The sequence below is a fragment of the Phalacrocorax aristotelis genome, chromosome 1, assembly GCF_949628215.1.
Source record: "Phalacrocorax aristotelis chromosome 1, bGulAri2.1, whole genome shotgun sequence".
In the NCBI taxonomy this organism is placed as follows: Eukaryota; Metazoa; Chordata; class Aves; order Suliformes; family Phalacrocoracidae; genus Phalacrocorax; species Phalacrocorax aristotelis.
In genome coordinates this window covers 162,040,130-162,109,433 of record NC_134276.1, presented here as the reverse complement: position 1 = coordinate 162,109,433, position 69,304 = coordinate 162,040,130, and the positions used below count along the sequence as shown (strand labels likewise).

The following is a 69,304-nucleotide window of genomic DNA, read 5'->3' as shown; positions in this document are numbered from 1 at the left end:
CGGGTCCTGTCCCTGTTTGGGCCTGTGGCTGTAAAAGACAGGATAACAAGAAAAGCGGTGGCCACCCTGGCTCATCAGGAGCAACCCCAGCCCAGGGCTCTGCCAGGCTTCTGATGCCTTAACTTTGTGTCAGTGTCCATGCAGAAAGTAGCAAATCCGTCTCATGTGTGGCCAAGGACAGGATTATACCACGGTCAGGTCCTGTCCCCGTCTGGGCCTGTGGCTGTAAAAGGCAGGATTACAAGAAAAGCGGCGGCCACCCTGGCTCATCAGGAGCAACCCCAGCCCAGGGCTCGGCCAGGCTCCTGATGCCTTAACTTTGTGTCAGTGTGCACACAGAAAATAGCAAATCTGCCTCATGTGTGGCCAATGACAGAACGGCACAATGGTCGGGTCCTGTCCCCGTCTGGGCCTGTGGCTGTAAAAGGCAGGATAACAAGAAAAGCGGTAGCCACCCTGGCTCACCAGGGGCAACCCCAGCCCAGGGCTCGGCCAGGCTCCAGATGCCTTAACTCAGCATCTGTGTCCTTGTAGACAGTAGCAAATATGTCTCTCTGTGTGGCTGAGGGCAGGATTCTGGCACAGTCAGGTCCTGTCCCCGTCTGGGCCTGTGGCTGTAAAAGGCAGGATAACAAGAAAAGCGGTGGCCACCCTGGCTCACCAGGGGCAACCCCAGCCCAGGGCTCGGCCAGGCTCCCGATGCCTTAACTTTGTGTCAGTGTCCATGCAGAAAGTAGCAAATCCGTCTCATGTGTGGCCAAGGACAGGATTATGCCACGGTCAGGTCCTGTCCGCGTCTGGGCCTGCAGCTGTAAAAGGCAGGATAACAAGAAAAGTGGCGGCCACCCTGGCTCACCAGGGGCAACCCCACCCCAGGGCTCGGCCAGGCTCCTGATGCCTTAACTTTGTGTCAGTGTCCACGCAGAAAATAGCAAATCTGCCTTATGTGTGGCCAAGGATAGAACGGCACAATGGTTGGGTCCTGTCGCCGTCTGGGCCTGCAGCTGTAAAAGGCAGGATTACAAGAAAAGCGGTGGCCATCCTGGCTCATCAGGAGCAACCCCAGCCCAGGGCTCGGCCAGGCTCCTGATGCCTTAACTCAGCATCTGTGTCCTTGTAGACAGTAGCAAATATGTCTCTCTGTGTGGCCAAGGATAGGATTATACCACGGTCAGGTCCTGTCGCCGTCTGGGCCTGCAGCTGTAAAAGGCAGGATAACAAGAAAAGTGGCGGCCACCCTGGCTCTGGCTCACCAGGGGCAACCCCACCCCAGGGCTCGGCCAGGCTCCCGATGCCTTAACTTTGTGTCAGTGTCCACGCAGAAAATAGCAAATCTGCCTCATGTGTGGCCAAGGACAGAACGGCACCATGGTCAGGTCCTGTCCCCGTCTGGGCCTGCAGCTGTAAAAGGCAGGATAACAAGAAAAGCGGTGGCCATCCTGGCTCATCAGGAGCAAACCCAGCCCAGGGCTCGGCCAGGCTCCAGATGCCTTAACTCAGCATCTGTGTCCTTGTAGACAGTAGCAAATATGTCTCTCTGTGTGGCCGAGGGCAGGATTCTGGCACAGTCTGGTCCTGTCCCCGTCTGGGCCTGTGGCTGTAAAAGGTAGGATAACAAGAAAAGCGGTGGCCTTCCTGGCTCATCAGGAGCAACCCCACCCCAGGGCTCGGCCAGGCTTCTGATACATTAACTCAGCATCTGTGTCCTTGTAGACAGTAGCAAATACGTCTCTCTGTGTGGCCAAGGACAGGATTAAACCACGGTCAGGTCCTGTCCCCATCTGGGCCTGTGGCTGTAAAAGGCAGGATAACAAGAAAAGCGGCGGCCACCCTGGCTCATCAGGAGCAACCCCAGCCCAGAGCTCAGCCAGGCTCCCGATGCCTTAACTTTGTGTCAGTGTCCACGCAGAAAATAGCAAATCCGTCTCATGTGTGGCCAAGGACAGAACGGCACAATGGTCGGGTCCTGTCCCCGTCTGGGCCTGTGGCTGTAAAAGGCAGGATAACAAGAAAAGCGGTGGCCATCCCGGCTCACCAGGAGCAACCCCAGCCCAGGGCTCGGCCAGGCTCCAGATGCCTTAACTCAGCATCTGTGTCCTTGTAGACAGTAGCAAATACGTCTCTCTGTGTGGCCAAGGACAGGATTAAACCACGGTCAGGTCCTGTCCCCGTCTGGGCCTGTGGCTGTAAAAGGCAGGATAACAAGAAAAGCGGTGGCCACCCTGGCTCATCAGGAGCAACCCCAGCCCAGGGCTCTGCCAGGCTCCAGATGCCTTAACTCAGCATCTGTGTCCTTGTAGACAGTAGCAAATACGTCTCTCTGTGTGGCCAAGGACAGGATTAAACCACGGACAGGTCCTGTCCCCATCTGGGCCTGTGGCTGTAAAAGACAGGATAACAAGAAAAGCGGCAGCCACCCTGGCTCATCAGGAGCAACCCCAGCCCAGGGCTCGGCCAGGCTCCTGATGCCTTAACTTTGTGTCAGTGTGCACACAGAAAATAGCAAATCTGCCTCATGTGTGGCCAATGACAGAACGGCACAATGGTCGGGTCCTGTCCCCGTCTGGGCCTGTGGCTGTAAAAGGCAGGATAACAATAAAAGCGGTAGCCACCCTGGCTCACCAGGGGCAACCCCAGCCCAGGGCTCGGCCAGGCTCCTGATGCCTTAACTCAGCATCTGTGTCCTTGTAGACAGTAGCAAATATGTCTCTCTGTGTGGCCAAGGATAGGATTATACCACGGTCAGGTCCTGTCCCCGTCTGGGCCTGTGGCTGTAAAAGGCAGGATAACAAGAAAAGTGGCGGCCACCCTGGCTCACCAGGGGCAACCCCAGCCCAGGGCTCGGCCAGGCTCCCGATGCCTTAACTTTGTGTCAGTGTCCACGCAGAAAATAGCAAATCCGTCTCATGTGTGGCCAAGGACAGGATTAAACCACGGTCAGGTCCTGTCCCTGTTTGCGCCTGCAGCTGTAAAAGACAGGATACCAAGAAAAGCGGTGGCCACCCTGGCTCATCAGGAGCAACCCCAGCCCAGGGCTCGGCCAGGCTTCCGATGCCTTAACTTTGTGTCAGTGTCCACGCAGAAAATAGCAAATCTGCCTCATGTGTGGCCAAGGACAGAACGGCACCATGGTCAGGTCCTGTCCCCGTCTGGGCCTGTGGCTGTAAAAGGCAGGATAACAAGAAAAGCGGTGGCCACCCTGGCTCATCAGGAGCAACCCCAGCCCAGGGCTCGGCCAGGCTTCTGATACATTAACTCAGCATCTGTGTCCTTGTAGACAGTAGCAAATATGTCTCTCTGTGTGGCCAAGGATAGGATTATACCACGGTCAGGTCCTGTCGCCATCTGGGCCTGTGGCTGTAAAAGGCAGGATAACAAGAAAAGCGGCGGCCACCCTGGCTCACCAGGGGCAACCCCAGCCCAGGGCTCGGCCAGGCTCCTGATGCCTTAACTCAGCATCTGTGTTCTTGTAGACAGTAGCAAATATGTCTCTCTGTGTGGCCAAGGGCAGGATTATGCCACGGTCAGGTCCTGTCCCTGTTTGGGCCTGCAGCTGTAAAAGGCAGGATAACAAGAAAAGCGGTGGCCACCCTGGCTCATCAGGAGCAACCCCAGCCCAGGGCTCTGCCAGGCTCCAGATGCCTTAACTTTGTGTCAGTGTCCACGCAGAAAATAGCAAATCTGCCTCATGTGTGGCCAAGGACAGAACGGCACAATGGTCGGGTCCTGTCCCTGTTTGGGCCTGTGGCTGTAAAAGACAGGATAACAAGAAAAGCGGTAGCCACCCTGGCTCATCAGGAGCAACCCCAGCCCAGGGCTCTGCCAGGCTTCTGATGCCTTAACTTTGTGTCAGTGTCCATGCAGAAAGTAGCAAATCCGTCTCATGTGTGGCCAAGGACAGGATTATACCACGGTCAGGTCCTGTCCCCGTCTGGGCCTGTGGCTGTAAAAGGCAGGATAACAAGAAAAGCGGTAGCCACCCTGGCTCACCAGGGGCAACCCCAGCCCAGGGCTCGGCCAGGCTCCAGATGCCTTAACTCAGCATCTGTGTCCTTGTAGACAGTAGCAAATACATCTCTCTGTGTGGCTGAGGGCAGGATTCTGGCACAGTCAGGTCCTGTCCCCGTCTGGGCCTGCGGCTGTAAAAGGCAGGATAACAAGAAAAGCGGTGGCCACCCTGGCTCACCAGGGGCAACCCCAGCCCAGGGCTCGGCCAGGCTCCCGATGCCTTAACTTTGTGTCAGTGTCCATGCAGAAAGTAGCAAATCCGTCTCATGTGTGGCCAAGGACAGGATTATGCCACGGTCAGGTCCTGTCCGCGTCTGGGCCTGCAGCTGTAAAAGGCAGGATAACAAGAAAAGTGGCGGCCACCCTGGCTCACCAGGGGCAACCCCACCCCAGGGCTCGGCCAGGCTCCCGATGCCTTAACTTTGTGTCAGTGTCCACGCAGAAAATAGCAAATCTGCCTTATGTGTGGCGAAGGATAGAACGGCACAATGGTCGGGTCCTGTCGCCGTCTGGGCCTGCAGCTGTAAAAGGCAGGATTACAAGAAAAGCGGTGGCCATCCTGGCTCATCAGGAACAACCCCACCCCAGGGCTCGGCCAGGCTCCTGATGCCTTAACTCAGCATCTGTGTCCTTGTAGACAGTAGCAAATATGTCTCTCTGTGTGGCCAAGGATAGGATTATACCACGGTCAGGTCCTGTCGCCGTCTGGGCCTGCAGCTGTAAAAGGCAGGATAACAAGAAAAGTGGCGGCCACCCTGGCTCTGGCTCACCAGGGGCAACCCCACCCCAGGGCTCGGCCAGGCTCCCGATGCCTTAACTTTGTGTCAGTGTCCACGCAGAAAATAGCAAATCTGCCTCATGTGTGGCCAAGGACAGAACGGCACCATGGTCAGGTCCTGTCCCCGTCTGGGCCTGTGGCTGTAAAAGGCAGGATAACAAGAAAAGCGGTAGCCACCCTGGCTCACGAGGGGCAACCCCAGCCCAGGGCTCGGCCAGGCTCCTGATGCCTTAACTCAGCATCTGTGTCCTTGTAGACAGTAGCAAATATGTCTCTCTGTGTGGCCAAGGGCAGGATTATACCATAGTCAGGTCCTGTCCCCGTCTGGGCCTGCAGCTGTAAAAGGCAGGATAACAAGAAAAGCGGTGGCCATCCTGGCTCATCAGGAGCAAACCCAGCCCAGGGCTCGGCCAGGCTCCAGATGCCTTAACTCAGCATCTGTGTCCTTGTAGACAGTAGCAAATATGTCTCTCTGTGTGGCCGAGGGCAGGATTCTGGCACAGTCAGGTCCTGTCCCCGTCTGGGCCTGTGGCTGTAAAAGGCAGGATAACAAGAAAAGCGGTGGCCACCCTGGCTCATCAGGAGCAACCCCACCCCAGGGCTCGGCCAGGCTTCTGATACATTAACTCAGCATCTGTGTCCTTGTAGACAGTAGCAAATACGTCTCTCTGTGTGGCCAAGGACAGGATTAAACCACGGTCAGGTCCTGTCCCCATCTGGGCCTGTGGCTGTAAAAGGCAGGATAACAAGAAAAGCGGCGGCCACCCTGGCTCATCAGGAGCAACCCCAGCCCAGAGCTCAGCCAGGCTCCCGATGCCTTAACTCAGCATCTGTGTCCTTGTAGACAGTAGCAAATATGTCTCTCTGTGAGGCCAAGGATAGGATTATACCACGGTCAGGTCCTGTCGCCGTCTGGGCCTGCAGCTGTAAAAGGCAGGATAACAAGAAAAGCGGTAGCCACCCTGGCTCACCAGGGGCAACCCCACCCCAGGGCTCGGCCAGGCTCCCGATGCCTTAACTTTGTGTCAGTGTGCACACAGAAAATAGCAAATCTGCCTCATGTGTGACCAAGGACAGAACGGCACCATGGTCGGGTCCTGTCCCCGTCTGGGCCTGTGGCTGTAAAAGGCAGGATAACAAGAAAAGCAGCGGCCACCCTGGCTCACCAGGGGCAACCCCAGCCCAGGGCTCGGCCAGGCTCCTGATGCCTTAACTCAGCATCTGTGTCCTTGTAGACAGTAGCAAATATGTCTCTCTGTGTGGCCAAGGGCAGGATTCTGGCACAGTCATGTCCTGTCCCCGTCTGGGCCTGTGGCTGTAAAAGGCAGGATAACAAGAAAAGCAGCGGCCACCCTGGCTCATCAGGAGCAACCCCAGCCCAGGGCTCGGCCAGGCTCCTGATGCCTTAACTTTGTGTCAGTGTCCACGCAGAAAGTAGCAAATCCGTCTCATGTGTGGCCAAGGGCAGGATTAAACCACGGTCAGGTCCTGTCCCTGTTTGGGCCTGCAGCTGTAAAAGGCAGGATAACAAGAAAAGCGGTAGCCACCCTGGCTCATCTGGAGCAACCCCACCCCAGGGCTCGGCCAGGCTTCTGATGCCTTAACTTTGTGTCAGTGTCCATGCAGAAAGTAGCAAATCCGTCTCATGTGTGGCCAAGGACAGGATTATACCACGGTCAGGTCCTGTCCCCGTCTGGGCCTGTGGCTGTAAAAGGCAGGATAACAAGAAAAGCGGTAGCCACCCTGGCTCACCAGGGGCAACCCCAGCCCAGGGCTCGGCCAGGCTCCTGATGCCTTAACTCAGCATCTGTGTCCTTGTAGACAGTAGCAAATATGTCTCTCTGTGTGGCCAAGGATAGGATTATACCACGGTCAGGTCCTGTCCCCGTCTGGGCCTGTGGCTGTAAAAGGCAGGATAACAAGAAAAGTGGCGGCCACCCTGGCTCACCAGGGGCAACCCCAGCCCAGGGCTCGGCCAGGCTCCCGATGCCTTAACTTTGTGTCAGTGTCCACGCAGAAAATAGCAAATCTGCCTCATGTGTGGCCAAGGACAGAACGGCACCATGGTCAGGTCCTGTCCCCGTCTGGGCCTGTGGCTGTAAAAGGCAGGATAACAAGAAAAGCAGCGGCCACCCTGGCTCACCAGGGGCAACCCCAGCCCAGGGCTCGGCCAGGCTCCTGATGCCTTAACTCAGCATCTGTGTCCTTGTAGACAGTAGCAAATATGTCTCTCTGTGTGGCCAAGGGCAGGATTCTGGCACGGTCAGGTCCTGTCCCCGTCTGGGCCTGCAGCTGTAAAAGGCAGGATAACAAGAAAAGCGGCGGCCACCCTGGCTCATCAGGAGCAACCCCAGCCCAGGGCTCTGCCAGGCTTCTGATGCCTTAACTTTGTGTCAGTGTCCATGCAGAAAGTAGCAAATCCGTCTCATGTGTGGCCAAGGACAGGATTATACCACGGTCAGGTCCTGTCCCCGTCTGGGCCTGTGGCTGTAAAAGGCAGGATAACAAGAAAAGCGGTGGCCACCCTGGCTCATCAGGAGCAACCCCACCCCAGGGCTCGGCCAGGCTTCTGATACATTAACTCAGCATCTGTGTCCTTGTAGACAGTAGCAAATATGTCTCTCTGTGTGGCCAAGGACAGGATTAAACCACGGTCAGGTCCTGTCCCCATCTGGGCCTGTGGCTGTAAAAGGCAGGATAACAAGAAAAGCGGCGGCCACCCTGGCTCATCAGGAGCAACCCCAGCCCAGGGCTCTGCCAGGCTCCTGATGCCTTAACTTTGTGTCAGTGTCCACGCAGAAAATAGCAAATCTGCCTCATGTGTGGCCAAGGACAGGATTAAACCACGGTCAGGTCCTGTCCCAGTTTGCGCCTGCAGCTGTAAAAGACAGGATAACAAGAAAAGCGGTGGCCACCCTGGCTCATCAGGAGCAACCCCAGCCCAGGGCTCGGCCAGGCTCCTGATGCCTTAACTTTGTGTCAGTGTCCACGCAGAAAGTAGCAAATCCGTCTCATGTGTGGCCAAGGACAGAACGGCACCATGGTCGGGTCCTGTCCCCGTCTGGGCCTGTGGCTGTAAAAGGCAGGATAACAAGAAAAGTGGCGGCCACCCTGGCTCATCAGGAGCAACCCCAGCCCAGGGCTCTGCCAGGCTCCAGATGCCTTAACTTTGTGTCAGTGTCCACGCAGAAAATAGCAAATCCGTCTCATGTGTGGCCAAGGACAGAACGGCACAATGGTCGGGTCCTGTCCCTGTTTGGACCTGCAGCTGTAAAAGGCAGGATAACAAGAAAAGAGGCGGCCACCCTGGCTCATCAGGAGCAACCCCAGCCCAGGGCTCGGCCAGGCTCCCGATGCCTTAACTTTGTGTCTGTGTCCACGCAGAAAATAGCAAATCTGCCTCATGTGTGGCCAATGACAGAACGGCACAATGGTCGGGTCCTGTCCCCGTCTGGGCCTGTGGCTGTAAAAGGCAGGATAACAAGAAAAGCAGTAGCCACCCTGGCTCACCAGGGGCAACCCCAGCCCAGGGCTCGGCCAGGCTCCTGATGCCTTAACTCAGCATCTGTGTCCTTGTAGACAGTAGCAAATATGTCTCTCTGTGTGGCCAAGGATAGGATTATACCACGGTCAGGTCCTGTCGCTGTCTGGGCCTGCAGCTGTAAAAGGCAGGATAACAGGAAAAGTGGCGGCCACCCTGGCTCACCAGGGGCAACCCCAGCCCAGGGCTCGGCCAGGCTCCCGATGCCTTAACTTTGTGTCAGTGTCCACGCAGAAAATAGCAAATCCGTCTCATGTGTGGCCAAGGACAGAACGGCACAATGGTCAGGTCCTGTCCCCGTCTGGGCCTGTGGCTGTAAAAGGCAGGATAACAAGAAAAGCGGTGGCCACCCTGGCTCACCAGGGGCAACCCCAGCCCAGGGCTCGGCCAGGCTCCTGATGCCTTAACTTTGTGTCAGTGTCCTACTAGAATGTAGTGAATCTGTCTTTCTGTTTTTCTGAGGGCAGCAGTTCACCGTGATGTGACCTTCTTGCTCTGGAATACAGAGGAGGAGCAGCCACCATCTGTTGTGCCATGGGCAACCTCTGCCTCCCTGCCCAGCAGCCGTGCCCTCCACTCCCTGCCCTCCTCCCTGCCCTGTCGCCTCAGCCCTCACTCACCCAGCTGCTCACCTCCAGCCTCTGCCAGCTCACCGCGCAGCCCTTTTCATACCCATCCTGGGTTGCCATGTCACCGCCCTGTGACACGGCACCACCAACATTCTACCTGCTGTGACACGGCCACCACACCACTGGGGGAGCTAGGGGCTCATGGAAGGCCCAGCCCTCGGTTGTGCAGGGAAAAAGGGCCATCACTGGTCAGCCTTGTTAAACACAGTGGGATGGACAAATGATGAGCAAATGGCCAACACAGAGAGCTCACTGTCACTCCTGTGTGGGGACAGCATCTCGCCTGGAGCTGTGAGCACCTCACAGCCCCTCACCATTCTGTCCATACCATATTGTGGTAACAGCAGACACAAGCTCATGAGAAGAGGCCATATCTTGTCAGAGCAGTTTTGCAGGCAGTGTACCATTGAGGGTTGTTTGGCTCTGTGTGTGTAATCACAGAATCACAGAATGGTAGGGGTTGGAATGGACATCTAGAGATCACCTCGTCCAAACCCCCTGCTTCAGCAGGTCCACTTACAGAAGAGTGCACAGGACCATGTCCAGGCGGGTTTAGAATATCTCCATGGAAAGAGACTCCACAACCTCTCTGGGCAGCCTGTTCCAGTGCCCTGTCACCCCCACAGTAAAGAAGTTTTTTCTCATATTTAAGTGGAACTTCCTGTGTTCCAACTTGTGCCCATTGCCCCTTGTCCTGTCATTGGGCACTACTGAAATGGGTCCAGTCCCATCATCCTGACACTCACCCTTTAGATATTTTTAAGTATTGATGAGATCCCCCCTCAGTCTTCTCTTTTCCAGGCTGAACAAACCCATCTTTCAGCCTTTCCTCATAAGGGAGATGCTCCAGACCCCTGATCATCTTCGTAGCTCTCCACTGGACTTGCTCAAGCAGTTCCCTGTCCTTCTTAAACTGGGGGACCCAAAACTGGACTCAGTACTCCAAATGTGGTCTCACTAGGGCAGAATAGAGGGGGAGGATAACCTCCCTCGACCTGCTGGCCACAATCCTTTTAATGCAGCCCAGAATACCGAGAATACTGGACTCTGGTTTACCATGTAGTACAAAATCAGTTAAGGGACCAGCAGCCTGAAGGTCATGCGTGCTATGCATGTGAAGTCCACTTCACTGCCCTTAATTCAGAGAAAAAAATAACCAAGACAGAAATCCCATCAGCTGTGCCAGCTTCAGATTCAAATAGCTTTTATATAATGTTGACTGGGGGAATTCTGCTGTTTCCAAGTATGTAGAAGAACTGGGCTCCTCTGGGGGTAGGTAAAGCCTGCATTTCATGCACTCCAATCTATTTCCGGACATGGTATCACACTGTATGCAAGCCACAAGGATATGATTGAAGCACATTTGTTCTGAGAGGCTGTGAGAAAAAGAAGACAGCTCCTGCAGTTTGCAAAATGTAGAATCAGTCACCAGGCAGGAAGCTATCAGATGCTCTCCCATGGGCTGGGGTTTGTAATGTGACAGTGTCCTCTGTGTCCCTGCGGCAGGCTGGGCAAGCTGCTAGTCTGCACAGCCAAGTGGCGTGATGCTGGCTGTACCTAACACAAGCGTGGAGGAAAAGGCTAAATGAAAAACACGGAGAAAGAGTCAGCCCTAATCTCTAGCCAGTATAAAATCTTAACTAAGTTACTAAGTAGGGAAACATGGCATCATTTCAAGCAGGCATTGCATAAGGTTGCCATACTGGCTGCCTTTGCAAAGCTGGAAGCTCAGAGCCTCGGCAAACAGTAACGATGCCAACCACTCTTTAAGGGCAGGTTTCTGATTGTCCTGCAAGGAGTTCTATAAAATGCACACATGGTACAGGGCAGGGAGCAAAGCAGCACAGATGTGTCATGCATTCCTTGTCTTCTGTTCCAGCTCTGATCTTCCTTCCCTGGAGTGAGAGTGATTTGGTAAATTGGAGCTACATACTCTCTGGAGGGCTGTAGAAACCAGAATCATGTATTTACTGGCCAGCACAGACACTGCCTCATCTGCCTGCAAAGCATGGACTCAAGAGAAAAATCAGTTTTAGTCAAGGGTGGCTCACAGATGGCCCTGCCATGGAGTAGGATGGAGGATAAATGTGCTGACAATCTTTCCAGGCTTTGGGTGAGCTGAGTAAGGGCTGCAAAATACACCCACGGCCCACACAGCCGGGGCTGCCGCCAGGTTTAAGCATAAATTGCAATGGCTCTAAGGGGCGCAGCTGTGGTTGCCTCATGTTTGGAAAGGGGTATCAGTGTGGGGAGGAGAGGGAGGGGTTTGCCCTGCTCAGGGAAGCCACTTGCTCATACACTTATACCGGTTACCATGTTTTCTGTGGCTCAGCTGAGACTAAGCACGAATACATGCAGATTTGACCCATCAAGGGCAAGACTGTCCCGCTCATTGGGCTTTCCTGCCTCTAACTATCCCTGTTCCCAGCCTTGCAGGTCCAGCTGATCTGAAAGAAACCTATTAGGTTGCTTTACCTCCCAAAACAGAACAGTCCCTCGTCCCTGCATGCAGTCACCAGTAAGCTCTGGAGAGCAAAGCAGCACTTAAAGCAGGACCTCGATGTGCTTGCCAATTTGCAGCACTTCACATTTGTATAGCACATAGTGGTCAGAGCACTTGCCCCAGAGGTGAGAAATGGGCAGATGCTCCCCTGAAGATGAAGAGTCCAGGCTGAGACTACTCATACAACAGGGAACTCACTGGCTCATGAAACCCAAGGTGAGGGTCTTAGTCACCCACACCACTTTCTATGTGGCATGAGCCCTAACTCCTGACAGGGATTCTTTTTGCTGTAATTTAAATGGCATCCATGAAACCCATGCACCAGCTGTAAGCACAGACAGGTCAAGTCCCCACCGACAGCCTGGCCCACTCAGCCCTTGCCACCAGCAAGCAGCTGCCCGCTGCCAGCAGTTACCTACTTCATCTGCCTGCTGGAGGAGCCTTCACACAGCAGGTCGAAGAGCACACAGCTGTTCTCCCATGTGACACATCAGCATTAATGGCTTGGGCAGTGAATAGGGCTGGAGGACTGCAGCCCTAACTTGACGACATAAGGAGCTTAAGTGGCAGAAACCTGGACTCCCACAAGGCTCCAATTGGACAATCTTCTATTTTAAACGTTAGGGACCTTTTCCCTCCATGCTCCAGCGCTGGCTGGAGCCCAGTGGTGGTTAAGGGCAGTCCTGAAGCCACCATGCTGCGTGTGTGCACCAGCCAGGCTGGGATGGTGCAGGTGCCTGAGCTGGGCAGCTTACTGGGTCGTGCCAGTGCAAGTGAGAAGGAATCTTAACTCCTCGGGGTACACACGTACACATGCCAAAGCTGGCTCCAGCAGGCCAAGCAGGGATTAGGTGCTGCTAAATCTGGGTATTAGTGCCCCCCTACCCCTCCCCCGAAAAAAAAAATCACACACGACATGATTAAAAATGGCACATCCCAAATCCTGAAGCTTCTATTAGCAGAGTACGGCCACACTGGATGTGGAACTTCACTCATGTTCAGAACCTCACAAAACTAGAACTAACCACAAAAAACCAAAAAATTCCTTGTATTGAGTGGCCACTAGTAGAAAGGCACTAATTAATATCTACAGGCAGAAACCACCCTGCTGCACAGGCTCCTGTCTGTCACCTTTGTGTTCGAGTTCTCTGCAGTGTGTAATAGACAGACACCACCACAGCAGGGTTGAGTTTTTCTTTCCCCGTTGCATCTTTTCTGTTGCCACGCTCCAGCAGCAGCTCATTAACTTGCCTACTGCAGCCCCACTGAGAAACGCTAGCCCCAGGAGCCCGGCTGCAGCTCCCTGTCAACAAGCTCCCTCTCCCCAGCACACCAGCACTCACCTTGCCAGCCATGCGGCTGCCTCAGGACTGGCGCCGAACTAGCTTTATGGACCAACACATCTGTTCCCTCAGTGTAAGTTTATGGTTACACCTTAAAATTTGACCCTTCAGTGGCTCTCTGAAGAAGCCTTAAAGCTTTTCACACTTCAGTGCACAAATGCCGTATCCTTGAGAGCACCAGGAGTAACCCCACCCATTTGGCCCAGCTAACACACCAGTGAGCAGCCCCTGCCCCAGCCCCGCCAGCTTGGGCCAGGAATCACACCTCCTGCTGTGCTTTGGGCATTTGGGGACATGAGAAAGCAAGAGCACCAGTTGAACACTCCCCCATTGCTTGCTCTGGACTCATCTCCAAGCAAGCTGCTCATTTCTTAAACTTACGTTCACAACCAGGGTTTTTCTTTATACCCTGGACCATTCACCTCTCAATGTCCAGAATGTCCAGGCCTGCCAAGTCAAAACCCTCCAATACACTTGTACTAACCTTCAGTATTTTGTATCACCTCATCTTAGTCTATAGACCTCATTAAGTTTCTCAAATTGGATTGTCTTTGCTACTAAAAAAAGAAACTTAAGGCACCTCAGTATGACCACCCTACACTTTAGTACATATGTATTTATTACCAGACGGATGTAAATCATAGTGGGTGATGAGCAACTCAGGTCACTGGACTGACCAGATTGAAAGCGCTTTCTGTGAACTCCGTGTACCCACTGCCCCATGGCATACTGCATCACTTTTCCTCAAAACCCTGTACTTCATGGAGTTTATATTTACACGTGAGTGTGGTGCAAGTTACCCTTGTTTTACACGTACCCAGTTATCACAGACCAGAATTTCAAGTTTACTATAAAATAATTTATTAAGACAGCAATACACAGCTTTAGCAGCAAGCTTATATACACGCACACAAAAAACACTGACTACCCTACTCAGTGACTCTAGCTCTTTTGCCCTTGGCCTTGCGGACCTCTTCAATCAGATCTTTTAAGTACTGAATTTCCTTACTAAGGGAATCTGCTTTCTCCTTCAGGGCCTGATTCTTCTGCTCCAACTCTCTGCACTCCCCTGACAGTGCCTCCTGTTCTGCCCTCTTCTTCTGCCGGTAACGTGTGGCAGCTGTCTTATTCTGCTCCATCTTTTTCAGTTTCTTATCTATTTTCTTTTCTCCTTTCATCTTTGCTGACACTACCTTCTCTGCAGGATGATCATATGGTTTGGTCCGCACAGAGCCACAGGTGGCATCTGCAGGGAACTGGCTGTCATTGGGGGATCCAACTGAATTGGTAGGACTATGTTGGGGTGTTCCCAGGTAGGAGTCTGGGCTCATGCATATTCCACTATCATCAGAATGGTTCTCCTCCTCTTTCTCGGACTTGGTGATCACTACCACAAAGGTGGGGCCCTCCTGTTTTCTTTCTCCTTCCAAAACATCCACTTCACTACCTAGCTCTAAACTAAATGAATGGTCTGGAGTGGAAGTCAGAGACCCTGGGGAGAGGGGAAAAGACCAAAGGGAAGCCAATGGGGCCATTGGATCTGTTCCAATTGGAGATTCGGGCAGGTGGGTGATTAGGTCAGTTATCAGTGGAGGTTCCTTGTGAAATTCTTGGATGGGAGGGTTAAATAGGAGATCACACGTGTCTTCCAACGTGGCCATCAGCTCGTCTGGTGAGACGGTGGCTTCCAGATGTTCCATACCTAACAGGGCATCAAAATCAAATTCCTTCAGATCCATCTTCTCCACCATCCACTCCATGCCAGAGAAGGCATCCTCTGCACAGTAAAAGAATTACCATTTCAATAAACCAGCAACCAAGACAAAAGATGAGGTTTTAGACTGTTTTTCAGAAGCTTGAGTTAACATCTTCCCTATCTCTTATACTGGTATGAAAAAATTCAACCATCAGAAAAAATCCCCTGCCATTTTGCTGCTGAATACTGCAGGGTACAACGTAAGCCATCAGCTGTTCTGACATTCCATCCCTCTTACTCCAACACCAAAAGAATCTGGGGCCATTCAAAACATACAGGCATGCTTGTTTCTTGTGACCTCCGCCAGGGAGTGGTACCGTAACAGCTGGTATGTTATTAAAAAGACAACAGAAGTGTCACTTTACCATATGCTACTCCAGTAACCAGCAATTCTGTATTGTGTCAGCAGTGTAGTACACACACTTCCTAAGCAGAAGCATGCTTGTAAGGCTGCCGTCACATTTATGAAAAACTTAGTTTTTAATCAGAACATTACTAAATATACTTTGTGCCATTCTAAGTTATGTACTTTATGTGAATAAATAATACCTTACCCTGGCTGCTATCTATGGTGTTGCCTAAACTGTCCACAGCAAGCCAATTGGAGGAGACTGCCTTAGCCTTGTCGCTGGAGAACCCATGCGAACTGAGGGGCTCGGCCACCTCCAGGTAGTCATCTAGGAGTCCCAGACTTTCCTCAGCCACCGAACACGGCTGGCTGAAGGGGAATAAATCCCCCAACAGCATCTCGTTGTTCAAGAGGCTCATCTTCGTCAGTTTTTAATGCTTTGATGTCGAAGGATGTAGACAAGTAGAGGGTCTTTTTGTCGACTACAGCAATGCTGCTGTGCGGTGCCTTGAAAAACCTGCGAAGAGAACTTTAATTCGTCAGTACTTGTTTGACCGGCATAGCTCTTTTAAAAGCAATGCCACTTTAGGAAGTATGGTGCTACCTGTATGACTTCTCCATTTTCAGGACTGCTGTTTGCCTGCAATGTAACATCTTCACACTTTTCATTTCTTGCTGAAGGCTGGCCAGAGCCTGCCGCAGGATCCACCGAGGGCCGCCCGGCTTCCTCGTGCCCAAATTTGGGCACGGCTCCCGCCGGGCCCCACCCACCCGCTGCCGTGACTCACGCCCACGTCAGCAGCCGCAGCCATTTCGCGATCCTGCCGCGTCCCTCTCCCCACCCCGGCAGCAGCGGCCGCCATTTTGTGTCTTGCCACGTTTCCACCGGATCCGCGGCAGCGGGCGCCCCCGGGCTCTGCAGGGCTGAGCCCAGCTCGACAGCCAGGATGCGGGGCGGGAGAGGACGACAACGGACCCGCCTGAGATAACCCTTCTTACAGAACAGGGTGTTTGTGTGAGAAACCCAATGGAGCGGCACCTTCTACAGAGAATTAGGAAACCCCTCCAGGCAATCAGGGCAGGCTTAACGCTACGGTATTAAAGGATTACAGTGCTGCTGGCAGATGAACAGCCCCTGTTTATCTACTTGGGACGACAGACCAAGAGGTACTTACACTCTCAGCACCCCGATGCCTCCAACGCCCTATTTCCCCCCCTCGCTTAATTCCGCCACGCGGGGTGAAGAAACTCTCCCTAGAGATGTACTGATCTTACTCCCTTGAAATTATACACCCACGAAACCCCCATAAAAGGGAAAAATCCCACGCTTTTGGGAATGGACTTTTCTTGAAAGATGCAAGACGCGGAAAATTTGTTCTTCTTCCAAAATGGCATTTCCTGCCATTTCTGACACCCCATCCCCCCCGCGGAGGCTAAACCGACACAAGGATGGCCGCCCCTCGCCATCTTATTACCCAGGTACTTTTCCTGCGATATACCTTCCATTACCATTCGGGTGACAAACCCGGCCCCGAAGCCCACTGAAAGGGCAGGAGGAGGCGACTAACAACGCAGAGGAGAAGGCACACCCGTCCCTCACACACAATACTCACGCCATGGTTGCAGATGCCGGGGATGTGCCGAGGCCGCCGCCGCTGCTGCTGCGCCTGCTGCACTGGCCGATGCCGCCGCTGGCCCTGCCGCCCTTAAATAGCCATGGCGGCCAGGGGACGGGAGGCTGCTCCGGTCCGCTACCCACACAGACACCAGCTCTGAGGCTCCTTCTAGCAACAGGGACACAATGAGGTGGCAGCGCCCGCGCGCCCCCTTTATATAGCATTCGCCTTAAGCAAAACAAGATCCGGCTGTGAGGTGTCCTTCCGCCAAGAGCCACCTGCCTCCCGCTAGCGCCCGCCGGCCTGTAGCATATCTTTCTGAGATTTTCTCCTTTCATTTTGCTACGGATTAATCGCAGGAACCACCGACAAAAGCCACTGCTCCACGATGGTGCGGAGGGGGAGGGACTATATGGTGTACGTCCGCCGCCGACCGTCTCGTCGGCAGGCGAGGCCACATCACGTGATCGGAGCAGCTGAGGACGCTCCCCCGCGCGCGGGAAAGGGAGGGGGAGGGGAGTTTAACCGCCAACAAAGCCAGGGTGCTCGCAGAGGAGGCACCGCACCAACCGCCACGTGGGAAGGGGGTCGCTCATTGGCTGGAGGGGAGCTGTTCTCGTCTATCGTGAGCTGTCATTGGCCAGGGCCCGAAGGCGGCCAGATGCTGAGGGGAAGCTGGGCGGGGGGGAAGGGGCGACAAGGAGCACCTGAGCAGGGAAATGGCGCCCGCGGGGGGAGGGGGGAGCGGTGGCTGTGCCTATCACCGCAGCCTGCGCTGACTTGTCCCTTTCGAAGCGCTCTCCTCCTTTAATTTCCAACGGCCCCGTTTGTTTTCTACACAGAGTTTTGCCAAGGTCAGGCCTGGACCTGCTGCTCAGGCTGAGATGCTGGTCTGACTCCCCTGAAGTGCTGAGGTGGCGGGCAGCCATGGCCTCCTGCTCCCTCAGATAACGTATCAGCCCAAGAGAGCATCTCCTTCCCTCCCTGCCTGCCCCACACATGCAGCACTTAGATTGTGGCTGCTTTGGGGTGTGAGCTGTGTATTTGAGTGCATCAGGGTGCCTGCATCTCTGACCTGAACCTGCAGGCCTCAAAGCAGCCGTGGCACAGTATTGACCAAGAGTGGTTCGTGCAGAGCTGTGCTGGAGAGCTGTGCTGCTGAGCAGCTGAGAGCTTGAGTCTAACCAGTGCCCTGAACATAAGCAAGAGCTGAAAATGAAGTTGGAAATTTCCCCAGCTGAGAAGTGAGAACTTCCTCTCCTACCATGCAGTTTCACGCTGACACAGTTGCTTCTCTCTTCTCTGTGCAGATATTACTCAGACTGATGTGAGCATTAATGGATCACCTACATAGCCTTGCAGCTGTAAAGGGCAGGGTCACCTTGGAAAGTTTTTAAAGTGCAGTTTCACATTATGTTTTATCTGATCTAAATCAATTTGCTGCTAGGAAAGAAGGCAGCCGCCTTCCCCCACCCTATTCCTGGCTACACAGTCCCACCAGTGGGTCTGGCCCTCAGTGAGCCAGCTCAGCCAGCAGACCCAGCAGGAAACTCACAGGGGTCAACAGTTTTCTGCTGGTTTCAATCCCTTCATCATTTCACTCAGGTCAGACAAGCATTGGCCAGCTGCGATGAGCTGGATGGATGGGTACCTGAGTGCTTCCTCACTGTGCCAGAGCTATCCAGCCTCAAGCAGTTGCTTTTCCACGTTGCCAACCTTGCAGTATGCATCAGCTCTGAGAGCTGCAGTGGGTCCTTGCTTGTTCAAACATCATCATCCTGCAGGTCAAATTGCTCTCGGCTACTTCTGCAAAAGGCTCCACTATTTTCCAGTTAGGGCCTGGTAATATTTGTGTAAAGCCATGGCCTTCACTGAATTTGCTCAGGTGTAACTGCCTGGAACTTATTAAACGACTGATAAATTGTGAGGACAGGCATGACCCAGTTTCTACTTTTAGCAGTCTGATGTTACCATCGCCACTACAAAGCAAAGTATGTCACTCTATATCTGTAAACTGGACACTAGCTGCTGAATGAAAAAGGCAATCTTTCCTCCGTGTTAGTTTGTTGGGGTTTTTTTGTTTTGGTTTAGTTCAGGGTTTTTTTTTGTGTAGAAGCAAGCACAGATTTTGGAATGATTCATTAAAAAGGAGGAGGCAGAGAAAAAATGTCCTCCAATGCCAGAAAACACCACAGTAGCAACTGAGCGATCTAAGATGACTGTTCTGATAAATACACAATGGAGCAGGCAGATCTTGCTTCTAAGCAAAATCTAGAAGATGCGGCAGCTTTTAAAGAAGCCAAGTGGGTGATTGGCTGGGTGGATGGGTGGACAGCATCTCCATGTCCTCACTGGCTAAGGGAGAGCTCTCACATCTGCTGTGCCTGCTTGCCCCTCCTTTAAGTGAAAAGGGTGATTGTACAACCATAATCGTAGCTAAATAAACAGAAATGCTATACACACCCAATCCTTCATCTTGAAAAGATAATTATAGATCTCTCTGAAAGGACTCTGGGTATGTGTGAGCAAGAATCACACAACCAAAAATGAAATACGCAATGAGGAACTTAACCCAGATCTGCCTGTCTCCTCGCTGCCTGATTTCCATTTTGTGTCTGAACGTATGTGGAAATTTGCCTATGTTTCAAGTTCCGGACAGAAATTTTTTAACAAACCCCCAATCCAAAAAGTGAAATCAAGTAACCAGAAGTCAGCCATTTAGTGAACAGCATATTTTTCCCTGTTTCCTGAAGGACTGCAGAATTACTGTTGTTAAACAATTCCATGAGCTACATCCCCAATTTTTTTACAAATCACCTCTCTGCATTTGCACATATTTCACCAGAGGTTTCTCCTTTGTGGCTAGAGTTTTTGACTGAGGTAGAAGACAGTTCTTTAAGCCCAAGTAATACTTCCTTGGGATTTTTTGTACAAAAAAAAATTACAAGTATTTTCTAAGCAGGGAACTACTAGCTACCCACTATTAACTCAGAAGTGGCTAAAAAGCATTCCTTTCCAGTATTACAGGATATATTTGTGTCTTAGGGACTGAGAAGTCTGGCAGCTCTGAAGAAAATCGAATTTACAGCACAATAAGGTGGGTTCTGAATGAAGATTAATTTGAATGAAGATTAATTTGTGTGCATGGTCAATGAACTTCTGCTGACACGTTAACAGCTTTAGCACCATGGATGTTATTTTCCTGCCCTGGGTACCATACCTCGGCAAAGAGAGCTCCTGTGATAAGATACATCATGACCCAGAAGCAAGGGGCCAGCCCCAGAGAAACGGAGCTGCTCATGCAGAGCTCACTGCAGGATAGAGGCCAAAGTGACCTTGCTGGGAAGTGATGAACTGCCCTGATAAATGCAGCACTGCAGAAAGCCACCTCCAGCCAAACAGCAGCACCAGGAGGTGGAAAACTAATACTCCTCCATTCACCTGCCTCTTTTGTTAAGATGGAAGGTCAATATATGGGCTTTATTTCCTTTTTTTTCTTTTTTAAGTTAATGTTGCAAAGAGGTTTTCTTCTTCCATCAGCAAGTATACAGGAGATAAACATGCTGAATGCTATGTTATTAAGTACAGAAAAGCTAGAGAGGACGTCAATGTTTCCATAGCAACATCTCCTTGCACAGCCTAGACCGTCTGTATAGCATGCCCCAGGGACCGTTGGTGGGAAGGGAAGTACTCATGGGCCTCTGTAGCAGGGGAGCAAGGCAGGGGTGGTGGGGTACGTATTGCCGGGGCCCGGAGGGTAACCAGCAAAAGTAACTGAGGAGGAGATGTTTGCGCTTTCCTGAAGTGCTGGGAAAGCCGCAGCCAGGGAGAAGGGCTGGCAGATGCTGCATCAGGAGGGTGCAGGACCCCCGTGGTGGCACTGGGCAGGTGGCTTTGGGCCCCCACTGAGCCTCAGTGCCTCGGAGAAGGGGCAGATGGGCTTTTGGCTGGCCCTGAGCCCTTCTGGGGTGGCTGGAGGAGAGGGGGCATTGCCTGTTTTGCAGAAGGATGAGTGTGAGGGCAAGTCCCCGAGGCAATTCTTATGATAATTTCTGTCCTTTGAACCTTCCATCAGAAGGAACAGGAAACCTTACCCCGCACTTCAACGAGCAATGCATTTTCAGAGAGCAGCAGGAATTTTTCCTGGAGACAGTGCTGAGGGAAACACAACGGAGGAATGAGGCAAAGCAGCTAGATATTTTGAGCAATTTAGAGGGAGAATTACCTACAACCTCTACAGCACAGGCTAATTCGCAGTGCTCGGTTGCTTCTCTCCTCATGCAGCACAGATATCTGAAGGATCTTTTCTGCCAGATTGTAAGCTCTTTAGGGATTGCTTTATAGACGTTCCATTTTAAAACTAGATTGAAAAGCAAATATATGTGATTAAAGATCAGGCTGGGAGGTATTAGCATCCATCGTTTATTACATATAAACAGAAAATAAGTTAGCCATATGCTCTGCCTCGTTTGTTTTGGACCAGTACACCAAATGGATTCTCTAATAAATCATTCATTGCATACCCACTCCTTCACTGTCTTCTGTTTCCATCCTGTTGTGTAAATATCACTGACATTTGAAATGAGACTAATAATAAAAAAAAAGATTAAATCTGCAATTTACATTTGCAACTTACAGTTCGATTATTTTAGACAGATATGGAAACAATCCTGGTTGTCCACCTACATTTTTCTTACTGAACAAACATGGGCATGCCAAGCACATGCTGATAGCTCGCAAAATACGGCTCTCCAGAGGCTTAGTTACTTGAGGAATCAGCCAGGCTGAGGCCAGCTGCCACAAGTAAAAACATTGTGCAAGTCTGGTAAGAGGGAGGTGAGTTTTAACTTGTAACTTGCCAAAGCATGAATTTCCTGAGCAAAGCTACAACTGGTTGAAAATCACGTTTAGCAAAAAATATGTGTGAAGAGGGGTGTGTGTGTGGTAGTGACTTTTTTTCAGACCATGGGGGATTTTTTTGCTTTTCTCATTGTCCAGCCTTCTTGTACGACGACAAAAGGACTTGGGGGGGTGGTGTCAAGAGTAATCCCTCACATGTATTAGCACAAGTGGGAGCAGTTTAGCACACAAACAAAAGCCTTCCAGTTGTCCAAGCAATAAAAGAACAGAAACATATCTCATGGCAACTGTTTTTCTTTATAGAGCTGTAGTTAATGTGACCCCCGCTGCAGACTGTTCAGTGCATATCAAAACCTATGTATCTGTACGTTAGCAGCAACTGCTGGAGTCACACATGCTGCATGCCTCGTGCCTTTCTGTGCAAAAAGATGGAGAGTGGCAATGCGCATTCCTTCTTTTCTAGCAGTGTGAAGTTAGCAAGAGCTGAGGCCTGACAGTGAGGGCTATGAGACTGGAGCATCTCAGACAGCAACAGGCAGCAGTGGGTGAGCTGACAGCCCGTCGCCACTTGAGTGGATTTGCCTTTCACTGTCTCAGTGCCCCTTAGACTTGTCAGAATGAGGACTCCTTGCTCTATCAGTCCAACGGCAATTACACTGTGCTCCTGAACTGGGCATCTGAACTAGCAGCTTCGTCTGAAGCAGGTGGAAAAGTTATTTGAGCTTGAGTTATTTCAGCCTCTCTGTTCAGTAAAGGGGGAGATGCACGATGAAGGGCTGATAATACCAGACTGTGCCCTATGTGCTTCATCTGGGGATCTGTTTTCAACTTCACGTAACTTCAGAGTGTCTTGATAAGGCCAGGAAGAGAGAGATTGTCAATGGGTATGCCCTATTAATGAAATAAAACAGAATCCTGGGGATATCTTGTGTGCGTGTGAGATCTCTTTGGCTCTCATGCTGGCAGGCAGCTTCAGCAGGAACACTGACAAACCAGGTAGTTCAGATAAAGCTCTGAAATTCATCTGGGGATAAATCACTGTTGAGGCTGCAGCTCCCCAGGTCTTTGTATGCAGCAGCTGCTCGGTGGCTGAAATTTACCAGCAGGCTTCGTTCTGTTTTAATATATACTTGTTTACAGGGGAGGAGAGAGAAATTCCTGGCGGATGTTGATGCAGTTGTGATATCGAGTTTATAACTTTTTCCTGAATGACTGTAATTTTCCCTCCAAAGGTCTCTGTGTTAGGAGATTTGGCAAACAACATTGGAAAGAAGATTCTTTCAGAAGACTTTGAGACTGCTCTGCTCTACCTACACTTGCGCATGGGCTTGTGAGTGGCCTCAGCAGAGCCTCCTCAGATGCATTACAGGGGGACTGGCCATGGGCAAGCTGGATAATAGTCCCAACAGGAGACTTTGTCACCAAAGTATCCTATTGAGTAGGTGCTGTGACTTCAAAATCCACTGCCCCTCTTACTAGTATCACTGTGGCGCTTGGTGAGGGAGGTTTGCAGTTCTCTTAACAGGAGGAGGTTTCTGTGCATGACTGCTGCGAGAGCTGGTTTGAGGCTAAAGCTAGGTCTGTCTGAGGAGCCAGCCATGGCCTCCTACCTCTGTTGGGGAGGTGCTGCTGGCCTGCTCTTTTGGCACTCAGAGGGTGAGACTTTGTTGAAGCCTTGTCCTGAGATTGTGATGACAGCAGACATGTCCTCTGGGTCTGGGGCAACATAGACACTGTTCAGAAAGGTAACATTTGAGCCATTCACCTTAGCCATGCAGTCTGAGTGAGACTGATCTGGATGCTGAGCACTTATCAGAAATACAGGTCTCTCTTAGGCAGAGCAGGTTCTGTCTGACCACAAAAGGGTGAAGCCTGCCCCAGGCCATGAAGCTTGGTAGTCCAGTCTGCCAGTGACACTGGTCATCTTCCTTTGCTTTGCAGTGCAAACTGATGGACTGAAGACGGATCACTCTTCTTTTTATTAACTTCATCTTCTTACATAAGAAAGAAATTACAAAATAAAAAAAAAAAATAAAAAAAGGGGAGAAAGGCTCCTAATCCAAATCACCAGCTCATTGTTCAAGAAAAGGCACTGGATTTGATGCTTTCTACTGTCTCTCTCACAGCCACAGGCGGTGATTTGGAAAAGAGGAGGTTTGTGCCTTGGTCACGCGGTTGCCTCAGCAAAAACCAACCTCCACTTGAATGCCAGCAAGCTGGGACCCCTGCCAACATGCTCTCTAACAAGCAACGTGGGAGCTGCGGCTTGATGGCCTGTGGGATTACTGTGTCTCATACTACCTTTGCTTCAGCATATCTCAGGCCCTCTGACAGCGTATCGCCACTGCTATGAACAAGTGGGAGTTGAGCATAATTCAGATTATATTATTTATATAAGTGGCGGTAGTTATTATGTTCAAGGCTGTAACTATCCTCTGTGCTAAATAAATTCAAGAATTTGAAGGCAAAAATGTCTCTCTGCCATCCTGCTTCCAGGAATGGTTGCTTCTTGCCTTTCAAAAGGGGTAAGGAGCCTGCAAGGGCATTACAAGTTTTGAAGTAATGTCTGTCATGGGACAGGTAAAGAGCCAACACAGTCCATCATTTGCTATCTGTGCCCTTGTGTCTGTTGCCTGTTAGGTCTCTGTCCTTCGCAACGTTGAGCAGAATGAGACAAGAGAGTCTTAAAGGACTGGGATCATTGCAGTGGGATGTCTGATGGGACAGTATATCACTCCTGTGCATCTATGGAACAGTGACAATTCTACCACAGCAAGAGGCAGGGGAAGGGATGGGCTTGCGCTGAACAAGGAAACAGTTGCCTGGAAAAAAAAAGAAAATCCAAAACAAAACCGAAAACTCAAGCAAGCAACTTTTGCCCGTTATTTGTACGGAGAAGACTTTTCATTAAGAATGTGGTTAGAATTGAAATATATATATTTCCCCTGAGAAGCTTAGCACTGAGTGTTAATAGACAGATCAAAGAGCTACTTAGCCACTGGAGCCAGGGAAATTGAACCAGGGCAGCAAAATAAAAATCAATCTGACTTTTAGTGTGTTTAAAGTGATTTTGTTCAGAGCTGACTTCTGCACAAGTACTTAGGAAAGCTTAAGATCATGAAAAGCTTGAGTTCTGTAAGCCAAACTCTGTCTCCCGCTCTCCTGCTATTCATAACATGACAAAAACACTTTCTGTGTACAGAATTATTTCAGATCTTCCCTGCCTTACCTGTCGGTCTGGCCACCCTCTTTTGCCTTACCGTTTGCATGATTATTCCACAGGATCACATACTATGAAGACATTATTAGCCTACTCAGCACCACGTTTCTGGCTCTGTGACTTGTGAATCATGCTGTCCTTCTCAGAGTATGCCAGTAAAACTTTTACACTCTGCTATCCCTGATTGTGTAGGGGACACGTGTGTTACATGAGAGATGTTTTAAGAAAGTGCTGAATCTTTAAAAAGAAAAAAAGGGGGGAAAAACAGAAAAAAAGGAGAGAGGATATTTCTTGAATCCCTCAGATCATAAACTCCGAACATAACTCAGCCTGGCAAGGATAAAGAAGGTAAGATCCAGATACCTCAAACAGTTCCCCAAGTGTCTAGACTGCAGCAGTCCTCCGAGGGCTGGAAGCCAATACTGGGTTTCACTGGTAGGACAATCTCCCATTTCTTGCTTGCTGCATCTGTGAGTAAAGCCCAATATTTCAAGACCCAGTCCCAGACTCGGTAAGCCATGCTGGAGCCATTGAATCATACCTAGCGCAGGTAGTGGGCCAATATATTTTATCTTATCTAGAAGAAAAACTCCTCGTTTGGAAGAGGCTCCCCTTTTTTCCATGAGACAACTTAAAAAGCAGCAGCTGTTTGCAGCTCTTTGCAGCTCTTCTGGAGTTTAGAATATTTAAATAAACCTTAAAAAACCACAGAGGTGATTAAATATTTGGGGAAAAAAAAAGAAATATTCATCATACAGTTCAACACTTTAGCATGATAATCTCAAATTTGGGGTACAGTCACCCTCTCTCCCTCAGCCTAAGATTAGCTACACAATGGTCAGGCTGGAATTTATTTATTCTTAAAATTAAGGGATGCAAAAAAAATTTATGTAATGCGTAGGCTCAGCTACATTAATTTCCAGGACTGGACTGTGGTTATACAACAAAGCGCACAAAATATTTTGCTTTTTCAAAAATTCACCTTTCTCCTAAGCTGTTTGTTCGTTAGGCTAAGAACAAAAGAGATGCTGAGTCTTTGCAGCCTGGAGAACCATTTATGCTCTCCTTCTCTGCAGCAACCTTCTCCATACTTGAACTAATTATCATTACTCCCCTCAATTATTTCTTCTCTACATTAAACAAACCCTATCTTTTGATCTTTCCTCCCTATTCATGCCGGGACAGCTTTTATGCAAAGGTGCAAACCACGGCATGCATTAAAGATGTATTGCAAGATCAAGGCTTTCCAGGGGCATTAACTTGAGAGGGTCATACCTGGCACAGATTCCACAGAGCAGCTCATTTTAGCTGTTCCCATAAGACTCTGTATGACGCGAAATGTGCTTTATCTCATCTGATCTGTTTCTACCACAGAACAGATTAAAGGAAAAAAAAACAAAACAACACAGGCAAGGGGTATAAGAAAAAAAATGCTAACAATGTGGACTCCCTTTGTATGATAACATCGCCTCCAAAATAGTTAAATGTTAACTGCTGAGTCCTCATTAAAACCAGTCTCACAGGACAGCGTTGTCACCATAGCATGTCTTCCCAGAATTAAGAAGCCTGGGATCCATCAAAAGCATCATCACTTCATGCTTTATTTGACATCCAACACACCCACCCCACCTTCCCAAGCAGACACATAAAACCAGGCCTTACTGCAAAGAGCTTCAACACACCAGACACAGGCCCCTGGCACAGCAGCTTTCTCCCTGCCTCGAGGCTGATGCTTGGATAAGAAGAGTGCATTTGGCAGGGGAGAGGATTGGCACATAGAAACCACCATGTGACAGAGCAAAGGCGGGGGAGTCTGCACAGGGAAGTTTAATATTAAAGAGGCACGAAAGCCTGTGAAGTCTGGGGAGCCACATGAAAGGCAGGTGCCTGTCCAGGCACGCGCTCTATCAGAGAAAGGATGCACCATAATTACGCATCATCTTGTGACTGGTACAAATGCTGCCAGGAGCCAGCACGCCGCAGTACCGAGCCGATTACTTTCTCAAGGCAAATTGCAGAGCACCGAGCACCCAGAGCTACAAAGGGAAAGCTGTGAATCAGCAAGGGGCATGTCAGTCCCCAAGCACCGGTGTGGTGCAGAATTATGTCAGCATAAAAGTGATGCACCGAGGCAAAAGCAGAGATGCTCCTTTGTTTATGAACACACAAGAGACAACTAGGTTACTGTGGAAAGTCATTTTATTTCAGAATTTCACGCACTCTGTCACAGACCATGCACTTAGACTTTCCCCTTTGCAAATCCACAGCCTCCAGGCCTGGGAGAGATGGGGCATCATCTCTTCACTTCTCACTTCGAGTACCCACATGCTAGGAGTGAGGGCCCTGATGGCAGCTTGCCAGGAGGCAGAAAGCAGCCTCTTGTTTCCATAATTGCTTTTACACACTGGAAAGAAATCCATGTGACTTGAAGGATTAGCGGTGGAGCTCAGCAGCAGTGAAACCCCACTGCAGAGCAAGTTGGTCCTCGCCCTGTGGTTACAGGGAACAAGACGACAATCTCATGGGAAGCTCGCGTCAGCTAAGCTGTAGCAAAATGCACCCAGACATTCTTGGATCCCAGGCAGCAACCAGCTGAAAGCACGCTCTGGGCCTCTTACAATCAATTTGTCTCTGAGCTGCTCTGCCAGCAAGGTGGCCGGGAGCTGCCCTTTTCACATTCAGGTTTAGGTCCTCCTGCTCTGTGCTACAGCTTTTACTAGGAAGGAGCCAGCCCCTAGGTAAGAGAGCCCTCTGGGCTGTTCATCCACACACGTACTGCATTTAATACTGAAAGGTGCCGGTTCGAAAGACTCCACAACAGTCTGTCTGGCCCACAGGCCGGGTACAGCATTAGTGTAAGCTTCCTGCATACTTACACTGGTCCTTCTTCCCTGCCTCTGTTGCCCCTTATGCCTGACCCTGCTTTTGAAATACTCCTCTTTACAGTGTCCCTGTGACCCGTTATATCTTTGGCCTTTGCTGAGACTGCCAATGCCAGGGCAGCTATTGCCCACTGTGGTGGCTGCCTGTAGGAAGTGAGCATCTGCCTCCCGACAACAGGCTTGTGGCTAGCTCAGAGGAGGGGAAACAACTGAAGGGAAGAAATGATGGAAGGGAATCAAGTGAAGTGGAGCAAAGTCTACAGAAAAGGCAAAAAGGCATCTTCAGTCTCCATTTGATACACAAATTGAGCTCAATAGCAGCAAGAAATGGCCATAAAATATTAATTCATTAGGTTGCCAGGAAGAAGTAAAAGCATTTATGTAAAAAATTCTATATACGGATATGTATGTGGCAATGGTCCTCAAGCCAGCTCAGACAGTGGGTTTCTCCTGCTTATATGTCACCTTTTTTATATCTATAGTTTTGATCACTCCAAACTGTGTGGCTACTCAGTTCTGCATGAAGACCATGGTACTGGAGTCAGCACTGAGTGAGGGTGAGATCACACTGAAGAAATGAACATATGGGGAACTCCTGACAACCTGGATATTTTAATATTTTTGTTGACCTTCAAGTAATTAGAAGAAAGGGGAATTTCCCCCAATAGCCTACAGGCTCCAAAGCCTCTTCTGTCTGCTTTTACGATAGGAAGGCTGACATAAGAAAGGCAGTGGAGGGCAGGGAAAGGAAGAGGGGAAAAAGTCTTGGGAACCAGAGTGAAGAGCAATCAACAGCTGACCAACACTGACTGCTGCAAAACTTACAAAACACAAAATCATATAAACAGAATTTGTTAACCTTTTATAGACTACAGACTTTATATACACACACAAACTTCAAAGTACGCATCTGGCAGTCTAGAAAATACCAGTGCCCTACGGATTAAATAATTTAAAATGCAATGTTGCATTATCACTGTATACAGAATACCGTCTGACGCATTGGCTAAAATGGACGGATTGTCTGAGAAAGATGCTCCCTCCCTCATCTCCCCAGCACTGCCTCTAAAAAGAAAAAAAACAGCTGAAGACTTTCCTCCGTGGTTCCACTCCTGAAACTCACCTTGAAACTTCTCTGTCAAAGGGGAATAAGCCCTGAAAGGGGGAGAAAAGACTTCCTGCTCCCTCCAAACTGCTGCCGCAGTACCCCTCTCCATTGCTAGGGAGGCTGGACAGCAAGGGGAAAAATACAGGTCCTAAAGCTGGGAAAAGGCAAGTACATTTCTGCAACGATAGCTGCACTGGTCTTTGGAGAGAGAGACAGCCCCAGACTCAGGAGGAAACCCTCTCTCCCCTTTTTGAAGACAGAAGGCTAATGCAGAGTATACTGAGTCCATGTGGCTAGTGTAGAAGATACCAACAGTGCAGGAGCTGCCCCCCAAAACCCATACCACAGCCCAGCAGCAGATGGGATGGCAGCCGAGTGAGAACGACTTGAAAGCAGCCATAAACCGGAGTTGGCAGAACAGCATTACCAACAGGTCCAAACAGACTGAATAGGAAGGTGTGCCCTCACCAGCTTTCTAAGAGTAATTGTAAACTGGGAGTGCTGCGAAGTCAGCGTGTGGGAATGAGGAAGGGGACACCCAGCCTCAGTTCTGAGGTGGCCAGGGAGGGGACTAAAACGCATACTGGGAGTGGAAGACAAAGCCTACATATCTCTAAATGCCAGTTCTGCATATGTACCCTAATATCAGTGTATGAGACAGAACCTTGCTGATGACACCAGTTCAGTCCTATCACCTTCAGAGACTTAGAGCTAGTGAGAATCTGGCTTACGTGTGCTTATTACAAAGCCGTCTGAGGCATGCAGTCTTGCTTCCACCTCCTGTAAACCAGAACACCCACAAGTTCTTGGGGAACAGATAAAAAAAATAAACACAGTTCCCATGTGTGTCTCCCACCCTTCCCCCATAATCAGCCTCTCTTTCTCCAGGTCAGAGAGAGACATCCAAGGAGCTGCTCTGTCCTCCATTCCCAGGGCCATTCCCACCAGCAACACCCAGCAGATCTGGCTAGGCAGGAATGGCATGCCCTGCTTCTTCGGCCTCATCATATAGCCAGACCACAAAGGTTTCTTCCTCCCCTATGACAGCTTTAGTGAGAACAGCCCATACTGGGGGTTGTGCTGCAGCAGACTGGACAAGCCTCAGCCCTTGCTCCTGAACCCAGCTTGCAAAACATGAGAAGGCTCCACAGGAGCAGGAGCCACGGTCATGGGCATTCTCCTATTCTAAGCTCTACAGCCCTAAATACTGCCAGTGTAATCGTTATCCACTCAGAAATACAAAAAAAAAACTCTATCCAAAACATCTCACTCTGTCTGCCCTGCATGACTGGGTCAAATGGACACACAAAAAAAAAAAAAAAAGGAAAGTGAGACAGAAGTGAGGAGACAGTGTGGTATAGCAGAGAGAGAAATGGGGGGCAAGTCAGACTGGAGGAAAGGAAAGGACCTCAATGCAAGTCTGCTAAAATCGTTACTGGATTTACCAGCCCAGTTCCACCTTCTTCAGACCAAAATGGACTCACTGCAGTAAGTGAACCACAGAAGAAAGAAGTGCATAGTTTGAGGTTTTGTGTTTGGTTTTTTTTTTTTTGGTAGACACTTAAACATCAGCAGAATCTATGCAAAGATCTCAGAGCTGCAGTTTTAGCCTCTTTTCCCTAGCCAATGGGTACCTGTTGGGGCAGAGATGGTGGAAATGGACCAGTAGCACCAAGAAATTCAGTGGGAGCACCAACTCCACAGCAGGAAATAATAATCAACCAAAAGGAGACAGAGAGAGAGAGAGAGAGAAGTGGAGGAGACATATTTCGCAGTAATCAAAGTCAACCTTGGCTAAACCCTATCAAGATTTCCCTAAGTAAGGCCCCATTATGTCTGCAGCAAGACCTCTGGCTCTGAGAGCGAGCTGTAGAGGGTATAGCCCAACTCATCCACTTCTTCGGGGGTAAGCTCTGAAAATAAGTTCACCTTGGGGTTCAGAGCACTTGGGAGGACACCTGCCTCCAAGTAGCGGATCAACCCCTTCAGCGCCTGCAAGAAGCGATCAGCCAGCATGTCCTGGGACCAGTCGGACTCTTCTTGGGATAGGTGCAGGATGACATTGGTGAGCTGGCTGGCAGTGAGGTGGCCCAGGGCTGGGTTTGACTTGCATACCGCTTTGAAGATCTTCAGGCACAAGCAACGGCAGCCAGAATCGCACTGGTCCAGAGCTCGGAGGCGAGCCGTTTCTGCTGGCCGCAGGCTCAGTCGCCACAGATTGTCATTCTGGGCCAATCGATGGGGTTTGGCCACAAGGATGATGTCACCCAATGTCAGGGATGGTAGGAAGTCAATAAAAAGATGCCGTTCTGGATCATACTGGACTTCCAGTGTCAAATCTGCTGGGGGAGCTGCTGGACGGATCACATAATCCAAGAGAGTGCCAATTGCTGGCCAGTTGATGGAGCCAGCTACAACTTTCTCAAAGGTGTCTGCTACAGCTTTGGGGGAAAGGTAACCTCCCACCACACAGCGGTCCCAGTAGCTGCTCCCACGGGGAAAGTACTCTGGGTTTTCCCGACGCACCAAGTAGAAGCCAGGAATGTTCATGATAGTGTCCTCTCCGGGGATGCACGACCACAGGTTCTGCTCCAGCATCAGAGGCACAATGAGCTGGATGTGGTCAGCTGTCACTACCTTTCACAAGAGAGAAAAATCGATAAGAACAAGCTTTCTCTCTCCACACTCAGTTTTATTCACCACCTTTAGATAGCCTCTGTTCAAAGGAACTTGCATTAAGGAGGATCAGCTGTCTCACTCTCCTCTCTCCATGGGATTCACAGCCTCCCTTTGTCAAAAGACATTCATTCTGAAGGACTATTTCCCATCATCAGTGGGATAACTCCAAGGTAGAACCCAAGCTAGTGCTTAGACGGTATGTACTATTTAGAGATCTTTAAATACTTCAGGACCTGACATGGACTGCAAATAGATGAATCGTTTTGCCTCCTATTGCTCTGAGTCCACTCCTTGGATGTGAGATGCAGCTGGGCCAGGGCACAGCTGCAACACATGATAATTTAAAACAGGAGGCAGAGTATTAAGTTTCTAGACAAGCTTAAGCTGCCATGGTTTAATTATCCCACGCTACAACTACTTACTGCCCTCACCCGGCCTGCCACATTGTTCGTAAAAAGGTCATTAAAAGATCCCTTTTCACCAATGTGATTAAGACCCCAGATCTAAGTTTCACTGGACACCTGACACTCCATTCCAGAGCTCTGACTCAAACTAAAAAACGTGCCTCTGAATCACTCGCTATAGCCATGGGCATCTTTCCATCTCGGAGATATGCAGCAGGGACTGCTGTCCAATCCAGGTCTGACATGCATTAAAAAAAAAAAGAGTGCGGAATACCTACATGACTACAAAGGAGTTCTAAGGGAATATCATGTACTTCGAAAGTGATAGAAGGGACAGAGATTAAACAGAGCTCTGCCAGAGAAACACCAAAAACACAGCTACAGGGAGACACAGAGGGGAGGAAAAGAAGGGCTGAGATAAACCGGAGAAATAAAATAGCAAAAAGCAAATTATTTGCAGACAAAGCCCGAGGAGCCTGGTCATGCGTGTTCAAACCGTATTGCAGAAATCAACACCGGGCTCCATGGTGGGAAAGGTGGCACAAAGAGTCTTATTACAGAGGAATGTTGTGCTGAGCCAGCACTGCCAGCCAGGGAAGCCTGAAATTCCCCTGCCTAGTCAGCCTTCTGCATAATGACCCACCCTGTGGCCCCAGGAATTACCTGCAGATCGTCATACAGGCTGCCGCTGAGGTACATGTCACGCAGGGGCATGTCCGGCAGCTTGGCACGTAGGAAGCTGCGCAGCTCGGCACAGATATCCACGGCTGCCTGCTTGGCCCGGGCCTGCTCATCTGCTGGGATAGCTACCTTCCTCCGATAATAAGCAAAGAGCTTTTCTTGCAGAGATAGACGAAGGCGGGATTTTTTCAGCTCCACTTGACTCCTCTTGGCAGATGGCTTGGGCTTTGTGGGTCGGAAAAAGTCTGCAGGACAGAAGGAACACTGTTGGTCATCTGCAGTTTTTCACTGTGAATTGATCTACAGAGGAAAATCTGCGGTGCTGAAGTGCAGCCTCCTAGGTCTGAAAAAGCTTTCAGCAGACATTTTGCATGCTTCACACAGGTACCAGTCAAATGGGAGGTGCTGAAAAACTTCAAACGATACTACTACAAGAATCAAACCAGATTAAAACAAGTTACTATATTTGGAATTTAGCCAGAACAAGACTAACATCGTGTACAAGGAAGTAATTTTGATGGCTACATGGGCAGTACCTCAGTTCAATTTCATCACAAATTCAGCACCGTTACCAGTTCAGAAGCTTTTAACGTGATGCCAGACCAGTGGATAAAACACTCTTGAACCACCATGCCATCTCATTAAACTTTTAACATTATAATGGATTTTTACAAACTATCAGCAAAACCCAGTTCTGACTAGGGCATGAGATCTGAGAAGATCACGCCACTTGGAAAAGAAATAGTTGTCAAGACTCTGATCAACACTTATCAGGATGATGAGCTGACAGATCTTGGGGCCAGCAGAACTCAGGCAATCATAGCCCCAATAAAAACCTCCCTCAAACTTTCACTGGCCAAAAAGCTGAGCGCACAGCCGTAGGCACATACCAGCAATACAACGCTTTACACTGCTGTCTGCCTTATTAAGCAACATCTAACATGCACAGATCCTCTAAACCCCCTTTTTTCCTCTCTGTTTTTCTAAAGAAATAAGTCAATGCTTCCCAACTATCTTTCAGACCTCTCTTAACATGGACCAAGAGTTTCAGAAGTTATCAACGAGAATTAAGGAAGAATGACAGATCTAAGAGACCTTTGGAAGGGCTGTGGCATTTAATGGGTGCAGGAGAGACCCCCAAGTCAGTGGCCCCATTAAGGCAATTGGCTGTTGCACGTTTGTTTGGCAACAGGCATTTGGCCACGCAGCACAGGCAGAACGGCTGACCAAGCTGTCCACAGACCCGATTCGCCCAATGTCAGCAGCCGCTGTCTCTTGTCCCACTGGGGTCTTTTGGACAGATTTGAGGTTAGGTGTGAAAAGGAAATAGCCCATAAAACCATAGGGAACCAGACTTCATCATCGCCTGTTCATGAAAAAACTTATTTTTCCACCTTAAGTTTTTATTTATTTTTAAGTCAAGAAAGCAAGATGCCATCATGAATGGTTTTACTCTTCAATCCTCATCTTTGGGGACTCCAATCAAATGATCTAGACCCCATTTAACACAGTTGTCTAGTTATTTAACATTTCTCCAGCAGCAAATCCATTGCAAGAAAGTCAGCTTCAGGACGGCAGAGAATCTGGAAATCAAGTTAGAAGCTTGATCCTGATTTTTATTTTAAATCTCCAAGTGTAAATCTCCTGAAGTGACAGGGACAGAAAGTAAAACTGGTGGGAAAAACCAATGAAACACATATAATAAACACAAATGGACTCCAAATTACTTATTATCCCGCTTAGAAAGAAGACTGCAGGTCACTTTTTATAGCCTGATGAAGACTAAATTAGTGATAAACGGCACTAAATAGGCAAACAGCATTAGAGAAATTATTAGGAAAATGGCAGAAATAATATAGGAAATAATGTTATGAATTGCTAGTACATTCACAATTTTAATATTCCCCTCTTAATACCCAAACAAACTGGAATGGTCCAAAGAAAGGCAACAGAGACCTTCAAAGGAATGGAATTGCTTTTTCTGAGGAAAGATTACACAGGCAAGTATTCAGCTTAAAAGAGAAAAGACTGAGGGAGAATAAAGCTTAAGACCATGAAATCACGGAGGAATGAAGAATGCAAATAGATTACTATTATTCACTAGTTCCCAATCCGACTTCTGATTCTTGTTACCAGTAGACCTGCTTAAAAGAAAAACATCAAAATCCTGGACTAGACAGAGTATTCTCTTTCCTGCATTCCTTTAAATGAGTTTATGAGCCTGGACAATTCTGCAATGCAGGAGTACCACCCTGCTCCTTACCTGTGTCTGTGGCCGAAGAATCAGTGGGAAGGGTCTGCAGGGAGCGGCTGAGGTTAGTCTTCATGTCCTGGGTCAGTAAGCGTGAAGAAGAGCCCAGCCAGTTTGGCTCTTCCCAGCTTCTCTTTCCAGACTGGGTCAAGCGAGTGGGGCTGCTGGGAGCACTGATCGCCCGGTCATACATCTAAAGCAACATCACCAGGTACAGTTTGAGTTGTTAAGGGCCCAACGTTTGTATTTTACCCAGCCTAGTGCCACCATCCCACAGTCTTTTGTTTCCTGCTCCTTCTTTCCGGCGCCCCTGTGCTCAGGCCCCACCCCACTGTCCCGCACGCTCACCCGTTTGACGGCCAGCGTGGCAATGCCCAGCATAGCTGCTCCACCCACGCCCAGCACAAGCCGGGCATTGGACAGCACAAAGTCGATGGCTGTGCCGATGCCGTTGTCATCTTTCTTCCCTTTGCGCTGCCCAGCGCCTGCCATCTCACCTGGAAAGAGTGGGAGCATTAAACAAACAGGTCAAAACACACAGCCCTAACGGGTCACTCCCTTCTACTCCACCCCACGCTCACAGCTCTGGGGTCTTGGCACAGAGCCATACGAAGGGACCACCTAACCCTGCAGCCTCTTTAACTATCTTCCCTTGAGGAAGATTCCCAGACACACCAGAACAGTACTGACCAAGCTCTGCAATGACAGCATTTGTTTGCTTCCAGCTGTTTATGACCTGAACAAAAACACCCCAAATTTGATGTGGGGCTTCTAATCATTGAAGCAGGTTTAATTGTGCAATTGCCTAACACTTTTTAAAACAGAAAGATTTACTTCAGCAATACTTCACAATAAAATCCTGCATATTATATAAAACTCGATGACCATTCAGATATCTTCCTTTTAATTTGTGCTTCTCAAAGTATGGCTTTTTTAATGCCAATTTATTTTCTTATTCTCAATCTAATGCGTGTAATTTTGTTTACGAAAAAGGCAATGCAGGGATGGTCAACTGCTTGTCCATAACAAATCAGACTCTTCCCAAGGGCTGACAGGCAGTCTCAGAGCATCCACTCCCAGGCTCGCTTTTAGACAATGGCCCAGATACTTCAAAGACACACAAGAATCAACAGCAGAGACCACAACGCACTGCAAAGGGAACAGCTCCCTTGTTTTCACTGGGCATTTATTCTTGCCCTCAAGGCTGGTGGGTCTGACTCCCATACAAGTCATGTGTAACAGGAATGTTAGTATTTTCTTACATGTGTACTTTTGTTTCCTCCAATTCCCATTTAACCTGACCTTGATATTTGAATTCAAAGGGTCTCCCTGGCCAACTACATGTGTAAAATACACTTTGCCACCACTGTACCCGTAGGTGGATCCTCAGTGAACCTACGTGAAAACACCAGGAAACTCTTCCAACCTAACTCGAGATCTGTTTTCTAAGTCAGTTTCAAAGGTTCAGAGCCTGCCTGACTTGGGTAGTTTAAAACTGCCCTTAGGTTTTTCTATGGCCAAGCTACAACCTCAGGAGGAACATTCCTGCCTTGATGAACCAGGAATCCAGTCACTCTTCATCCCTAGGCAGAAAAAACCTGCACTTTCACAAAGCTGACTGTAATAGCAGCACGAAGAATGTAGTTACTTTGTTGTAAGAGACCTACCTGTAACCTAACACATTTGTAAAGAAAAGAGGAGAGCCTTCCTGGCGTGCCTGTGGGAACACCTTCCAGACTTTTTCAAGTCAGCTGTGGGCAGGGAGCATTAACCATCTCTTTGGGTTGGCAAGAGGTTTTTGGAAAGAAGAGGGAAGCAAGCAGGGCCAAAAGGATCTGCAGGGAATCTCTAAACCAGGCCCCCGAGTTTGCTCCGCAGGAAAGCCTGCCCCTTCTCCAGCTGCTTCTCCTTGTCCTCCAGCTGCCGCAGCCCCTGGTTCTTGCGGAACTCGCGGCGGATCGAAGCGAGGTAGAAATCCCGGTCGGTGTATCGCAGCCCGCGGCCCTGGCGCAGCAGAGCCCGGTAGAGGGTCAGGACGGCCCGTCGGGACCACGCTGCCATGGGGGCCGGGGGCGCGGGGCGGCGACCTGGATAGAGGTGACAAAGCGCGGGAGCCCGGTCAGCTCTGACCCCGCCCCCCGCCCGCCTGGCCCCTCACACCGCCGCCTCCGCGGCCCGGGGAGGGGCGCGACGGCCCCTCCGGGAACCGTCGGGGATAACGGGCTCCCGAAGGGCGACAGGCCGCGCGGCCCGCGGCGGGGGAACCGGCGGGTCCCGCCGCCTGGCCCTTCCCGTGGCGGGCGGGTGGCGGGCCGCCCCCGCTTCCCGCAGGGGTGCCGGGCTGGGGCCGAGCTCGCCGAGGCCCCGCAGGGACCGGCCACACCGCACTCACCGGGAAGGCGAGGAGAGGGGGAAGGGGAGGCGCTCCTGGTCCCTCCCGGCACCGCTCCCGGGGTCACCCGGCAACATGGCCGATCCGCTTCCGGGTCGTGACCTCGCCGCCGCCACCTTCCCTCCGGTCCACTCCCGCCAATCATAGAGCGAGCTCGCCGGGGCCCAAACCGTCCCTTCGGCGGAGGACTTCCGCTCGAGCGGGGGGGGGCGGGGGCGGGCGGCGGCGCAGCGCTGTCGCCCCCTGCCGGCAGGGCGGGGCGCCGCTCCCGCCACCCTACGGCGAATGGGCGGGAACCTTCCGCGCCGCCCACCCGCGCCTGGAGGCTGCCCTCTGCCGGCGGGGAGGGGGGACTGCTGCCCCCCGTTGCTCCCAGCTGGGGATGGGAAGGGGCGGGCTGGGACCGGTGCTGCTCTGTTTTGAGGCGGTCGTGCACCTCGGGGGGGTGACGAGCCGGTTTCCTCAGCGGGGATGGCCGTGGAGAAGAGGCTGGGGTGGGGTGGGGTGGGGTGGGGGCCGGGGAAACCCTGAAAGTCTGTGGGGAGCAGGGGGCCAATGGGACCCCCACGGCGGGACCCCCACTGCAGGACCCCACGGACCCACGGTGGAGCAGTTGCTTCCCACCTCGGCTTGAGCTGCAACCAGGGCGGAGGCAGGAGCCTCCCCTTCCCCCTCAGACCTGCGCTGCCCTCCGGGCCGGGGTGGGCACCCACGCTGAGCCCACCTTGGGCACCAGGCTTGTTCCGCCATGGAAAGTCTCATTATAGCAGCCCGGGCTTCGTATGCCGCAGTGAAACAGGCTGGGATGTCAGTCTTGGCAGCTCCGTCCACCTCCGAGCGTGCTCCCCACGGCCCTGAACAGCTGGAGCACTAATAGGTGTTGCCTTTTGTCATTCTGGCTTTGACAGGCCTAAATGCCATCAAATGGCTTCGTGTCAGAAAGGGGAGAGTTCAGCACGCCACAGCGAGTCAACATCCACAGTACAGGCTGTCACGGTCACCTCCGGCTGTGCGTGCTGGCTGCCTAGGGTAACGCGGGGTAAACAGAGGTTTCTTTGGTGCTTCAGGGTATGCAGAGAGCGGCAAATAATGCTGTGTGTCTTGAAGGTACCTCTGACCACCCTGATGCTTTTTACAGAATAACCTCTCCAATTCAAGCTCCTTCACCTCCAAGGAACCCCGGGGCCTGGTCTGGAAGTCTCAGGGGCCTTGGGAGAAGGGCAGTAGCTGGCAGCCTCTCAAAGGTCTGCCTGAGGAAATGGAAGGAGCCTCCTGAGGCCAGGACCTTCTGCCCCTCTGTCCAGATGCGAATTCCCCTTTTCTGTTCTCGCCTTCTCTACTACGTGCCTGTTCTGGGGAGTAACAATCCCTGCTTAGCTATCTCCTTCTCCCCAGGTCCTACCAAAATATAAACCATAAGTGCTTACGTGCTGTGCCTCCTGTGGGGGAGAGGGTGAGAGAAAGAGCAAACCGTGTGTGACAGAGGAGAGCACATCACTTCACGCACTTCTCAGTGACACCAGATATGACAGCGATAGAATTGAGCAGGAAGAAAACCAGAAGCTCCAGGCTGGCTCGCTTCGTGCCAATCTTCTCTTCTTCATTTCCTTTCTGAGATAAACAACCCCAATCATTTTGATCTCTCTTTGTGAGAGAGCTTGCCGTGCCCCTAATCAGCCCTTTCTGAGAAAGGCTTACTTGAACTGCAGACAGTATTCCCAGAGAGGCCACGCTACTGATTTACATAATAGCATTATCATATTTTCCATATTATTCTCCCTTTCTTCCTTCTGCATGCTAATATTTTGTGTGTGCATTCTTTTTAACCTGCAGCTACTCACAGAGCCAGGGTTTGTGTGACATCCAGCTCCGTTCCTGAGTTGCTAGAGACTGTCTGGAGCTTTGTAAGTCTTATCTCCAATTTGTTTTCTTTTCTGACTTTGCACATGCCCAGTTAATCCTTGGCAAATGCGTGTTGTTGCCCATTTGCCACATTTGCATTTTACTTACAGTCGTTTCTGATCTCAAGAGTCAATATCTTTGAGTCATCTCTTAAAAATGTTTGGTATATTGCTCATCTTTGTTTCCAGATCATCAGTTCGCATACTGAGCTATATGGGACCTTGGAGGCAACATTCATATTCCCTACCCTTAACTTTCTGCCAGAATGAAAATCGATCCTTGAACCTTCCTCCTGGCTTCCTGCCTCTTTCTCGGGTTGCTGATCCACAGAAATACTTCACTCCTCACAACAGGGTTCTGCCACTTCTGGGCAGGTGTGCTCATGAGCCCAGTCCTGAAACTCTCAAGTCTGAATCAAAACTTGCACAGCTATGTGCAGCAAACCCCTGACATGCTACGAAGAGGATCTGCTGGATGAGGCTGTGCAACAACAGGCTTTCCTTGCTGCCCTCCTGCCATGGCATCCAAGGACTGCGGGCTTCCATAAATGCCCCCTCCCCAGCCTGGCCCCCTCAGGTTGCGCCTGTTTTAGTGTTTCTTTCTTCTTTTTTCCCCCAGGCTTGATGCCAGCTCCTGGGCCCCTTGCCAGCAGCTGCGTGTGCATGTTGTGAACTCCTCCGGCCACGCCATTCAGCGTGCCTCCAAGCTGCCTCAGCCCCTCTGGGGAGGCCGCTTGCTGGCTCACCATGCCCGCTGCTTGCCCTGGGCTCCCCACTCCTGTTCCACCCAGGCATGGAAGTTCAACCCACTCCTTCTGTCCTGCAAAGAGAAGGGTGAGTGCAACGGCAGAGTGACTCGTGACCAACACTGTCCCAGCTGCTGTGTGAGTGCTGTACCTCTGGTGACATGCCAGGGGTTGTAAACTTGAACTCTGCCTTGAGACAGTGAAGCAACATCCCCCCACTCCCCAGTGTTTCCCAACCCAGCCAGCTCCTCTGCTGACCCGCCGCGTGCAGCCACCCTGGCAGGGAGCCACCCAGCAGCCCCAAAGACTTGTGCTGCCCTGATGGGATACTGGCCCCGGTGCCTCATCGCCTGCAAAGCCCAGTTGCCTGGTGGCTTCTTTCCCCATGGCCTCACTGGGAACGGGATGCCCCCCATGCCTCCAGGCTGTGTCCCCACAGGAAAGGGAATTTACTTGCCCTGATGGGGTGAGGTGCAGGTGGAAAGGAGGGAGGGCATCATAGCTGTGCACCTGGAGAACAATAATGACCTTTGTATCCGCAAATGACTAAGTGAGCTTGTGAAATATCAAGGGCAGCATGGGTGATGGGGCACAATAACATGCTGTTACCCAGGATAAGTCACAGACATTACCCCACCTCCCTGGGATTCTCTACAGCCACCGCTCCTCTGCCGGTCTTCTCATGCTTGCAGCTTGTCCTCCCACTCAAGGGGCCACTGCCATGGGCTGTGATGGCCACCAAAAGAAGCAAACTGCTGCTTCTGAGCCCAGCTTGTAGCCTCTGCTCTTAGGAGTCTAGTGCCACCCCAGGGCTTCCCATCACCCATTTTGCAAGAGCAGGACCATTTCCAGCCAGGGAGACATCCCTGTGCTGCCTGCCACCAGCCAGCAAACCCTCCCTTGGCAGCAGGGAGGTGAATGTGACCTGCAGAGCTGCAAATGGCATCTTGGAGGGTCAGGGTCAGGAAAAAACCTGTGCTTGGAAACAGAAGTCTGGCTTCTTACAGGAGCCAGAAAGCAATCCCAAAATGCCAGAGGGAAGATGGGTAGTGACCCACCAATGCCATCTGAGCTTGGGTTTAATAGCCTTAATACCTTCTTGTAAAAGGACCTTGCAGGAGACCTTCTGGCAGTCTAACTCAGTTCAACAGCTCTCTTTCATTGCAGCCCTACTTCTTTACTCTTCTCAAGCATTTGGGTTCCTGCTCTCCATCTGCAATGAGCCAGGAGGGGCAGAGGGCCAAGGGTGGCGCAGGTGGCTTCTTTCCCTGAACCCCCAGCAGCTTTGATGTTGAGCGCATGTGGGAGGGAAGACGGATGCCGAGGGAGGAGAGATCACTGGTACACAGCTCTCTTTCAAGGGGCATTCCTGATTTACAGCCGAGACCCAGATTTTAGTGACAGAGAGTAACTAGCCATTCCAGGAAGCCACACTCAGGGTATGTTTTTGCCGCGGGGGGAGAAGGGAGAAGTTCCCAGCGCAGCTGCTGCTGAAGCGGGGCTTTTCAGCTCCTCAACCTCCAGCCCTGCAGCCCAGGGGGCTGCAAACGCTGGCAGGAGCAAGCAGTCTCCTGTGTGATGCAGAGCTGCTGCCACTGCGAGGGTCTGCACCGACGGTTGCTGAGGAAGCTCAGTTTTATTACCTAACAAATTGAAAATGCTGCTCTAGTGTTTTTGCAGTTGGTCTGTGTGCACCTTCATTCTCAGCATGACTTGTGTTTCTTCAACCCTGTGGCTGGGTTTGTTGGGGACTTTTTTTTATTATTATTCCCTGGCTAGTAAGATTCCCCTCCCCCTTTTTCACTTTGCACCAGCTGCATGCTGCAGAAGGTTTCCAGAGCCATTCAGAGACCCTGCTTTTGTGAGTGCTGTTATCCTTGCAATTTTGCATCACTCCGACAGCCTCGTGGGCTTTCTGTGCTAGAAGTGTCTGCAGAGAGCTGAGAGCTTGCAGCTGATGGCGCCAGCCCCCGGAGCAGGGCTGCACAGGCTGACCCCAGGCTTTCTGCACTCCTCTGCCCACTGCAGTGAGGTCCTACCAGCATGAACATGGAATATTAGTTTGGGTAAGGGGTGTCTGGACTCCCAGCGTCACATAGGGTTTGGACCCATGTGCATATATACAACCTGAGAACGGCAGAGCTGCTATACACTGCTGTTTCTTTTCTTTTTATAGGTGAAGGCATCTATTGCACATCTTGTCCCATTAACTCACAGGTCCTCAGATAGATTTATTTCTGTCCTGCTCAGGGAAATTTGTCTGGTTTTGCAGTATTGACATTCATTCCTCAGTAACAGTTTGAGTCAAATGCTTTAAAAACATTGGGAACCAAACAGAAGTGGGAAGATGTTTTCTACATTCTTTTATTTTTGTGTGTGTGCCTGGTTCTTACTAAGTGTCTGAGGGGGGAGGGGGGGAAGAAAAAAAAAGAGAGATATGACTGATGATTTGTTGCTCTCTCTTTGGAAAAGCTCCAGACTGTAGAACAGGGCTAAAATGCCAAGAAAGAGTTTGCTGCATAGAAGCAGGCTTACAATATTTGATTTTATACAGTCTCTGGGCAACATATTTTCTTTAATTTGAGATCCTGGAGAAGTCATTTTAGATCTTTATTCAGCACAGCTTAGTTGATCTTCTTCTCAGTTTTCCTTATTTTTAGAAAGGTGAAGTGTGGTTCCTAAATTAAATCGTTACTGGGATGGACTTCAGCCAAGAGGATCCACGGTTAAAGCCGTAAGGCACGGGAAACATAAAACAATGGAGTTTTATTTTGTATTTTATTTGGCAGGGTGAGGAGAGATATGACCCTGAAAGATTTGAATTCTTACACAGCTATAATGTATTTCAAAAAACAGTAAGGCCTATTTCCTCTTCTCACTTTGCTTAAAAAAAAAAAAAAGCACACGCAGAAATGCTGGAAATGTCTGGATTGCCAAATTTTCCTTAGTTCCAAGTTAGGGTTTGTGTTTGGGGTTCTCAGAGATGCTTACAGTAACGTCCCAAACATTAGCTGACGTGGGCTGATCCTTTAACCTTTTGCTGTCGTGCTTGTCCCCGCTGCAGCCACAAAGGCAGAGCTTGTAGCACCCTGGCCCCAAACCAAGCTCCTGTCCCAAGCAACCATGGGTTATATCCTTCATGTCATCCTGTCACTTCAGTGACCCAGAGCCCTTTCTCCAGATGGGACAGTTTTGCATGGCTCCTCTGAGGCCATTTTGCAGTGACACAGCAAAGTCCTACAAAGCTTGCTCCCAGGTGAAGGTTTGACACAGCTGGGGTATGAGCATGCCTGTGAGCCACAGAAACACGTGCCGCTGCCAGGACCAAGAATATGCCTCCCTTCCACCATGGCTGCAGCCAAATCCTCGCTGTCACCGTGCTCTGGAAAGCAGGGCAGCTGGCGTCTGCAGCTGGGGGCACATGAGCATGAAGCCATTTGCTGGTGATGCTCTCCCTGGGGCTGGGGCAACTCTCCCTGGCTGCTCCATGGGCTGCCTGCAGGGCAGCTGAGACCTCACTGCTTCCCTAGCTGAGTCACTAAAGCAGAGAGATTTAAAAAGAATATATAAAATTGGACTAATAATTAAAAATTAACTGTCCCTGCTAAACAGAGTATTAAGTTGTGTCCTTACATGGAGAACAAATGTATCCAAGCAACAAAAACAAACAGCCGGCAAGCCAGGCTCTCGGTATCCCCCTTCCAGCTTTCTAAATGGTGCTGTAAGTTTATACTGAAGTCACTTTGTTTCCAAGCACCCTGGTGTTTGGCAGCAGCACGTCCATCCCCTGATCAGCAAACCTGCTGCAGGCATCAGTCAGGAACCAGACGGAGCAAGCCCCTCCATGAGGCAGAGACGGAGGGTCTGCCACAGCCTCGGACCCCACCGAGCAGTGTTGCACAGTGCCTGTGACAGGCACCGAGCATCCCTGACATACAACAAGAGCTTGGGGGAAACAGCTCACTTCCAGGCAGGTCATGCCAGAGGCCCTCCATGGTGCAGCTCCCTGTACAACACCTGTTGGGATGCCAAAACTGCAAAACACACAGGATTTACTTGGCATCAGATGGCTTGCACACTTCTGGTTCAATATGGTGCTTAAGGCTCCATATCCATACCCAGGATGCACACTGCACATACCAAGATCCCTTCTGATGTCTTGAGGGACCCTCTGAGACGTGGTATACGAGGCTCATGGTGGAGCCATGTGCCCCCATCCTTGGCTGACCATCAGCACTGCCCCTGCAAATGAGGGTCTCCACCGTGGACTGGTTTGTAGAAGAGTCAACCCTTTGCTCAATGAGGTGCTTCAAGCTCCCGCAGCAGAAGCTTGTGCTTTCCAGGGAAAAAGGTCCCAATTCTGTCAATGCCTTCTTTTAAAACCTCATAAGAAACTGAAGAAATCCCATTTACATTACTTCTTAAAGTAATATAAATGTCAGCAAAATATTTCATGTTGGAGGCAAGAAAAGTACATGGGAGAACCTTTAACCTAGTCAACTCTCATTTCTTAAACTGTCTTGCTAAATTGCCATTGGCCTAGGCTTGAATATTCATCTTCTCTTGAAAAATCAGAAGTTAAGGCATTCTGGCAATGATTTATTTTTAGACTATCCCCTATGCAGGCACAAAAATACAACTATCACTAAGAATGCTAAAAATTCTTAAAAGAAAGTTTTAACTGTTAATTTTGAGTGGCATGTTTATTCCAGGCCCCTTGTTCCAGAGACAGAAGCAGCAGAAAGGCACTAAGCAATGCACAACAGAAGTGTCTAGTTTGATGGAGACCCTTCCACAAGAGAATTGAAAACATTAGACTGATGTGGAAGAGAAAGAAGAGGGAATGTGGTGCCAGATCTGCCGATTATAAGGAAACTAACCTATGATGTTTACAGTCACTATCTCTCAGTGGAACCGGGAATGAACCTGAAGAGCAAGACACTTAAAAAGGTAAAAAGTTAAATAGCTGTCGATGGCAAATGAGCTTGTGAAAGGCCCTTGCCAAAGGCACTGCTGAGGCCAGGTGCTTAGGAGGATTCGGAGCAGGACCAGGCTTTGATTCTGAGTAATGGGAACAGCCAAAATTACATGAGATAGGTTTAAAAATAAGCTAAAACAAGGAGGTCACGTTCTCTTGCACGGCGTGCCGAAAAGTCAGTCACCAGAGAGACATTTCTGCAGGGCAAAGGTTTAATTTGGGGCTCCACGGTTTCCACAGCTTTACTCAAAGTGGGTGCACCCAAGGGAGGCAAGATGCTGACAAGGGACCATTTCATGAGCAGTGATGCTGATTCCCACATCCACCGGCTCTTCTGAGAGCCACTTGGCAGCCATCGTTTCCTGCTCCTGTGCCTGCCTGTGCTCATACTCACCTAACATGCAGAAGATTAGGTCTGACCAGGGCCCACAAAATCAGCAATCATTCCCCAAAACAGCCAGGCTCCCCCTCAGGCTCCCTCCTTGGGAGCATGGTCCCGCCAAGGTGGGAAGCGGCAACTTCCCTTGTTTTGTTTTCCAGCAGCCTCTCTGCCAGGCGATCAGAAATAAAAGCTGCCACACACACTCCTTGGTTTCCTTTCATACTTTGTAAAGTTTTTTATTATTATCTCCTCCTTTTAAGCATCCCTTTAAGGGTGAAATGAAATCCAACCATTTACAGAGAAAATGATTTCAGAATGTACATTTGATTTATCCTTAGAAAAAGTTCATTATTACTTGCTGTTTATAAATTACAGAGTGGAAAGGAGCTTTGCAGACGCTCATCTTTTTTTTTATTCTATTTTTGGCAAGTTCTTGCATTCTTTTGCCAAAGTAGGGTGTTCTGGGGCCACACCACCGGTAGGTCCAGGTGGACCCCAGGCTCAGAAGTGCTGCTGGATCACCTCCAGGATGACACTACATCATCATCCACACCGGAAGGAAAAATCTGTTCTGAATTCTTAGCCTCAGAGTATTTCAGATCCCTTCTTAAGCCATTATCTGTAGTCCCCAAAGCTTTAAAAGTCAGTGTATTGCATTAGAAACAGCTCTCCTTTCTTGGTGCTGGATGTGAGCCCCTCCTGCCACCCCCTTACCTCCAGCTCCCCCTCTGTTTCTATAATAAGAGCAAATTTGTCCAACATCCCAGAAATTGGAAGGGAGTTTCTTTTTGGGGGGGTGGGGAGAACACAACGATGGAGGGATTCGGGGTTCATTCTCCCACTCACTTCTCTCCTTTCTCACCAAGGTTTGAGGTCAGTGAAGCCAAGACAAGTCATCCCTTCCCTCCTCACCACCAGTGTTCACTAATCAGACCAGGGGTGACCCCAGACACATATCTTCACAGTGCAGAGGCATAGCAGCCACAGAGATTGCTGGCAGGAGCTGGGAGACAGGGGCAGAGCCTGGGGGATGGTTGGAAGGGGAAAAGACACTACCATCCCACAAGGACACACCAAAGGGGGGCAGATGGGAACAAATACCCATTCTGCACTGACCCTTTCCCCCCACCCCAACTCATACCTTACCTGTAGGCCAGAAAATCCCCTCATTTACCTGCCACAGAGACACAAAGAACAGGCTGGCCTGAGCTGCACAACAGCAAACACCTCAGCAGGACACACGGATTGGAGAAAGCAACAGGAAGAGCGGACTTGAGCACGTTGTCCTTCATACCAACCACACAGACACAAAACCACCCCATCTTTTCTGTCCCTCGCTTGGGTACAACATTACCCCCAGTCCTCTGGAGGGGCAAATATGGTCAACCTGCCCTGTTCCCTCTGCTTTAGGAAGCTCACCTGCTACAGGTCCACCAAAGCCCATATCCTTCCCTTCACTTGGGGCGAAGAAAGATGATGAGTTCCCCACTCCAAAGCCATGCATGGGCACACAATCCCTTTTTTTTAGGTAGAAAGCACAGAGAGAGACAAGAGCAGAGGTGGGCAGAGAGAAAGAAGCACAGGGTTTGAGGATGCCACACACTGCCTCACCTACTACCTGGCGCTCCTTTGCACCAATTAATTTGAAGGTAGAAAGGGTTCGGGCAAGAAAAAGCACAGAGCTGAAGATGGCTGCAGGGAAAGGCTGGCAGTGCTTTCCCACCTTCCACCAGATGGCTTTGCTCCCAGAGATGCAGCAGGCACGTGGCTTCACTACTCATGACTGCAACAACCAACAGACATCAGGCTCTGGTGGTCTGATCCCAGTTCCAGCCCAGGGGCAGAATGGGGTTTTTTTAGTCCTTCCCTTCTCAAACCTCAGCACCTGGTTCAGACAAGGTCAAGGAGCCTCAACTCTCACCTCAAAGAGTTCAGCATTGGGAAATGAGGATCTGATACAAACCTGCCCCCTCCTTTGCCTCTCCTACCACCCCACACACCCACATGATTTTGGGTTCCCCCTTGCGGAAGTTGTCTGGGAGGGTGGCTGTCCCCTCTGCGTGCTGGCTGCAGAGGTCCCAGAGCAGCAGTACAGGCAAGGCTGGACAGAGGGCAAGGTACCATCTTAGGAAATCACTGTGCAAAAGTCCCCACCCCCTCCAGGGACAAGGAAGATTTTTAATGACAAGCACTCTAGCTCCCTAAGGATAATAAACACAGGGTTAGCCAGACAAATTAGACAGAAACATTGACTGGTTTGGCCTTAAATCAAAAAAATGTTTAAATGATTCTTAAGAGAAAAAAACACAAAAAAGAATGCATTTCATCTGTAAAGTCCCTTCTTCCCACCACAACAGAAGTCTGTTTAAATTTAAATTTCCTAAGAATAAGGAAGTGAATAAGTCCAGGAGAAGGACAGGGCCAGATTCCTGCAGAAGAACCCCAGTACTGCTCTTCCAGTAGAACCTTCTCCTCCTGTCCAAAGGGGCAGAAGGGAGAGGCAATTAGGAGGGAGAGGCAGAGAATGATGGAGCAAATGGTGGAAAGAGAGGGGAGAGAAGGCAACAGGCTGTACTTCAGGAGTAGAAGATCCAGATATTGCAGCTGTGGGCTCATCTGAAACTCCCAGGAGACAAGGGCCATACTTCAGTGGTGAAAACATGACTTGAAGCACACTAAAAATGCCCAAGGACTCCCTACCCACACCCATGCACAGGAAGGACTGGTAACAGGGCAAAGGCGGCTCCCATTGTAGAAGACAACGAGGTGCAGCCCCAGCACGCATGCATTTTATCCCCTGCTTCATGGGGCTCTGGTGCTGCCAAAGCACCCACTGAAAGACTGGCTTCTCTTTATCTCCTGTCTTCAGCAAGGTCTGGCACTGGGCTTGTGTTGTTACTGAGCTAAGGCAAAGCCAAAGGTCTAAGAGAGATCTCAGGCTCCCTTCCAAGAGTAGAAGTGAAAAGTAGCTTCTTCCTTCCATACTTTTCTGCTACTGAATCCCAGGAGCTAACACACCTGCTCTCCTCCAGGTGCCTCTGGGGAAAGTGTGTTCCCCCTCATGCTGCAGCCCCAGTGCTAGTGCTCTCATCTTGCTCAGCGCAGGCTCCTCCTCTCTCAGCTGTGTCCCCGTTTCCCTATAATCTCTCTATGCTCAAGACCTCCATGCAGCTGCTTGGCACAAGGACCGCCTGACTGACACAAGACTCCCTCCTGCTGCATCAACAAGCCTGGACTTAGAAGAGCAACAGCTTCCCTTTACGGGAAGAGCATTCTGCCTACCAAAGTTTCTCCCTCTGTTCAGTTCCAATAGGGGCTTTTCTATCTGTGGGGAAGACACAGCAGAAGAACTAACAGTGACTTAAACACACACAACAACAAAAACCAGGTTCCTTCAGTTCTTGTAAGCAGTCATTATGGCACATGAGATAGGGAAGGAGCTAAGATGAACTCCATCTCAGTTTGACCAGAAAAAGATGTTAATCTTCATTCTGTTCCAGCCTCTGTCTTATTAGGCAATCAAGTTATTTTGCTTGATGTTTTTCACCTCTCTAGAGAGGGAAATAGGAGGGAGAAAGAGAGAGATACAGAGATAGGAATGAGGCACAAGGGTGGGAATAGGCTGGACAACACAGGAATATGGAGCCCTGATGGAGTTAATGGCAATGGAAACCCTCCTGCTTCAGCACAACTGGCCTGATGTCAGGGTCACTCTTCTTATGCCAACATTTTCCTCCTCCATATGATCCTCACTTCTCTTCTTGGAACATGAGCCAGTCTTTCCACTGCAAGGCTAACAGAGCAAGTTCATCATGTTTTTCACCCTCCACCCACTCCAGACCAGGCTCTAGGCACCTCATCAAGCCATCTGCTAAGGAAGGGTGATAAGGGTAGAGATGTGGATCTGCCTCTTCAATGACCTGAATCAATCCAATACAACAACAGGCCATATCCTCACTACCCATCACTGGCAAACTCTGAGCAGACACTGGCCCAAACAGCTGCAACTTGCATCCTCATAGATTCCCCTCTCCTCTGCATGGTCTTGTCTGCATGGCCCAGGCTGCACATGTGGGCTGCACGGGCTCTCCAGATTGCATGATGGTCCCAAAGCAGTCTCTTGGCCTCAGGAGGAGTCTGCCCATGGCCCCTTTCTCCACAAGCTCCCTCACCCTAAGAACAGACAGATAGATCACGTGCCTTGACAGGCTTTGTGTTTCCCACAATACCCATAACTGGCTCGGAGCTTTGCCCTTCTCCTCTCCCTTTTGCCCCACAGCAAGAAGGAATAGCAGCAGCAGAGGCAGCCAGAGAGGCACACAATGGTCCCACGTGTGTAGCACTGCTATGCAGAGCCAATTTTCTCCCTGGCCCTCTCCTATGAATTCCCCAAAAAGCCATCCATGCAGAGACAGAGATCACAGCTTCTGGATCCCAGCATTTCCTGCAAGCACGCATACCCAAGCCCAGCTATGTTCCCTTCCCCCGCAATACTGGTAACAAACGCCCACATGCATACCAAAACCATGCATGTTAGCACTCATGCACATAGGAAACCATGCACTTGTAAACATACACTCCCACCATCTGATTAACTCCCCTGCAGCTTATTCCAGCCCCAACAGAAGCATGTCCTGCAGGGAATATGCTTCAGCTTCTGTGGGCCAAGCCAATGCAGTGTTGTGGGGGCTGGGGTGAAAAAGGAGTTTGTTTTTTGTTCTGGTTTTTTTGGTTTTTTTTTTTTGTTTTTTTTTTTTAAAATCAGCTTTCTCCTCTGCTTCCTATCTGCCTGCTCAAGGATTGGTAGAGCATCAGGGCAAGATACAGCCCAGGACAGATGCATTAAGCCTGTGGGAGGAGGCTGCATCTTGGGGAGAACACTTTGGAAGCAAAGAATTTCCCTTCCCCAAAATACTCTTTGAATATAGAGGTATACAAAAAATAAACGCATACTGAGATGCTTTTGCACATTCAATCATCCAAAAAATGCCTGTGACACACATCTGCACACGTGACCACTTGCATCGGTTTGTGCCTGCTGACTCACACGCTCACTGAATAGCCCAGGCTTGCATCTGTGCTTGCTCCAATCCACAAAGGATGAGGGTGGACAGGAACAGCTGCCCTCTCTCCCCATGGGACCCTTCCAGCCTCCCCCGGCGGAAAATCTGCCAGCTGGCTGCAGAGATTCTCTCCAGCCAGCAGGAGAGGTCTGGGAGATGCAGGAAAGTCTTTAGGCTACTACCAGAGTAGGTCCCTAACACCTCTCCTCCTGCCCAGGCCTCCCTTCACATGACTGAGGAATTTTTGTCCCCAGGCATCACTGTGGGATGAAGGGAAGAAGAGAAGGGAGGGAGGGCAGAGACCCTGGAGAAATGACACACCCCATCTGGAACCAAAGAAAATAAAAAAAAGAAAGGAACAGACAAAAACACCCGATTCTTTCCCTTTGTTGTGAAGTTCTGATTTCCCACGCAAGTCCCTGTGGCCTCACCCAGCACCCTCCACTTTTCGGTAGGGGTTCTCCAACAAGTAGCGGAACCGCTGGTAGTTCTTGAGCAGGTACTTGGGAGCATACATCTGCTCCTTGGGGTCAGCGGGGGGATACTCCTGTGTAGTACCATCAAACCAGCCACCAGTTCGGATCAACTCCCGGATGTAGTTGAGGTCTCGTTTATCCTCGTAGTCACCCCAGCGGGGGAAGTCCCCATTCTGGGCTGACACCAGTTTGAAGTAGATCCCCTCTGGGGTGAAACACCAGGAGCAGTGCCAGCCAGCAAAGTGGAGAGGGCTGCCCAGCGACCACTGCACCAGGATGTGTCCTGTGCTGTTCTCATACTGCCGAAAGCCAGGCATGGTGTAGTACTCACGGCGCCGCAGACGGATCCCATCGGTAGCATAGACAGCCTGGAGCATCCCCATGGTGCAGCCCGAGACCACCTCCAAGGTGCCTGGTTGCTTCCAGAAGAAACCATAGAGCGACTTGCGCATGTGAAAGGCGAAGGGCTCCGTCCAGCCATCATAGAGCTTGAGGAAGAGCACGCCATCACGGGCCGGGATCTCATCAGCATCATCGATGATGAAGACGTCATCTGGGCGCAGGTTGCGGAGGCGAGAGATGCCATCCCGGGTGAGAAAGGTGCGCAGGTAATCATCAGCAATCCAGCCGTCCTGGCGGCCGCCGGGGGGAAAGTGGTCCAGGAAGACATAGAGCACCTTGTGGCGGATGTAGTCAAAGGAGCCATTGAGGAGCATCTCACGGAACTTGAGGGGCCGCGGCTCTCCGTAGGCTGTGAAGTTTGACTCGCACACCACGAAGGCGTCCACCACATCTCCCAGCTCGTGAAAGCGGACATCCAGCAGGTCAAACTCATGGTTGACGTTGATAGCATTGATGACCCGCCGGGGGATCTCCCGTGGCACAAGGCGGTCCTTGGTGGGCAGGTTGGAGTACTGGACAACAGTGGGGACCCCACAGCTGGGGCCATGCCAGCCTGGCAAGCACATACACTCCACCCACTTGCGCCGCTTGGTCCCACTAGCGCTCAGCGGCTTGCGAGCCGGCCGCCCTGAGGCTGCACCATCCACTCGCTCCTCTGGCCGCCCTCCCACAGGTGGCTTCTCCAACACCTTGGTGCCTGGTTTAAAGCAAATGCCGCCAGCTTTGGTACGGACAAAATATTCTGTCGTGTCTTCTGGCAGCACAAACTCAACTTTGTGCAGCTCTTCACTGGCTCTACTAGGAGGCAGGGGCTGGAGCAAGGGGGAGTGGGAGTACAGGGGTGTGCGGAGAAACTCTGCTCCCCCTGGCTCAGGGCTGACCTGAGGTGTGACGGGGGCATTGTTCCAGAAGAAGCTGGAGACAAGGTTGGGGCTAAGCGAAGCCAGCTCCCGAGGGAAGGTGACATAGGAAAGGGCCTTGAGGAAGTGCAAGAAGGAGATGAGGCAGAGACCAGCCATGCAGAGAGTCAGAAAGAGCTTATGGCGTCTCATCTTCATCCTGTGGAAAAGCCATGAAAAGGAAAGTCACATTCAATAGTTACTGAGGTGTAAAAAGTTTACCACTAGTAAGACGACAGGTTGGGGATGGCAGAAAGCTGGTCCAAATTCAGCATGCATTTTTCGAGACTTGAATCCAAGAACTACTCCCCCCACCCTTCCATGGGCCTTTTACACTCTGCTGGGTTACACTAAACTGAACCTCTTCTAGATCAGTCTTATAAACTCACAAAGACAAGAAAGGCACTGGTGGCAGGGTAAAAAGAATAACAGGAATTCATGATCTAGAGAACTCACTGCACTTGGCAGATTTGTCCCTGTTCATTGATGGAAACAAAAATGAAAGTAAGCCTCCTCATACCCTGCATCACCAGGGGACTGGAGGAAGATTAAGAGAGAGCAGGAGGGACAAGAGGGAGTAGGAGGTACAGGGTTGAAACATATCCGGTGTGAGAGGGGCAATTTTAAAGGACAGATCATTAGCCAGGCTGCCAGAACCAAGAAAACACCTAGGCTCCCCAGATCTTTTCAGCATTTGCTCAACACGTGCCCTAAAAAACCCCCTTGTTCCTAGGAAATGCTACCCAAGCTCACACACAGAACAGGAAGAAAAAAAATTAAGGTTCTGTCACTTTTACTCTTCTCCCATCTTTCTAAAGCCCACCCTATCTCCAAATGTTGCCCTTTGCTTTTCATTTTCTGTGGACCAGATGCCGAGGGTTTTTTGCATCTGGATCAAGGTGGCTAAAATAAACACCTAGCTGTCTCCACTGGTAACACTGTGCCTTCATGACAGACCCATGTCAGGTCAGCAGTAAACCAGCAGTGCAGAGCCCTTCCCTCCAAACAAAACAATTTATTGCCTTTGTCCTCTTCCTCCACCACCTCCCCTCCTCCAGCCCAGGCAGGGAACATAGAGCTGCTGTCAGGTAGAGAAGTAATTGAAGACTACAGCCCAAAAAAGGGCGGGGGGGGAGAGAAGAGAGAAAAAAAATTAAGCTCACCCAATGTTTTGCCAAGGAAAAGGAGAAAAGGTGCTTGCCTCCTGCAGTTTACAGAAGGGAAGGTTTGGGTGGAGGTGGGAAGGGGAACAAGGTCACCTGAAAGCCCTTTGCAATGCAGAGGCTATCCTCTCCTCCCTGTAGCATGAAACCCTCCATGCAGCAGCAGGTAAATCAGCAAAGGCACCCTCCAGGCCCCACGCACACTACATGCACCGCCGTGCTCCCTCCATGACATGCTCCCCCATGGCAGCTCTCCACCCTGGCACCATCCCCTTCCTGGGGCCAGAGGTCCTGAGAGGCACCACACACCCTGTGCCATCACTTATGAACCCTCCCACCCAGCATGTAACAGTGCCAGCAACGCCTTCACAGGAGGCAGTCCCTGCTCCTGGGGGGGCACAGGGAGCCACCCCACACCACCTGTCCCTATGCAGGGGTTCTCCCTGTTGGCTCCTCACAGCCAACACGTCATGGGGCAGGTGCAGAAGGAAGAAGCACCCAGTCCACTCCCATCGCTTCAGTGGGTACTAAGTGAAATACAGCAAAGCATGTTTACTGATTAACTTGGAGAGAATGTAATACTAAAGTGAAAAGTCATAAAGCATTTAGACAGATAGCAACTCCTGAAAACAAAATATATCCGGTTCTCTACAGATGCCTCCAACACAGGTTTTGGTAGAGTAGTTGTCTGCAGTTATGCCTTACACCTCAGCAACAAGTGTTTCTGGACACTTTGCAGTCACCTTTTAGTGGAAACCACTGTCCACCAAGGCAGTGTCTTACACTCAGGTGGCACCATGAGGAGTCCCACATCAAGCTCTGAAAAGGGGGACTGTGGGCCTGAAGCTGGTGGAAGAGTTATGACATGGCCATGGGAATGAGAAAAAATTAAAAGAAAAAACCAAAAAACCAAAAGGGAGACTATGATCTTAATTGTTAATATTTATTACTTTTTTTTTGTACTTTGGACATTACACAAGGCAGGATCCTGGCTTTGTGCACACCCAGGAGGCCATCTTGCCAGGTGGGCTGGTAAGTAGAAATGCAGGCTCTCCTAAGGGGACCACGCAGGGGGAGGGCCCTTGCCTCCTGCACCCACCTGCCGCAGCCCCACAGCCTGTCCTCACATGCCTAGTCATGGCCTGGGTTGTGGGAGGCCATCTCTGGGGGCTGGATGCTCTCCTGGTCAAAGCCAAAGGACCATCCTGGGGCTTGCTGTCAAGCTTTCTTCATTGGGGAAAAAACAGGGGGACCCCAAGAAGCATCGCGTCATGTCCCAGGTTTGTTTTGGTGGTTTTTTTTGTTTTTTTAAGGCTCCGTTAACATCTTGTTGTAGCAGTGAAATCACTTGCAAGGTAGATGAGCATCCGCTGCCTTTTCCTTGCATGTCACCAGTTTTTGCTCTGTCTTGAAGTGTGGGGAAGAGAAGGGCACAAGGGAGCTGAAAACACAAATTAGCAGTGACTGGCTGTCAGGAGAAAATGTCCCTCACTGGTAAATTAGTACATGTTTCTCTGATCAGTGTCCTGCGCTTTCTCTAAGACATTACCTCCAGACATCGGGTTGTGACTCAGATGCTGAAACCCAGGAAAGATGAACGGCTGGCCTGCTCCAATAAGGCAATCCCAATGGTAATTACTAGCCAGGTAATGCTGGTTTCACTCCAGTTCCTACAGGACATACAAATGCAGGGTAGTCTATTTCCTCCAGGCCAACCCAGGACAGAGGACAGGGGCTAAAGGAGTTGCACAAGGCACATCATCCTCCCAGATGGCTGCAATTGTCCGCATGCCATGGTAAATTCCCACACAAAAGGTCATAACTTGTGACATTCAACAAACTGCTTCACTTTCTGGGATGTGGTCTGCCTTGTCAACATAGCAGGACACATGGTTTTAGGAAGTAAACCATGTTTTCCTCATTTGACATTTGCATACATGAGTATCTGTCAGGCTTAGCACGCAGCTCTTCACCCACTGGCAAATCTCAGCCCATGCACAGCTGAGTGACTCCTGCTATTGCAGTCTGTGCCTGGGAGAGCCAGGCTGGTGCACACAGCCCTCCCCTGCAGCTCTGCCAAAGCAAGCTGGCCCTGCAGTACCCTCTGCTGTTTTACTGCTGACATGTCCCAGGAGGCAATTCTCACTGCTCAGTTGCCTTTGTTAGGGAGTGGGGACATGAACACATTCCCTATCCCCTTCTAAAAGGAGGGAAGCAAAGAAGCAAGCTGTGTCCTCTTCAAAACTGCTTCCCTGGGAACCACCTCCATTCTCACATGCCATGGATTCTTCCACCAGGGAGTGGAGAGTACTCATGCACCCTTGGGTGGGCTGAGATGCTAAAAGCCATCAGTCACGTACCCTTTCCCACATCCTCTGATCAGCACTGCAGTGAAAGATGTGTCTTTGAGCAGTAGCTAATTGGAGACAAAGGCCAGCAGGGGAGGAAGATGTTATTACCCACCTTCCCCATCCAGAATATTTACGTGTGCTGGAAATGAGAAAGGAGGTACCAGTCAGGGAGACATCTCAGCTTGTCATAAAAGAACCCAGCTGCACTATCACAAAGCAGCCATCAGTTACCAGGAACACAGAAAATAGCAAGAAAAGATATTTCCCTTCTGACAATTTTGAGTGAGGAGGGGGGAAAAAAGTCAACTTTATCTCAGGGAGAGTGATCAAGTTGCTGTCAGGTTAAAAACAACAGCAAGAAACGCTTTAATGTTCAAGTAGAAGAAAAAGCCAGAAGGAACATGGACAGTCAGCTCCATTAAGACAAAGCTCTTTAGGGAACACACAGTTATAAACCACTTCAGCAACATTCAGTCTCAGCAAGACAAGCTGAAAGCTTCTTTTTGTAAGGGATCCCTTTGATATTTCCTTGCTTGAAGTATGCATCTACCATGCAAGGGAAGGGCTTTCAGAGAAGGAGGAAAGCTAGAAGTGGTATGCATATGAGTTATCCCCAGGCACCTGTTACCATTTTACTTTGCCATTATATCAAGTGACCAGTTGATTTATACCATTCTGAAATCTCCTGGTTTTTCAAGGAGCCAGAGAGAAAGATATGTACCTCTAAGAGCTGGCATTCACCAGTCCTAGTGTTCTTTTCTGGGGGACCCTGGCAAGAAGCCATGCAACAGGCAACTGGATGCACGATATCCCACATTCCGTCTCATTAGGGCATGGGACTCAAGACTCCCTAGACCTCTCCTGTGGCTACAGGAGGAAAGCTGCTGTGAGGACAAGTCAGAGTAGAAGCTTCTGGTTTTTTCCCCTGATACAGAGATGCTCATTTCTTTTGCCTAAAGTTACCCCACCACACCCATGCAGTTACATATTTGCCCATCACTCAGACACTTCAACACATAGCAATAATTCAAATTAGAATCGCTTTCTCACAGCAGATTAAATCCAACATGAATTCCATCCCCCACTCCACACTGAGGGCCAAACTCTCTCACTGCTCCAGCTAGAGGCAAATGAACAGGCTCCACACTTTGGAAGTATTAGTTCTACCTGCCATCCAGAGAGCAAAGGAATTACAACATGCATCAGGATCACAGTACCTCAAAACACTCAAATCTCAAGTTACTTTTGTCCTGCAAACACCCACAGAGGTAAAGAGAAACTACAAAACCTACTATTTGTCTACAGCTGACATGTGACTAGCTCAGGGACAGCAGGACTGCACATTGCTTAAGGATTGGAAGAAAAGATTATCCTACATAGCTGGACAGCAGGGAAAGTGGAATGAAACTGGGTGTACAAGAAGGTAGCTAGGGCTCAGCATTTCTCTCACTTGAACGATGCCATAGTGTTTCCAGGCACTAGGAGGATGTCAGCAGGAAGTTCTGGCAGTAACAGTAAAAGCAGGTCCATATCAGCTTCCGTTCAAGTTTCAAGGATGGAATACAACATTCTTCTGCGACCTTCAAGAGCTGCTGTCCACAGCACTAATGCAAAACAGCAATACCTCATGCTATGCATTTCCTTTGCAGCTTCAAGGCAAGCTGAGCACAAGGTGCCACTGACTTGCTGCCAGCACCACCAGTTGTGGCAAGACGCTGAGCACAGTTACTCTCCAAGTAAGGTCAGGAGAAGGGAGAGCCAGGCTTTGCCCTAAGCATCTTTCCTCCCTTTCTACAGGGAGGTAAGCACGTTTAATAGGGTGCCACCATAGCATCCATTTAATTTCCAGAGCTGCCACCCACACACCATTAATGGGTGTCATCAAGCCAAGAATCTACACGAGGATAATATGAGGCTGGCCAGGGAAGGGTGGCAGCACAGCTGAGAAACCAAGGCATTGCCTTCCCCTTCCCACCAAAGGCAGACACATGATGCACATCATGTCAGCTACAAACCTCAGAATTGTGTGCAAGGCCTTGCTAGGCCTCAACCGACCAGAAGCATCTGTGGTCAAAGAGAAAACAGGTGTCTCTCTTCACACATGCTCCTGTAGGAAACCTAAGTGCTCCATGCCAATAGCTACAATCTGCTGCATATAAAAACCAAGACAGATGCAATACAAAGCGTCCAGCTTTTTAAGCACTGTGGCATCTCACCTCTTCAATTCCTGGAAGCACAGTACCTTTGGACTCCACACTTTCCATAGGCTTCTGCTGTTTTAACTGTTTTCTCAAGCGTCTTGTCCTGCTCTTTGGTGGATTAAGCCTTGGTTATTTTAGATGCCGCATCTCCAGCCACAGCAAGATGATAGCTCTACACTCTGGGACAAAGCAGTGCTTACCCTCCATACAGAGCACACAGGACCTGGAGATAGAGTGGTCTTTGTTGACAGTATTTTGGCTCAAGACTTCCAGAAGTCATCAAAATAGACCAGCATCTGAACACCTTCAGAGTCCGTTATAGAACCCTTCACTTGAACAGATTGTTCTTACTATAACTACCATAATACTAATAGCAGCATAATTATATAATTCTCCAGCCCCCAGTTTAAAAAGATCTGCTCAGAGAAGACTAGAAAACTCTGCTGAAATCCAATAATGGCCTATGAAACACCAATTTAATTTTATCCAATTAGTACTTGGACATCACAAGGGTACAGTACTGCATGCTAAAGAAAACTTCAAGCTGGATTTCCAACTCCATTGGAATCTAACAAATATTCTTCTCAGTATCTTTCAGCTGTACTGGGCTCCCTTGTAACTAATCTCCTCTCTCCAGCTAAAGCCAGACTCACCATAGGAATTTCCATGATTCCAGGGATGCCTCAAACACTAATCCTTCAGATGCTCTCAGAAGCCAGTTTTAACTTCTCAGCACCACCAGTCTAGGTGCTCTTTCCACTAAAGGAGAAGCAGCCCTTCTATCCTCTTTTCTCCTTTGCTTATGCCCGATATCCTGGAATGACTCTTCCTCAGCCCTTCTTACTCTCTCCTCAAAATATCTGGTTCCACGAAGACTGCTGTGATGGCCTTGGAGATTGCATCACCACTTGGCTCCAAGATGGGGTCTCTCAGGACATCAGAGGGCGAGCTGAGGCATTGCTCATTGCACTCTGCAGTACACGCACACCTCAAGGATGCAAGGCCTTTCAGGCAAATACAACACTGCTGCTGCTCACTGCTTCAAGTGAGCAGCGGTTACAGCACTGCAAAATGGAGTTGGCTAGTTCTTTTGCTACTTGGCTTTGATGTCTTACAGGGAAGGAATGCTCCATCATGAGACAAGGAATAGGAAAGGAAAAAGGGACAAAACTACACAAGAAGGCAATTTATGTCCTCAGACAGGCCACGGGGTAATCAAAGAAGCATGCAAGAACTCCCAGCTAGTCTTGGTGTCTTGCAGAGAGAGATAGGACAAAACCATTTTGTCTGAGGATAAAAGAAAATTACACTTTCAGAGACTTCAAGTGAGGCGTGTGGTAACACAGGCTGTTGTTTCATAGGTTCTCTCCCCTCACTCACCACCTTCACAGCTCACCACCCCTCAGTTGTCAGTTGTATGAATTCAAGTTGTCAATCATATGAAAGTCTTCTTTGTAAAGCCAAATCAGCAGCAGATCTAACTGGGTTAAAAATAAACCTCAAGAAAAGTGCCTAGGCATGGGAACAAGCAGCTGACCAGCAGAAACTTTCTGAATTATTTCACCCATTCGCTTCTTACCAAAACTGTGGTATCATGTTGATACATCCTCAGACACTCAAAATTACAGGACTTTAAGCACTGTTCAACTACCATGAGCTCACTAACTCCTCCCAGCAGCATCAGGGAAGGAGCACATCTCAAGGAGGGATCTGGAAGAAGCAGCAGTAGGTAACAGCTTTCAAAGCAGACCCTGGCAGGCAGGCCATCTAGGCCAAGCAAGTGGAGTACAAGTCACAAATCCTGAGAAGAGCACCAAAATGGGCCATCAAGATTACCCTTGGAGCTGAGGGCCCATGGGTGAAGAGCACATGGCAGACACGAGCCAGACCATGCACATAAACCATGTGCAAAGGGAAGCAGGAGACTGGGGACTGGGTGACAACCTAAGCAACAGGGAGATGCAGGTTGAACAGCCCAGAAGAAGGTGAGGTGGGTGCCACATGGGCCCAGAGTGAGGCAGTTAAAGGAGGAAGGAGGCAAGAAGCACTTGATGCCATGGTGATGGGTGGAGAGCACAGACCCACGCAGGCAGGCAGAAACCAAGTTGCCTCCAGCTATTTTTGAAGCGGGTGGCAGTTGTTTGCATCCCCAGGATAAAAGCTCTCCAAGACAGATCGAGGAGGGGAGTAATTAAACCCCAGGAAGACAATAAAGAAGGGCCATGGAACAGCAGCAAGATCCTAGCAGCCATGGAGAAGAGCTGGCCCTCCATCCCCGCCCTCTTTCCTCCCCCATCCATCACCAACCACTTGGGGTTTGGCAGTGCACTCATTTTCCCACAGTAGCAGATCTATTACTGTTTAGAAGAGCCTTCCCAGCTTCTTCCTTCCCCTCCTCCCCTCCTTTCAGGCCACAGGGGTCCTGCTTGGCAGCCCCCAGATCCCCCTCTTCTCTGAATGTCTGGTGACCAGCCAATCCCATGCAAAGAACATTAACCCCTCTTCACCAGGAACAGACAGAGAAACCTGACTCCATGCTGAGAGGTTTCTCTAGGGTGTCTCTCCCTCCTTCTCTCCTCCCCACCATTCTCTCTCCTCTTTCCTCATTCCTTTTATTTCTCAAAAGCTAACTCCAGCCCTGGGAGTGTCACGTCTTCCTGAGAACATTGCACAAACCCTTGGGAATTTTTCTTGGACCAAGAACAGACCCTTATTTATTTGTCACTTCTGCCTTTGTTCTTCATTTCCTCTTTCAAGACTTAGGCAAGACCTCGACACAGTGCCGCCTGGATTCCCCGCTGCCACTTCACTTTGTTATTATTTTCAGAAAGAAAGCACTGATGGGCAGAGCTCTTCAATGCCTTGGCCCAAGGCAGAAGTGAATCAGCCTAGACTCCCACCTCTGGGGTGGACAAAAGGCACAGACTCGGGGGCTCTGCAGAGCACCTCAGGCTCTGGCTTGCAGAGTCAACCCCCTGCTTATGTAATCCTTCCAATTGCAGCATCACAGCCCCTCGGATTAAATCCACACAAATCAAATCTTCAGTAACGCTCTACGCCAGTAACAGGCATATGGCACCACAAAAAGGGGCAGTTTCCCAGAACGAAATCAAAAGCCTCCTAATGCACTTAACTCAGGGTCACATAGATCTCTCTTCTGCCTCCCACAGACGGCTGGATCTTGTTTACAGGCATTGCAGCAGGCCTGGGTCTCAACAATATGTTTACTACTTCTGTACAAACATTCCCTTTCACTAAGCAAAGCAGTACCCTGATCTCCAGATTAAACCAAGCAGAAAGAACTGGGAGCAGGTCTATGGGGAAAAAGGGAGAGCTAGTATTCATCAGCGAAGTCAAATGCCAGCCTAGACATCACACAGGTTTTGGGACCATTTGTCTTCACATTATTTCCTTAGATTGCCTTATTTCTTGAGAAGGATGAGGAGGAATTTTGCATTTAACCAGTCGCTGGCATCTCTGAGAAGAGGTAAAACCGTTTGATGAAAGAATGGGTTTTGTTTCAGTCTGAAGAAGCTGAGAACCAGGTCAGGGCCAGGTGGGACAGCACAGCTTGTTGAAGGGACACATGGTGATTGTCTGACCAACTGTTCCCCAAATGCAAAAGCCACAAACCAACACTGTGCAGATAAACAGGGAAACTGAGCATTTCTGCTTAACAGTACAGTATACAGCAGTTTACTGCCACGATCACTTGATTAGAGGCCAAGTTCCTCTCCCTCTCCACCCTCAGCCCTTTCCCTCCACTTTCAGGTCTTCAGTACAAATATTTATCTTGAACTCTTAATGGTTTCTGATAAGTCAGCTGCCACAGACATGTAAGAAAGAAAGGAGACGAGGAAGACAAAACAATGCATAAGCACACCATGAAAACTCATGATGAACAAGAAGGATGTGCAATGCAGGGGGGGAAGCTGTGGTCATGCTGAAGTCACCAAGACAAGCAGGGCAGGAGTGGGACAGCCTATCTGCATGGCACAGCAATCTGCCAGAAGCAGAGGGCCAAAGCGCATTAAGCTCATATGTAGCTGGGGTGGGTGCTCAGCCCACCCAGTTCTTCACAATACTCTGCTGCAAGAATCTGTAAAAAAATGCCCCAGTCTCCCCTCCGCCCTCAACTGGTTGCTCTTCACGGTTTAATCACTGAGAAATGATGGGAATTTCTGCTGCACAGTTTGCTGCTCAACCACCTGATCTTTCAAGTCTTCAGGTCCTGATGATCTCTTGTAAAGTCCAATGGACTGTGTCATGCCAAAGCTAAAAACCACTTTGACATGACAAGACGGGCCTTTGAAAGAAAAAAATGCTCAAGATTCTGAATATTTTAGAGAGTAGTCCTGATGATCCCTGCCCCAGATCCACAGCACAGCACTGTAACTGAGTTGGGGAACAAATCCAAACACCAGATTCACTGTCTCCAGGCTGACACCATCTCTTTACTGTAAAGACAAAGCTCTGAACTCAGAAACCTCTTGCACAGTCCCAAGCCATGGAGATGCTCCACAGTATCACACGCCTGAGTGATATGGAAACCAGAACTGGATTTTTAGGGCAGTTCAGCCACACAGAGGCATATGCGAACAAACATGGGCAGAAAGGAAGCCCACAGCACTTCCTCAATACTAAGTGATAGACTCTGGATGCCTGACAAACTTCCCTCCCCCCCAGCATGCACGGGAAGCAAGAAGACTCTGTTCCAGAGCACAACTGCACTATAAATAATTCAAGAGACTGCTAAATTATGCAAAAGCAATCCCATCATCCCCCTGGCCAAGCTGAATGCAGGTGTGGTCAACCTTTGCTCCAAGAGTTGCTGCTGGATAGGGATTTTGAGGCCATGGAGGCTCTGTGCCAATAGCACATATCTGAGAGCACAATGGCTACTTCCTAAGTCAGGCCTGCACCAAACACCAGCACGACAGGAGGTATTTGGGGACACAGGGCTAATGGGGAAAGAGCAATTCCAGTAACCCACCTCTTCTCCAGAGCAATCACATGGCCCCAGAAAAAAAAAACAACACACAAGCAAATCATGTCCCCTTCAAGCAAGGCTGCTTGGTACATCTTGCCTCCGTCAATTGTGGTTAGTGGGCGAAAGCTGCAGCTGGACAGCACTGGCACAGCAAGGTAGGGAGAAGACTGCTGGTACAGGTGGGAAGGAGAAAATGGAACTGAAAATGCTCTGGAGGCAGTAAAGAAAGAACAGTCTTGCTAGCACAAATAACATACAGGAAAGGCTGAGCTGAAAGCAGACAGAATCTCAGTCTGCTTTTCTGCCCCACTCTTTGCCTTTGGGAGATATTGCCTCCCTGAATATCAGGGCCACCAAGATTTCCCTCAGCAATGGGGTCATTAGAGAACAGCTTGCAGCTCACGCTGATCACTTTAGGGCACCGTTCTCCTGATTTACCCTGCCCTTTCTTTGCCTCAGAGCTGGCCCTTGCACTACAAGCTCCACAAAACCAGGACTTCCTCATACAGCATGAGCACCATCGGCTCTCAGCCCCTGCACAGGCAAACCCTCCTTCCAAAGCCCTACCTTTCCTGGCTCCTGCAGCCTTGAGAGCTGTCCATAACCAACATGCTCAGTCTGCACAGGCCTCCGTTGTCCTCCTTTTCCCTGCTGCCCAGCAAGAAGCATTTGTGCCAGGGAAAGGGGGAATAGAAAGTGCTACCATAGCCCTCTCTCCAGCCTCAGCGCAACCAGCTTAAAATATCAGGGCTCTAGCTTACCTTCCTCTTCTTTCTTAAAGGGCTCAGCATCTAGGAGAGACTCCCTTTCATGTCTCTTTACCACGCTGTCTCTCTTGCTTTCTGTTTAGTTCCAGTATCTGCATGCCAAGACAGGGGATCCTAACACAGATAAAGTCAGCGTAGCAGATACCTGCCTTTAGATCACAGGTTTCACAGTTGCTGAAGCCGTTATGCAGCGGGTCTAATTTGCATTAGTCTTTCAGTATGCTTCAAATCTGCTTGCTGCAGCTTTGGTATCATGTAAGACACATGCAGCAATATCCCAAGATAAAAATTAAACCAAAGCCTCAAAGAGATGACGGAGTCTGATTCTGCTTACTAACCTTGGCCCAACCTGTAAGGATTTACACACCGAGGGGGAAACGGCACTCTCCTAGGGAAAGGCAGCAGGGAGCTGGGATCATAGACTGGGCAGCAGATCAAGGAGGCGGCAGTATCTGCAGTGAAAAAGGCAGCAGGACCCAAGCAGTGACTAGAAAGTTATCGATAACCCCTGGCTCAGTACCTGTACCCAGCCCTTCTCTGGGATTTCCGAGATGGCCGGCGGCAAACCAAGTATAGGAAGTGTCATGCTTCAGTTGTTGCTCCCCTGCTGAGCCCCTGTGTGGGCATGCTGCTGCCTTGTCCATGCCTCAGTTTCCCTGGGTGGGAAATGGGAGAGAGACTTTTCTACCTCCAGGTAAGGTGTTGCCTAATTAAAAGAAGCTTAATGGGTTACTTTGAGGCCCTTGGAAAAAAACCTTGCCATAAAGTGCAACGCACTGAGATGAGCCTCAGGAAGAAGGGTTGCCCCCACTGCCTCTCCCCCTCTGGACAGCCACATCCACCTCTCCTGCTGCTTGCAGCTTATGCATTACAGGCTGAAAAAGACTGCTGACAGAGCTCAGTTTGGTCATACCCCACAGCCATGGACAAGTTTTTGGAAGAAAAAAAGAACCTATTTAGACACAGCCCTAGCTGGGGAAACAGGGAATGTTAACTGAGCTCATCAAGCTGCCTGTTCAGCTGGGCAGGGTTACTCAGTATGAAAGGCCAAGGCCCTCACAGTAAGCAGCTCAGGTAACTTTTGCTATCCTGAAGCACAGAATAATCACTTCCTAGGTCATGGCTCAAGTACAAGCCCTCGCTTTTTGTAAAGCGGCCAGTTCCCTTCATGCTTCTTCCCTCAACCTGTCTGATGAGAGCTCAGAGCACAGTGCTACACTCCCTTTCACCTATCAGCTCTACCAGGCAAGTTTCTGAGCACACAAATACACCTGTCCTGTTCCAGATATTCAGAGGTCTGAAGAGCAAGAGGTACCTGTTGTGCTTCAGGAAGAGCTTGAAGAGCACAAAGCCAGAAAGGGAAGGTAAAGAAATCATGTTTCTGCCTTCCCGAGAGCTATAACCAGAGTCGATTTCACAGGGACAGAGGCATGGAGTGCTCTTGTGCACCCTACGCTGCTGTTCCAGCACACGACCTCTGTTTCCAGTTTGTCCAAGAGAAGGTGGAACTCAGCAGCTCTGTGACTGCAACTTTGCCCTAGCCACTAAGACAAGCATCTGGTCCTGGCACCCTGCACAGCATTGCTACTGCAGCACAACCCTGACCCACACAGCCCAGCCCTAGCAACACACTTGCCTAACTCTACCAAAGCACCCCAAAACTGACCTGGAGCTGCCCACTATCCCAGCCTTGCCCCCTCCACATAGCTCTGCCAAGGCTCCTCAAGGCTAGTCTGCAGCACTGACCTGACAGCACAGTCCACATGTGCACTGCAGATGCATCACCACCTTTCCAAGAACATCGAAAATGGGGAACAGCAGGTGTTCCTCAGGCATACCCCCATGTCCCTTGCATTGCACTGCCCCGTGTGCCTACCTTCCCCAAATTTCTGATGCCACTGTAACATTTTGTTGTAGTACCACAGGACGCTATCCTACCATCAGGACAAATACAATGCAGCCTGACCTTTTGTTGCAGAGCCGACGGGTAACAGTAGGGAAAAGCAAGTGGGGACAACTAGCCACACTCTTCTAATTCTACAGTCAGGGCTGATAATGTGAACCAGCCCTTTCAGACACCTTACACTGACCTAAAGATGTGAAGATGCCTCTTGTGCCAGTCGGTACCCCCTCTGCCATCCTTCTCTGCTGGAGCTATTGTCAGCTGTACCAGCCTTCATTAGCACCACCTCCTCCAGCTACATCCCACTGACTGGGTCACAGATTCCAACAATGTACAAAGGGCTCATTTTAGAGCCACTAACCCCACCTAAAACCTAATCAGCCTTTAGGAATGAATGCTGGCCCAGCTTGCTCCATCTATCCATCACTAAATTCCCCCACTTCCTTCCTCCACCTTTGTGATCCAATGCAGGGGTAGGGGGGAAAACGTCAATTTGTGACAGCAGGTGCACCTTAAAGATACTATTCTCAAGATAGGAGGAAACTCAGACAGAGCAAGCTGAAAACTCAGCTATGAACCCTGCCCTGAGATGGAGTTTATCTCTGTTCACCAGCAGGCAAAAGCAAGGAAGGGACAGAGAGAGAAACTCACCTGTCCTAAGGTGCCCTTCACATAATGAACACACACAATAACACCTACACACACTGTCCTGAACAACTCCTGAACGAATGACTGCTAATGAACACTGGATTTATTGTAAGTATAAACTCTACAAAAGTCCATGCATTCCATGGTAAGTGTACCTGGCAGGACCCTATGTGCATGGCAACAAGCACCCAGCAAACACCCACCCACATTTGTCACACAAGCATCCCTCTAAGACAGGCAATAAGCACATTACACCAACCTGGCAGGCCACAGAGTCACACCATACTTAACCAGTTGCACATGGGAGAAGGAGAAAGGTAAACAAGGCATATGAGAAACGCATGAGCACACAAGCTTCATAGGTACATTCCCCAGGCAAACATACCGAGTGTATCTGTGCTTGCTGCTGTGCACCTGGCTGAGGTCAAGCAGGCTCTGCAACCACAGAGCAGCCCCAGCAACCCTCCAGACCAGCTATGCTTGCCTCATGTTGGGCACAAGGACTCTAGATAGATGTTTACAGTTATGAGCATCCCCTGAAGCTAACATCCATACAAATACATGCATTATTTTCCACCTCCTCTTCCTGACCTCCTTGCTGAAGCAACCCCTGCATACCACACACGCACCTCTTTCCAACCTTAGTGTTTGCAGGGAGGCAGAAAGCAGCTCAGTCTCTGAACAGAGTTTGGAAATGGTGCCTCATGCTGTGGGCACCTCCAATGGAGATGAGGATCAGCAGCACCTCACACCAGAGGTGTGTGAGCACAAAAGGCAGCAGCTGGGCCATCACATTATGAGCAAGGTGAGAAAACTCACCTGCAGCTAGCCAGAATCCCACCCCTCTAAGGATATAATTGCCATATCCAGGGCATTAATAAACAAGCTATGCAGGTATAACCAAGACTCCTCACAGGGAGGGAATGTTATACCTTGCAGTGGATTTCTTACCACTACTGCAAAATCACCTGAGGGTGTAAAGGGGCTATAAATCTTCCAGGGACTTTTATGACACGCAGTGGCAGAATCACAGCTCTGCTCCTGTGCTGTGGTTCACAACAGCTTTCATTTAAAATCTGTTTTGTATCTCCACAGGGAGGCTGGAGGCTCCCCAGGAACAGCTTACAGGACTGTGCTTCTCCCACCCCAGCACTACCTCTGAGGCTGAAAAAAACCAGCACAGGCACTATAGCTGTGTTTAGGGGAGCTTTGGAAATTGGAGGTATGCTTTGTGGGGGGGGGAGCCCATTGGTTTTCCCTCCTCTCTGAGATGGCTCCCCACTGTCTGAGGGTCAAGCAATGGCAGGTCCTGCTTGATTTCAGCTCTTCCCAGAATAGCTGGCAGCAAGCAGGCTTCAGCAACAGGAACTTGCAACTAATTCCTAAGTCACAGGCTGCATCTGGACTCAAACACCAGTTCTGCAGGTGGGATTTACAGAGCATGAGAGCCACCTTTTGAGGAGGGGGCCTGAAGAGCTCCTGCTGACTCACACCCTGCCAGGGTGGGGGACACGGGCAGGAGTAGGCGGAAATTTGAAATTCACTTTGCAGGGGGCTGCAGGTTCCTGGTGACTCAAGTCACACTTGTTAGCGGTGGTGCCACCAAGTGTTTTCACGGGCTTAAACTTCCCACTCAAGGGGAGGGATTTGGAGTTAACTGGAGGGCCATTCTCTGGGAGGGGAGGTGTTCCAAACCAATACCTTGTACTGGAGACAGGGCAGACTCTCTCCTGACCCAAGCTCTGTCCTAGGGTGGAAGGGAGAGGTGCAAGACCCCAGCTTCAGCTATGGGAAACAGGCAGGGCTCCCGAGTGTTCCAGGCATAGCTTACGGAAACGCAGTCTGCGGAAATTCCCAGAGGAAAACTACGGTCTGAGGCACTGAGAGGAGCCTCTCTCCATCCCACTCTGCACTCCCTCCCCTTGCTGAGCTGTCTGAGCAAGTCTAGAGCTGCAGCAGATGAAACGTTCCCCATCACCCTTGTCACGCTCACCCAGGGAGCGAAACTCTCACAAGGACAGAGCTACGCCTGCCTGTGCCACTCCAGCAGGACACACAGCTATTTTCAGCCCACAAACAACCCAGCAGCCCTTCACGAGTGGGGAGAACTTGGTTGCCCACATCCCTTTGCCACCAGCCCCCAACAAGGGGAGTGTAGCAATCTGACATGGAAATGGAGCAGGAGGAGAGGGGACGTTTGATGATGTTCATACACATCTATTTGTATGTGTTTTCCCTCCCACACACGCACTCCTGTTACTCCTTCTCGCTTGCTGCAGGCTTGGCACACATCCCCAGCCCGTGCCCTCCTCACAAGCCGAGCATGGGCAGCAGATGGGCCTTCGCTGCAGTGCCCCGGCCAGAGGGTGCCTCCATCCCTGGCGAGCCCGCATCTGCGGGCAGGGGGCTGGCAGCATCGCCTCCCTCCTCCCCAGCGCCGATGCTCCCTAGCAGGGGATGCCGGGATTATGGACTGGGGGGGGAGGGGGGGGCGGAGGGAGAGAATTAAAAAAAATAACACTAATATAAATAAATAAGGAGCGGGAAGGTGGGGGCTCGGCAGGGGATGACGCCGCACCCCCGGCCCGAGGCACAACTTGCAGGTGGCAGCGGCGGCGGGTGGGGGGCGGACCGAGGGGGGTGGGGGGAGGAGGGGGTCCCGCCGCTGCCCGCAGCGCCCACCGCCTCGGGGCGGCTCCAACGGGGAGGGAGAGATGGAGGGGGCTGTGCGCTGCTCCCCACCGCCCCCAGCCCCACCACCGCCGCCGCCCCCCCCCCTCCCTCCCACTCACTCACCCCCGGCCGGCGCAGCGTCGGTGCCCGCCGGGCCCCCGGCGGGGCGAGGCTGCCGCTCGCCCCCGGCCCGCCCGCCGCCCCCCGGCATGGCTCGGCGCCGGCCGCGGCGAGGCGAGGCGAGCCCGCAGCCCCCCGCCGCCTTCCTCCTCCTCGGAGCGGAGCGGCCCGGCACCTCCTCCCGGCCGCGGGAAAGGATGCGATGCGGAGCCGAGGCGAGCCCCGCCGACAGCGGCGGGCAGGGCTGCAGCAGCCCCTTTTGTGCCGCCCTCCCCGCCTGTCTCCTCCCCCGGCGCGCCCGCCCGCCCCCCCGGGCCGCCGCCGCCGCCGCCCGCCCCCCCCCCGGGGCACGGCACGGCCGCCCCCCGCCTCCCCGCACAAAGGAGCGCCTTGGAGGGGGGATCCGGGCGGGTGGGAGCTGTGGTCCGGGGGGAGGCCGGGGTTCCTTTATCGAGCGTGTTGCGGTAGCGAGTGCCGGGCCAGGCGGTGCCCCCCAAGGATGCTGCGGGGTCGAGGCAGAGCCGCGATGCCGCCCCGGAGCCCTATGGCAGAGCCGCCCCCCGCCGGCGGGGCAGCATCCCTCTCCGTGCCCCGGGGGGCGAGGGAGGGCAGGAGCGTTCGCTCTTTGGCGGGAGGGAGGA

The 69,304-nt window shown here is 50.5% G+C and overlaps 4 protein-coding genes and 1 long non-coding RNA gene across 6 annotated transcripts; 1 reads left to right on the top strand and 4 right to left on the bottom strand.

Moving 5' to 3' along the window:
* Positions 1-13,639: 13,639 nt before the first annotated feature.
* Positions 13,640-16,958, bottom strand: ATF4 (activating transcription factor 4). The gene is made up of 3 exons (XM_075077642.1): positions 16,521-16,958; positions 15,113-15,424; positions 13,640-14,579 (listed from the first exon to the last, which is right to left on the bottom strand). The coding sequence occupies exons 2-3, from the start codon at positions 15,324-15,326 to the stop codon at positions 13,732-13,734; spliced, it is 1,062 nt and encodes a 353-aa protein (XP_074933743.1). The 5' UTR covers positions 15,327-15,424; positions 16,521-16,958; the 3' UTR covers positions 13,640-13,731.
* Positions 16,959-30,119: 13,161 nt separating this feature from the next.
* MIEF1 (mitochondrial elongation factor 1) lies at positions 30,120-36,414 on the bottom strand. The gene is made up of 5 exons (XM_075077630.1): positions 36,276-36,414; positions 34,957-35,105; positions 34,621-34,801; positions 32,340-32,602; positions 30,120-31,230 (listed from the first exon to the last, which is right to left on the bottom strand). Exons 2-5 carry the CDS (start codon positions 35,098-35,100, stop codon positions 30,424-30,426), a joined length of 1,395 nt encoding a protein of 464 aa, XP_074933731.1. The 5' UTR covers positions 35,101-35,105; positions 36,276-36,414; the 3' UTR covers positions 30,120-30,423.
* A 42-nt stretch (positions 36,415-36,456) lies between these two features.
* Positions 36,457-37,155, bottom strand: MIURF (mitochondrial elongation factor 1 upstream open reading frame). The gene is made up of 2 exons (XM_075077653.1): positions 37,001-37,155; positions 36,457-36,695 (listed from the first exon to the last, which is right to left on the bottom strand). The coding sequence occupies exons 1-2, from the start codon at positions 37,143-37,145 to the stop codon at positions 36,457-36,459; spliced, it is 384 nt and encodes a 127-aa protein (XP_074933754.1). The 5' UTR covers positions 37,146-37,155.
* Positions 37,156-38,851: 1,696 nt separating this feature from the next.
* On the top strand, positions 38,852-44,475 carry LOC142049690 (uncharacterized). Its single transcript, XR_012657816.1, has 3 exons — positions 38,852-38,904; positions 39,521-39,735; positions 44,360-44,475. It is a non-coding gene; the product is annotated as an uncharacterized LOC142049690 (long non-coding RNA).
* A 5,966-nt stretch (positions 44,476-50,441) lies between these two features.
* MGAT3 (beta-1,4-mannosyl-glycoprotein 4-beta-N-acetylglucosaminyltransferase) lies at positions 50,442-68,915 on the bottom strand. 2 transcript variants are annotated; one of them, XM_075077608.1, is made up of 2 exons: positions 68,667-68,915; positions 50,442-52,007 (listed from the first exon to the last, which is right to left on the bottom strand). In XM_075077608.1, the coding sequence occupies exon 2, from the start codon at positions 52,004-52,006 to the stop codon at positions 50,498-50,500; it is 1,509 nt and encodes a 502-aa protein (XP_074933709.1). In that variant the 5' UTR covers position 52,007; positions 68,667-68,915; the 3' UTR covers positions 50,442-50,497. The 2 variants fall into 2 exon arrangements, with proteins under 2 accessions (XP_074933709.1, XP_074933714.1); XM_075077613.1 differs by lacking the exon at positions 68,667-68,915 and adding an exon at positions 53,107-53,334.
* Positions 68,916-69,304: the final 389 nt, after the last annotated feature.

Bases quoted from the DNA above. Each gene is read 5' to 3' on its own strand.
- MIEF1 (XM_075077630.1), bottom strand. From the start codon at position 35,100: ATGGCAGGCGCTGGGCAGCGCAAAGGGAAGAAAGATGACAACGGCATC. The intron at 34,802-34,956 runs GTGAGCGTGCGG...ATGTTGCTTTAG, and splicing joins CCACGCTGGCCGTCAAACGG to ATGTATGACCGGGCGATCAG. The intron at 31,231-32,339 runs GTAATTCCTGGG...CTCTTGTGAAAG, and splicing joins GCCTGTATGACGATCTGCAG to GTAGTGACAGCTGACCACAT.
- MIURF (XM_075077653.1), bottom strand. From the start codon at position 37,145: ATGATTGGCGGGAGTGGACCGGAGGGAAGGTGGCGGCGGCGAGGTCAC. The intron at 36,696-37,000 runs GTGAGTGCGGTG...ACCTCTATCCAG, and splicing joins CCCCTCTCCTCGCCTTCCCG to GTCGCCGCCCCGCGCCCCCG.
- ATF4 (XM_075077642.1), bottom strand. From the start codon at position 15,326: ATGAGCCTCTTGAACAACGAGATGCTGTTGGGGGATTTATTCCCCTTC. The intron at 14,580-15,112 runs GTAAGGTATTAT...TTTACTGTGCAG, and splicing joins CACCATAGATAGCAGCCAGG to AGGATGCCTTCTCTGGCATG.
- MGAT3 (XM_075077608.1), bottom strand. From the start codon at position 52,006: ATGAAGATGAGACGCCATAAGCTCTTTCTGACTCTCTGCATGGCTGGT.